The 63,809-nt window shown below is 38.3% G+C and overlaps 3 protein-coding genes across 5 annotated transcripts in view; 2 read left to right on the forward strand and 1 right to left on the reverse strand.

Moving 5' to 3' along the window:
- Positions 1 to 1,684, reverse strand: part of fam43a.L (family with sequence similarity 43 member A L homeolog) — a 4,027-nt gene extending 2,343 nt beyond the window's left edge. The window contains 1 exon segment of the mRNA NM_001096773.1: positions 1 to 1,684. This exon segment is cut by the window's left edge and continues 2,343 nt beyond it. Coding sequence (NP_001090242.1) covers positions 454 to 1,512 — 1,059 coding nt within the window. The 5' untranslated portion in view covers positions 1,513 to 1,684 and the 3' untranslated portion in view covers positions 1 to 453.
- A 13,174-nt stretch (positions 1,685 to 14,858) lies between these two features.
- Positions 14,859 to 30,167, forward strand: lsg1.L (large 60S subunit nuclear export GTPase 1 L homeolog; the record flags this gene model as incomplete). Its single annotated transcript, NM_001091147.1, is given in 14 exon segments — positions 14,859 to 15,084; positions 15,532 to 15,658; positions 17,233 to 17,354; positions 19,141 to 19,229; positions 19,936 to 20,022; positions 20,264 to 20,324; positions 21,379 to 21,555; positions 22,306 to 22,653; positions 23,613 to 23,714; positions 25,622 to 25,765; positions 27,181 to 27,304; positions 27,466 to 27,545; positions 28,552 to 28,722; positions 29,587 to 30,167. Coding segments are annotated over 3 exon segments (342 nt in total), but the record flags the coding sequence as incomplete, so codon positions are not given.
- Positions 30,168 to 37,018: 6,851 nt separating this feature from the next.
- On the forward strand, positions 37,019 to 60,679 carry tmem44.L (transmembrane protein 44 L homeolog). Of its 3 annotated transcripts, none has more exons than XM_018263639.2 (11): positions 37,019 to 37,679; positions 40,265 to 40,391; positions 43,881 to 43,974; positions 45,474 to 45,628; positions 50,207 to 50,293; positions 50,991 to 51,161; positions 53,227 to 53,391; positions 55,970 to 56,068; positions 57,590 to 57,760; positions 58,157 to 58,316; positions 60,154 to 60,679. In XM_018263639.2, the coding sequence occupies exons 1-11, from the start codon at positions 37,522 to 37,524 to the stop codon at positions 60,162 to 60,164; spliced, it is 1,398 nt and encodes a 465-aa protein (XP_018119128.1). In that variant the 5' UTR covers positions 37,019 to 37,521; the 3' UTR covers positions 60,165 to 60,679. The 3 variants fall into 3 exon arrangements, with proteins under 3 accessions (XP_018119128.1, XP_041419238.1, XP_018119130.1); XM_041563304.1 differs by having other exon boundaries at positions 37,019 to 37,570; XM_018263641.2 differs by lacking the exon at positions 58,157 to 58,316 and having other exon boundaries at positions 37,031 to 37,679.
- The last annotated feature ends 3,130 nt before the right edge of the window (positions 60,680 to 63,809 follow it).

Consider the following 63,809-nt stretch of genomic DNA (forward strand, 5'->3'; position numbering starts at 1 on the left):
CAATTTCCACTTTGTAGACAGGTGCAATGCATAATAGCTACTCAGTAATGTCTGTCCAGTGACCCTCCACCTGATCTATAGTATCATCCAGTACCCCCAACAGCTGAAGCCTGCTCATAAGGATTATACAAGCACAGGGCCGCCAGCTGGAGATCGCCAGTCTATACCAGCAACAGGGATCCTCACAATCAGGCAGGTTCCATAGCAAAAGATCTCCTGCAGGATAAAGGTGCCATCAGGGAATCAATATCTCAATAAAATATGGTACCAGTCACTTTACATTAAATTACTTGTTGAAAAACTGCGAGTTAATGGTCTGTTCTGAAGATGAAAAAGAAAGAACCAGGTGGGCACCCCTGATGAAAAACCCATTCCCCCCAGGGCCACTATTCTGGCTTTATATTGGTGACAGTGAGTGAGGATGAGGCAGTCGGTGGGCCCCTGTGGCCCTGCTCATACAGTCTCTGCTTCTCTGCACTCCTCAAAGCCGTTGGTGATGGGCCCGGTGTCCTGGTTACTCTCTATAGACGACTCGCTGCCCGTACTCTCCCCGGACAGGAGCCTGGTCACTCTCAGGTCCGCCTTCAGGGTCTGCAAGTCATTGCCCAGACTCATCTCCCCGAGATCACTGATAAGCTGAGACAGCTCCCGCTTCACCACCTCCTCCTCCTCCTCAGCCTCCCCTCCACCCCCGGTATCCAGCACATCCTCACACTCGAAGCTCATCGCCCTCTCCTCCTCCTCCTCCCCCTGCTGATCCTCCGTGATGGAGCCCAGCTTGGGAGCGCTCCGGCTCCGCTCCACGGGGGGTTTGTAGCAGCACTGTCCGTTGAGGAGCTTCCTCATGGGGACTAAGGGGATGCTGTGCTCGCCGATCAGCTGTTGCTGCTGGTGCCGGGAATCCTCTCTCCGTTTGAGCCTCTTGAACTCGGTCAGGGCGTTGGCGGAGGTCTGGTACAGGAGCAGGGCCATGGCTTTCGCCTTCTCGGGCTTGGACACCAGCACCGCGTGACAGCGCAGCATCACCGCCTTGTGCTTCATCTCGTGCCGGTAGATCCAGGCGAAAATCTTGGGCAGCCGGGGATCGGCCACGCAGTAGGTGACTCGGTGCAGCAGATACAGGTGGCCGGGTCGCTTGGCTTTGTCTTCCACGTGCACCATGCGGATCCCCTGCGAGCTGATAGTCAGCTTCATCTTGGTGCCGTGTTTGCCCATCTCGCTCTTGCTCCAGATCTTGCTCACCGCTAGGTCCGTGCAGCCCTCTCCCTTGGACTGAAGGGTCGTAGCGTTGCCCAAGTACAGCACCGTGTATGTCGGGTCTTCCCCCGTGATCTTGATCTTCTTCCTCTTGGACTTGAACATGCTGCCCACCCGAGTCAGGGCCCCCTCCGGGCAGGACTTGGCGAAGGAGGTGAGAGCGCTGTAGTTGAGGCTCACTGCATAGCCCTTCTGCTTCCCCTGCTTCGGATCCTCCTCGATCAGGTCGAATTTGCTTTTCTTCCAGGGCAGCATGTCGCTGTGCAAGTAGCAGCCGGGGAGAGCGAAGCGCTGGGCGCACTCACAGCGCGATTAATAACGCATTGCGTGCTGATATGGGAGCAGCGGGGATTTATCAGTGTACAGCGCCTGGTAGCGATCATTGCATGTACCATGCGCTCCTCCCTCCTTGTCTGCCGCTAGTTCCCTGCCTTCTCATTGTCAGACGGCTCTGTGCAGCTATAAATAAAGTCTGGAGTGAACCATTCGCCCTCCCAAAGCAGGGGAGGCGCAGCAATGAACGTGCCAGATCATTACACTCGCACCTGGCCATTCGTACAATTATGTTTTCCACTGCAGTTTATACTAGGGCTATTCAGTAAGTTACTAAAGCCAGGGTTGCCAGGTTGACAGTTTTCCAGCCAAATTGGGCTTCTCATTTAAAACCTAGACTGGTTTTGAAAGTACAAACTTGCCAAGCTACTGATTTTGGCTACTTTTTGGCAGACCTGGATTTGTGGAAACGCCACCAAGGCCTACGACAGCATGCTGCCCAACCATGCCCACATTGGTTCAGAAACACTGGGGATATGCAGGAGATACGATCGTTTTTTACATTTCCCATGCTCCAATCCCCATTGCTTGGGTCCTGATGATGAAAATCTGCATGAATAAACGGGATGGGGGTGACGAACGGCAGTGGGCCTAGGGGTGCCCGCTATGTAAATCCGGCCCTGCTTTTTGGGCTTTTGACTGGTTTGTACTTTGGAAACCAGCCATAGTTTTTCTGTATATATTTGTAAACAGAATTTTTTGGATGTGCTCTAATCCCTAGGCCAATCATTTTAATACAAAGAGGTAACATGCAAAAAATCCTTCTTATGATCGCTCACCCTATAACTGGGTGGGTCCATGTGCAAATGCCCCGGACCAGTCGCTTAAATTGTTACTCTTATAGGCATTCAAATCAGGTTACTCACCACTCCACGACTCTGGCTCGAGTGCAACGCCCCGAACCCGTAGCTTAGGGAGGCCTGGCCGACAATCACTTCAAAACTGTTGCGTGCACTTTCACAAACCAGAGACAAGCGGTGAATAAAAAAGCAACTTTATTTTCCCCAACATTTCTCCTCCTAACGCGTTTCGTGTGTTAACAAATGTAGTCATAGGCGAACTGCGTTAGGAGGAGAAATGTTGGGGAAATAAAGTTGCTTTTTAATTCACCGCTGGTCTCTGGTTTGTGAAAGTGCACGCAACAGTTTTGAAGAGTATATCTGTGCCTTAATGTGCCAAGCCTGCGTCTCCCAATGCATGTTGGGTAATGTAGTTTTTGTTTAACAATTTGCTGACTGCCAAGTTTAATGTAAGACTACAATACCCAGCATGCAATGGGACTGACTAGTGTAGAAGTCAGGAGTAACCAGATTTTGGGCTCTGTACCCCAGTCTCCTGTCACTCTTTAACATTCTCGCATTTTTCGGTGACTGTCCTCAATTTCAGACAATTTTGGGGCAAAAATCTACTGGCCACAAAAATGTCTAGAGGTTGACCTGTTTTACCAATATTTACTGAAATTGTATATTTATTAGGGCCTTATGGGACCCCTATACCTCCTGGGCCCCCCTCTGTCTCCCATTTCCCGTATTTTCATATATATTCTTTATTTTTTAGACTTTTTTTTTTTTACTGCACATATTCTGCTATTTTTGGGCTACTTTTCAAGTGCAACTTGGTTAGTTTTGGGATACTTTTCTAGACCTGGCAACCCTGCTAAAGACGTGGCTATGACTTTTGGTGCCATTGTCATGACAGCATTAGTGTTAGACATTATTCACATGTTTCAAGCACTAAGTAAAGACTAGGGTGGCCTTACTGTAGAGTCCTGCATAATTGTATGATTTGTGTCTGTCACTTTTCTGCATACATTTATTGTATCTTATTTGCAATGCCTAGGACTTGGAGGTTGGTTTCCTGATAAAGGGGCTTTCTACAATCTCAATCACCATTCATTAAAGCTACTAGAAACATAAATCAGTCAAAAATATTAATTTAGGTTATTTGTAGGTTCCATATATTAGATCTCATACATCTAGTGGGCCTAATAATTAGTAAATGTTATGCTGAATATTATATTCAAGTCTGAGATCCATATCAAAACTGAGGGCTACTTTCAGCTTCTAGGCCTCCAATGTGACTGCTATAATATACAGAATTCATACCTACGATACCTTGTGTCCAGTGCACTGGAATGCAGGATTTGACTGACCCCCATGCTTCCCATCAGTACAATTACCATAGAGAGGCAAGGAGTGAACTCCTGTGTTCATGTACAATGGAACACACACAAGAAGTAAGGTCCTGTGAACACAAGAGCTACCATTCTGCACAGTCAGTTTAAAGGGGTGGTTCACCTTATAGAATGGCTAATTCTAGGCAACTTTTCAATTGGTCGCCATTGTTTTTTTTTTTTTTATAGTTTTTGAATGATTTGCCTTTTTCTTCTGATTCTTTCCAGCGTTCAAATTGGGGACACTGACCCCATGTAAAAAAAACAAATACTCTGTAAGGCTACAAATGTATTGTTATTGCTACTTTTTATTACTCATCTTTCTTTTCAGGCCCTCACCTATTCACATTCCAGTCTCTTATTCAAATCAGTGCGTGGTTGCAGATTGCTGAAATAGAAAGTTGGAGAACTGTTGAACAAAAAGCTAAAAAAACTAAAAAAAAAAAATGCAAATAATAAAAAATGAAAACCAATTACAAATTGTCTCAGAATATCACTCTCTACATCATACTAAAAGTCAATTTAAAAATGAACTACTCCTTTAAGGGAAACTAAAAGAAAAAGCAGGAATATTTTACCTTTATCCCACTTGTTAAAAGGATTATCTAGAATGGATAGCAATGGCACCAATACCTTCCAACTTCTTCCCAGCATATTAACAAACAGTGTGACATTTTGATGCCCAGTTTAAATACTTCCCCATTTACAGGGCAAATAGACACAATGCAGATGTTAATATGACCAAGCAGGTGAGAGCAATGCTGCTCATGACAGGTGACTGAATTGTTGGCTAATAGCTAACATGACTTTGTGGAACGAGGGACGTACTGGAGATAAAGGCAACGATAAATCACTTATTCAATCAATATTAAGCACTTCACAGAATTGTCTGGCTCATTTTGGGACTTGATGCACAGGTTGATGGATCAGTTAACTTATCTTAGTTCACACGCAGAGATAAGATAACCAGCTCCACCCGACTCCCTTTAAACTGAGGCTCTGAAAGCAAGAAGCAGAGTTGCATTGAAATGAGTAACTACTTCAAATTGGGTAAGTATACTAACCCCCTGCTTAAATAGGGAAGTCATTAAAATCACCACTCCCTACCTTAAATGCCTGCTTCTCATTTAAGCAAGTGAAGTTGGCTGGCAAATGGTTAATGAGCTTGCCTGCTGCAGGCTAATTAAATAATTCATTGCACTTGTAGGCTGACATATCTACTGGGAGCAGCCTGAGCCAGATATAGCCTGACCTGGATTTTATGTAAACTAACCTTCTCCTTCTAAGATGCCACTTACCCTCTCCAGGTTTGTGCACAGAGTGCACTTTGTTCATTGAAATGAATGTGGACTTATCCAAGCAGTGTGGCTTACTTTCCAGTGCTGAAGTTGATACAGGACTAGATTGCTTTTATTATATACAAATCCTGGCTGGGTGGGAATGGCTGGCACCTTGTGGCTGACAATAAAGAACTTCTTCTGCCTAGCCATCATTTATCAAAAGAATGACATCACATCACTACACACTTCAGTAATGGGCAACATTATAAATATAGCTGCACTATATTAATCCATGTCTTTGGCAGCAGAAGGGCAAGTGTTAAGGTTTGTTTAAGGGTACAGAGAAACACCTTTAATCTGGCACACCAATGTGCATAGCAGATGCATCTATCCAGCCTTATACTTTTATATTAATAGTGGTTATTAACAACCTCACTCCTTATACCAAACAGTTATTAAGCCTGTATGTTGCAGGACTGAATACTTTCCCACCATATGGTGTTTAAATAAAATAGGGGTTATTATCCCTTTATACACACATCTTAGAATAGTATCAGAGTAGCTCATTTACCAACACTGGGTAATCACAGGGTAATTTTGGCACTCTGTAGTAACCAATAGTAACCATTCAGACATTAGATTTGTGTAATACAAGTGAAAAATAAAAGCAATTGATGATTGCTGTAATGGGGCAAATTTGCCCATGAGCCCCAGCCTGTACCTCTGAGTGGCAGTCCTGCTTGATAGGGTACTCACAACATAACATTTGAAGATATACATGTCTACATGTTGATGCTACGGTTTTCCTCATTTGGGGTAAAGCAATAAAAGCCACATAGCAACCAATCTGCAAGTAACATTTAGCGGGCATCTTTTTTTTTCTTCTTGAGTTACTAAACTTGCCAGTTTATATTGCATTACCTTATTGTTATTTATTGTTTTATTATAAACACACATGCTGGCTGGGTCAGATACCTTTACACTAGGCTATATGTAAAAATGGGGAAGAGTAGTGCCCATCACAACACTACATGTAACAGTGAATAAAGGGGTTGTTCACCTTTTAATTACATTTTGGGGGCACATTTACTAAGGGTCGAAGTGAATTCGAAGTGAATATTCGAATTTCGAAGTAATTTTTGGGTACTTCGACCATCAAATAGGCCAAATTCGACTTTGATTCCAAGTGAAAATGCTTCGACTAGTCGACCATTCAATAATTGACGTACTTTCTCTTTAAAAAATTTCGACTTTGACGCTTCGCCACCTTAAACCTGCCGAATTGCTTTGTTAGCCTATGGGGACCTCCTAGAACATATAGGCAACATTTGGCTAAGTTTTTAGAAGTCGAAGTGAAATCATACGATCGTACGATTAAATGGTTCGAATCGTTCAATTCGAAGTACGATCGTTGTACGATCGTACAATCTTAAAAATCCTACAAATTCGACTTTGAATGTCAAACTAGCCTATTCAATGGTCGAATTTCGAAGTTTTTTGCACTTCGAAATTCGACCCTTGATAAATCTGCCCCTAAGTGTGATGTAGAAAGTGATATTATTTGAGACAATTTGCAATTAGGTTTTTGAGTAATTTAGTTTTTTATTCAGCAGGGAAGAGTCAATTTCCTGAAAATGGGTCTCCATTGGAAATAACTGAATTTGCCGGCAGTAAAACCAACATATTGCAAAATTGCCCGAGGTTGCCTCTCAAAGAAACTTTGGGCGACTTTGCGATATTTTGCTTTTACCACCAGTGATTTCAGTTATTTCCAAGGAGACACATTTTCTGGAGATTTGTCGAAAGCAGTCGCACATAAATAATTGTAGGGCCGCGGGCAACAAATCTCCTCGTCAGCCACTGCCCTTATATATCTTGTTGCCACTAATCCAATTTGATGTTTACAAACACACATGGGCGAGGAAACATGAATTGCATTAGTGGTGAAAGACTGTTGTATGCTGCCATCTACTGCTATTTTCTGGGACTGCAATAAGCTGGCCACTGTGCAGTGTAATTCAGAGAGCTCAGGACAATTTTGATATATTCCTTCAGGATTGGAAAGCTCTTTTACAGAACTTCTTTCACACTAGCACATCCTCATAGATTTTTAGAATGCAATAATTATCTGAATGCACTATTTTTGTATTAAGAAATAGAGATGTCGCGAACTGTTCGCCGGCGAACTTGTTCGCGCGAACATCGGGTGTTCGCGCTCGCCGGAAGTTCGCGAACGTCGCGCGACGTTCGCCATTTTGGGTTCGCCATTGTTGGCGCTTTTTTTGCCCTCTCACCCCAGACCAGCAGGTACATGGCAGCCAATCAGGAAGCTCTCCCCTGGACCACTCCCCTTCCCTATAAAAACCGAAGCCCTGCAGCGTTTTTTCACTCTGCCTGTGTGTGCTGAAGAGATAGTGTAGGGAGAGAGCTGCTGCCTGTTAGTGATTTCAGGGACAGTTGAAAGTTTGCTGGCTAGTAATCGTTTTGATACTGCTCTGTTATTGGAGGGACAGAAGTCTGCAGGGGTTTGAGGGACATTTAAGCTTAGGTAGCTTTGCTGGCTAGTAATCTACCTTCTACTGCAGTGCTCTGTATGTAGCTGCAGTGGGCAGCTGTCCTGCTTCTGATCTCATCTGCTGACTGCTGCAATAACAGTAGTCCTTGTAAGGACTGCTTTTATTTATTTTTTTGTTGTTTTACTACTACTACTACTACTACTATAAGAGCCCAGTGCTATTAGTCTAGCAGTGTTGGGGAGTGGGACTGGTGTGCTAATCTGCTGCTCCTAGTAGTTCAGCAGCACCAACTTTAATTTTTTTTTTTTAATATTCATTTTTTTTTTATTTTACTTTTTTTTATTTTACTACCGCTGTAGTAGTGTATAAGTTGACCTTTTAGGCATTATTTGCCCTGTAGGCATTTTTTGCCCAGTGTGTTATTCAACCAACTGCCATCTAGCTGTGTGACCTTGTTCACATTCTGTCTAAATATCCATAATATTACCGTCTCCAGAAAAAACACCAAACAATGCCTACAAGGTCAACGTATGGCAGTTGTTTAAAGAGAACAGTAGATTACTAGCCAGCAAAGCTACCTAAGCTAAAATGTCCCTCAAATCCCTGCAGACTTCTGTCCCTCCAATACAGAGCAGTATCAAGCAGATTACTAGCCAGCAAACTTACTATCATCTGTCCCTGAAATCACTAACAGCTCTCCCCCTACACTATCTCTTCCAAGCACACACAGGCAGATTTTTCAGATACATTTTTGCCCTTGATCCCCCTCTGGCATGCCACTGTCCAGGTCGTTGCACCCTTTAAACAACTTTAAAATCATTTTTCTGGCCAGAAATGTCTTTTCTAGATGTTAAAGTTCGCCTTCCCATTGAAGTCTATGGGGTTCGCGAACCGTTCGCGAACCGCTCGCATTTTTGCGCAAGTTCGCGAATATGTTCGCGAACTTTTTTTCCGACGTTCGCTACATCCCTATTAAGAAAGTGAAACCCTGGCCCATCAGTACTCTGTGATCTTTACAGACATGACAGAGTTGATTTTCTAGTTCATCGGTGTGTTGTTGGTGTTTCAAAACTGCAATATCAAAATTGGCTACCATCAAATCAATAAATACTCTGTCCCCAGGTCGTAATTGACTAATTCATACACATAAGAAACAAATGAAACAGTGTTACCCTCAATTAATTAAAACACCCTTCAAAGAAAGAGTTCTGGCAATAGGAGAGGACCTGAATAGAAATAACAATAACTATAAAATTGTAGCCTGACAGAGCAATTTTTTGGCGTGCCAAGGTCAGTGACCCTCCCATTTGAAAACTGGAAAGTGAATAATTCTAAATCTATAAAAAATAAAGACCAACAGCAAAGTTGCTAGGAAATGTCCATTCTATGACATACTAAATGTTAACTTAAAGGTGATCCACCCCTTTAATAATAGCAAAATAAATAAAAACCCAAATTTATGCCTAATGTTTTTGTAGGAGGTGAGTGCTTCTAACTCCCTCCTAACCAGACTATTGAATATTCATCTAATTCTAAAACACTTAAAGACTTTCCCAATTCTAGCTACAGTAAAACAGTGTAAATTGTCACTGAAATATTCAGAAAAATGCCTTGCTACATTAGTATCACTCATTTACCCTTACATTATATGTAAGTTCTTTGATGTGTTCTTTTAGCATGGATCCGGTTTGACAAACTGTATTGTTTTCAACAATTTCCACACATGATTGTGTCAGACAAGTCTTATTGGTGACTAAAAAAGGTGAATGTATTTTTAGCAGTGACAAATAAGCATGTGATACAGCGGTTTGCTTTGTCTTTAAACATGCCAGCATGAGTCATGTTCAATGGGCTGATATTTGCACTCTACAGGCAAAAAAAATGCCTGTGAAATATTTTATTACCTGTAACTGTTTGTGAAATAGGCAAGTTCTTCATAATATGTATTATCTGCATAAATTTCAACTGTAAGTTAAATTTTACAGATGTATTATGTAGTTTTAGGGCACCAACATATTGCGCAGCGTTGTAAAATGAATGTGCTTATACAAAGAAATCACATGCATAGGATACATAAAACATACAGAGTTACATCAAGCAGGTGAGAGATGTAGCATTTGGTATTGCATTTGGCAGCTAAACAGAGTGAGGGTAAGCTTCTCTAAATAAGTATGTTTTCATAGATGTTTTGACAGCAGAAAGGTTGAGAGAAAGTCGGACAGACTGTGAGAGAGAATTCCAGAGGAGGGGTGCAGCCCTTGCAAAGTCTTGAATGCGAACATGTGAGGAGGTAATGAGAAAAAAGTTACAGAGAAGGTACGTGCCTTGCGCCCCCCCCAGCTTTGCACCCTAGGCACGTGCCTACTCTGCCTACCTCTAGTTCCGGCCTTGAAATCTAGGATAATGCCAAGGCACGGGGCTTGGGGAGATGGGGTGATAGTGGAATTGTTAACTATGATAGATACTTCTGGGATGTTACTGGTGTTATTTGGGGGAAAGAGAACCATTTTCATTTTGGAGAGGTTTCATTTAAGTAGCGTTGTGACATCCAAGTAGAGATAGCGGACAGTCAGAAGGAGACTGAGTTAAGATCTCAGAACTCAGATCAGGAGAGGAGAGATTGATTTGAGTATGCTCAGCATAGAGGTGGTATTGGAAACCAAAAAAGTTATTTTGTTTGCAGAGGGAGGAAGTATAGAAGAAAATAATAGGGGGCCCAGGATAGAGTCCTGAGGAACCCCAACAGAAAGAGGAGAGGATGATCCACAGTGTCAAATGCAGCAGAGAGATGAAGAAGCACTAGAAGTGAGAGTGGTTGTTGGCTTTTGCTGTTAAAAGGTCATTAGTTAGTCGGGTTAGGGCAGTCTCAGTGGAGTGTTGTTGCCTAAAACCAGATTGTAGGGGGTCCGGCAGGTTACTGTCCAAAGGGAATAGTGTTACTTGGTTGTAAACTAGACGCTCAAGTAATTTAGAGGTGAAAGGTAGCAGAGATTAAGGTGATGAAATGAGTTAAGGCTTTAATTAGACAGGAATTTGCAATGCGAAGGAGTGGGATCAAGTGGGTGGGTAGTAAGGTGAGAAGTAGCCAAAAGTTTTGAGGTTTCCTCATCAGTCACAGGGGAGAAGGAGCACAGAAAAGACTGGGGTCTCTGGAGGAAGGGTGGTGAATATCTAGTTGGGTTTAATAGTGCAATGTCACTTCTGATGGTGAAGATTTTGTTTTTGAAGTGCTCAGCAATATCTTGGGCAGAGACAGATATGCATGGAGGGGGTGGGGAAGGGGAAAGAAGAGTGTTAAAGGTATAGAAAAGTTGTGCAGGTTTTTTGTTAGAAAGGGAGTTAATGAGTGTAATAATTAGGCTCTGCAGAACAAGAAAAACATTGGAAATGTTCTTAGAACAATAATGGCTGGATTCACCATTTTGGAGTTGACATAAAAGAACCAAGTTAATGTTTCAACAGAAGTATTTAGAGTTTCCAATTTCAGCCCATACCCAACAAACCCATCTCTGACATCACAGGCTGGAACACATGTTTATAAAACAAAGTGGCATATATTTCAGACCTTTGCCAAGAGGTGAATCAATGACAGTTAGAGGAACACTGGAGGAGCACCGATAATTCAGAGACAGTGGGCTTGGGGAGAGACATACTGTATGCCTGTCTGCAACCCTGGACTAACAGTTTCTTATACTGAACCAACTGATCCGGCTTAGAGTCAGGCTGAGGTGTCCAGTCCCACCGTGGCTGTCACCTCAGAGGCTTCCACGCACCCTCAGGGGCCCCTGCCTCTGCAGTTATGTTTAGGCGGGAAGGAAGAAATGATATAGGACTGAATTGCCATCGGTGCTTGGAAAAAGTTTTCACAACTTCAGAAAGGCAATAACATTCAATATTATAATTTATTTTAGGTTGGTGTGGGGAATGTAACTATTACACATGTATTGTCAGCTATCTTTTGACGATCCACATTTACAAGTAATTATCACCAGAACACAGTTAACAAGTGTTTAATAAAAGCATGGCCGCAGCTTGCAGCAGCACTTAACTTCATTTTAAGTAGAGTTGATAAATGTGATATAGTGCAAAGCTGAAAGGAATATTGTGCTATTACACATTATACAGTATATGTAAAAGGTTTCATTATTTGTCACATGGAAGATTGTTTTTCTGTACCTACTGTAGGTCAGACTGGTGCAGTGTGTATGTTGCACTGTGCTCTTGGCTAAACAATAACACACCATATATACGTCCATATATAATTATATATAATGTGGAGGTTGGGAATCACTCACAATGGCAGCTTCCACATTCCGAGCTCCACATTATATTGAACTTACACAGGATGTCAGAGACGGAGAATCCAGGGAACACCACAAGAACTAAGATTCAAAACAAAGGCTAATTAGTGTAAACTCCCATATGGATATAATTATATATGTGTGTTTCTAACTAAAGCTATTCAGTCAAGTTTTATACACACTTTGACACGTATTGGTGGATATTAGGTACTACATTATTATGTCGGTTATAGATTTCATTAGCTAGAGCAGTGATCCCCAACCAGTAACTAGTGAGCAACATGTTGCTCTCCAACCCCTTGGATGTTGCTCCCAATGGCCTCAAAGCAGGTGCTTATTTTTAAATTCCAGGCACTGCCAAACAGAGCCTCAATGTAGGTTGACATAGAGGCTACTAAATGGCCAATAACAGCCCTTATTTGGCTTCCCAGGAACATTTTTCATGCTAGTGTTGCTCCAAAACTCCTTTTACTTCTGAATGTTGCTTGCAGGTTCTAAAGGTTGGGGATCCCTGAGCTAGAGAGTATGGATAATAACATAAAGAAAAGTGCAAATGTTTTCTTGACTTTATTTCCATGCATATTTTAAATACAAGATGATTTAACACACCCATAAAAAAGTGTACACAGTGTAAACAGTGCTTTAAACACATAGACACAAACAAGGTGCAGTTAATGGGAAATCACCACTCAACAACTGTACATAATGTACTAAATAAGTTTCCAATATTAATTATTTCAATCATTTTAATGGTTTTATTTATAATTGTATTTGTTTTTTTTTATACATATTTTTTTTATTTATTTTCAAACACAAGAAAAATGAAAACAGGTAACCGTATTTGAAAGAGAGTGCATCAGTTTAGCATTAGTAAATTAGCATGTTCATGTAATGATGTCATTGCAGAGGCGGGCCAAGCAGGCCGGCGCCCTAGGCAGCCCAGTCAGCCTGCTCGCCCCTTCCTTTCCCCTGTCACTTGCGCATGCGCAGTAAAGACGTTCCCTGCACGCATGCGCAGTAAAGACGTTCCCTGCACACATGTGCAGTAAAGACGTTCCCCGGCACGCATGCACAGTAAAGACGTTCCCGGCGCGCATGCGCAGTTACTCCAATCCTGTGAACCGAAACGCCACTCGAGCGCACGGCACATATTGCAAACAGATTTCCAGGTGGGTTCAGTCTAGGGGTAGGCAGAAGAGGTAGCTGCCCAGCGCCCCCCAATCATTGCGCCCTAGGCAGCTGCCTCTTCTGCCTACCCCTAGTTCCGGCCCTGTGTTATTGCACATCATGGAATATTGAGCATGAGATGGAAAACAAGGGGTGTAAGCATTGTGTATTTGCTTTTAACACCAGATATGTCTGTCTGTTTATGTTTGCCAGAAACAATGTAGCACAAGCCAGCTGATAAACAGACCACGTAGCCGGTATTTTACCGGCCTGGTTGGTAAAAATGATGGTTGATCCCAATGTTATAAATAGGGCCAATGATAAATACATATGAAGGCCGGTTTTTTGGGGTTTTTTTTCGAAAAGATGGCAACCCTAATGGGGGCCCCATGATTTCTGATGGCAGCCCTGTGTCCAGGCCCAGACTGGCCATTTGCTGGTTCGGGCAATTGCCTGACGGGCCGTTTACTTTAAAATGTAAATGGGCCGATTGACGAAAAATTTACGAAAAATGCTAATTAGGCCCGCCTTTAATATGTAAATAAGTTGTGCCCACAACAGAGTTAACACCTTCAGCAATCAACAAACTGAATAATAGAACAAACAGCCTGCTTTGAACAGGGTGGCAGAGGTGGAGAGACGGGAGAAATGCTAATCACTGTTCTGACAGAAAATGCCTCGCCATCTAGTGGAACTGTAGGGGAAGTGCATATATGGGTATGTAAGTTCACAGAAGAAGGCGCGTAAGCTTTTCCAGTTGTGTTAACATAGAGCCGAACAAATGTTTGTGTGCACCCAAAGATAGGCATTAACATAAGATCTGCCCAACTTCTCAGGTAATTGCAGGCAGTTGGGCTCCAGCCAGGCACGCAGTATGGCAGTATTTACTGTGGGAAGTGTGTAGGGGTTCTGTGAGGACATTTATGTTTATTGGTTACTATTCCTGGGGGAAACCTTAGTACTTTTTTATTACTTATGGGCGAATGGGAGTAGCCACAGGAACAGTCTCAGAGGCAATTAGATGATAATATATAAACCATATAACATTTTGCTATGACACACATGATGATTCAGCTCTCTTATCCTCTAAAGTGTATGGTTTAACTGGGGGCACACAAAGGAAAATTTCGAATATACTGTTAGTATAGGCCACTAATCCAATCCACAGAATAGATGTGATAGAAACTGGGGTGAGATATTTGTTGCAAGCACTTAGGGTGTAAAATAATGCTGGTGATTATATGATAATGGACCCTGCTTGGTACAAGAAATAGAGCTCTTAAATATTTATTAATAAACACTAGTTCTAGTTCACCACTAGTCATTGTGGTTGAAAAAATATATCATGCTTTGCATTGGCAAGAATACATGGGCTGCTTTTATACTTTTGCCAGGGCTGCTTTTTCCTCCCAGTCCGGCCCTGCCTGTGTCTGTCCTCTAGTCTCTGTTCTGGTTGCTCAGACTGTAGATATGATGTAATACAAGCCAGCTTGTCTTTGCTTTTGCTAAGGAACTGACTTTTGCAACATTGTTTAAAAAGTATCAACTAGGCAAATGTTGCTTTCAATAACAATTGTTTTTACAAATAACTGTACCTAGAGGGGCAAAAAAAGGTGAATCCGGCCCTGGCAGTTTTTTTGGGGGCATTTAAAGGTGGCAGCCTTACGCTGAAAATAATTAAATTTGTTTAGTTTTCCCCCAGTAGATTCAAGCACACCATACGTCCCCGACTCTCCGTGCTTAGTTATGCCACACGTTCTACACTTGGAATTAAAATACTGAAAGCGCTTATAAACACCGTTCCGATACGGAACCATTCCTCAACAGTTAACAGTTCTACCCGAGTGATAAAGCGAATGCGCACAAACTCACGTGCGCATTTACCTACCATGTATAGCTGACAGCTTCCGGCGCATCAAACCTCTTGGCCCCTGCCATTTCACTTCCGCTCTCTAAAGCGTGTTATGGGGAAGAAAAAAGCAACTTGTGGACTTGGTAGAGCCCTAATCAAAGATAGAGCCCAGAGCCAACGCGGACTGCGGACGAAGGATTCATGGGTAATAAGGAATGCAATTCACATGAAAAGTCGTGATAGAATGTTATTAGCTCAATGCACCTTTTTATTAGCAATTGAAAATAAAATAGCCGGCTACCAATACAAAGTATTATTCTGTTCTTCCTTAGTTTATTTCTTACTGGTCAGATTACGTTTGAGAAAAACTCTGCAACAATTGATTATAATACAGAAGAGTGCTGAGTTATCTGTGAAATAATTAAAATGCACATAATCTGTACCAAGTGATGTGCCTGGCCAGTGCCTAACCATAAAGCCTCGTGGCTTCATATGGACATGGAACTGCTCAAATATTCTTATATTTTACACTAGGGCTACATTATTCTCTGTATTGAATGAAACGTATTAGTAGTAAATCATGTTGGTTTGTATTCTTTATACCAGCTAGTTATATTTTATTTGTTTGTTTGTTTTTTTTTTTTTGGTCCAGCTCCACACCAGTGAATTAAATGATGGCTATGACTGGGGTCGGCTAAATCTGCAGTCTGTGACTGAGCAAAGCACCATTGATGACTTTCTTGCAACAGCAGAGCTTGCAGGGACAGAGTTTGTTGCAGGTAAGAGATTTATTTATTTGGCTGTAGGAAAACTGTACACTGAACGGTGAAGTAAAAAAAAACTTTAAAATATTGTGTAAAATGCAATATAATGATTGCATTCAATCATAAATATGATGATAATCACATATTTGTGTGGTAGAACCCCCATGTATTGGTGTTACAAGGCCCTGAAGCAAAAATATTTTAAGGTTCTTCAGACTTCGAAGTTTAGGCTGTAACTTCTAAAAAAAAAAACAAATGCTCTGTAAGGCTACAAATGTATTGTTATAGTTACTTTTTATTATTGATCCTTCTATTCAGACCCTCTCCTATTCATATTCCAGTCTCTTATTCAAATCAATGCATGGTTGCTGGGGTAATTTGGACCCTAGTTACCAGATTGGTTAAAGCGACACTGACACGTTCCTATAAAAATCATAGGATTGTGTCAGTATAAAGTAAATGCTGCACCCGTAATCGTTCCCCTCAAAGCCCCCCGCAAAGCCGCCTCGCAAACCTGCATTCGCCGACCCTCAGACACTGCTAAAAGACCTTCTGAGCTGTTTCAGTGATGCTGGGCTGGGGGCGGCATGATCCCTCCATAGGCTGATTAAGAATGAAAGCAGGAATTCGGGCTATGCAAGGATCGCTCCACCCCCAGCCCAGAAGCAACCCGGAAGATCTGTTAGTAGTGTTATCGGGTCGGCAGCACACAGGTTCGCGAGGCTGGGGGCGGCTTTGCAGGGGCAGCTTTTCAGGGAACGATTACGGGTGCAGCATTTACTTTATACTGTCATGTTCCTATGATTTTTATAGGAACGTGTCAGTGTCGCTTTAAGATGCAAATTGAAGAGCTGCTGAATAAAAAGCTAAATAATTCAAAAATCTTCAATAATAAAAAATGAGACCTCTTTTGTAATATATTTGTCTGTTAACTAATCACTTACCGATTCCTATAGGAAGTACTCTCAAACACTACATTTATGCAAAATAGGCTCCTTGTTTGGCAAGGAAGAAGCAGGACATTGCTGGTGTCAGGTGCCAGCGAGGAAAGCCTGTCTCTTCCTTCTTAATTTGTACACTACTAATCATATTTGTGCCCAATATGATTAATGCTGTGCAAATGAGTGAGAAAGATCATGCTTGAGTCTACTGTGATCATGCAGCAGGACAAAAATGAGCCAGAGGACCAGCTAAACACTAAATAGATCAATATATATAGAGGAGTGAAATATGGGAAGCAGTACACTAAAGATGGCCATCTCCTTTAAAGTCATTTCCGAACTGATGGATATATTACACTAAAGTATGCATTTTCACACAGAAATCTGTTCAATGTGTGCCGATGGACTGATCCAGCACACACACTTGTAGCAGGAGGTAGCAAATTAGCTGTGAACCAACCTGTGTGCCATTAGTCTTACTGTTTGTAGGGAGAAGATTGAGAACCTGTGTACTGAATCCCCAAGGCTCTACTTACTAGGGCTTTTTATAGCCTTGCAACAGGCAAATTCATTAATGGTGGCTTGCTACATGAATGGGTTTTTACACACACTAAAAAAACTTAAACAAGTTTTTCTTTGTTTATTTAGAGAAACTTAATATCAAGTTTGTTTCTGCTGAGGCAAGAACAGAACTACTTACAAATGAGGAGACCAAGAGGATTCATAAACTCCAAGAGGAGAACAAGCAGTTTTTGTGTATTCCAAGAAGGTATGGCCATAAACCAATGTTTGGCATGTTTTTGCCTTTATATTCTAAAAAAAAAAAAACATGATATTTCTATTCACAGGACAACTAATTATAAATCATGTGTATAATATAGATATGACAGTACTTCTTTGTAACAATGAAATATAGGAAGAAAAGAGGAAGCTTAAATGATAAATGGGTGTGTGATATTAGACACAAGTGTAAGAATAATAATTTTAGCTAATTGGAATGATGAAAGTGGTGGCCCACAATTGCCAGTATTTGAACTTGATCCTGTGCTTGTCCTACAAAGTAAAAATTGTATTCCTTTAATACAGTGCATAGACAGTTAGGATCACTGACACTCTTGGCCTTCAAAAAGTCAAGCCTGCTATTGGCTAAAAATGCTGATATCTCAGAAACTAGTTTTCATGTTTCTTAATTTTTTCTTTTGTATAGTTTTTTAATTATTTGTCTTCTTCTGACTTAAAAGCAATGCTTTGTAAGGTTACAAATGTATTGTTATTTCTACTTTTATTACTCCTCCTTCTATTAAAGCCTCTCCTATTCATATTCCAATCTCTTATTCAAATCAATTCATGGTTGTTAGGGTCATTTGGATTGCTGAAATTCCAGACTGATGGGCTGCTAAATAAAAAGCTTAACTCAAAAGCTGCAAATTATGAAAAAATAAAAACCAACTGCAAATTGACTCAAAATATCATGCTCTACATCATACTAAATTAATTTAAAGGCCAACAAACCCTTTAAAGGTTTAGTAAAGTAAAATGTTTAAGTGGACTGCGGAAAGGAAAGATGTAGGGCTTAGGAAGCTGACAAGGTTGCACTAATCTTAGCTAAAGAGGTTGATGAAAATGTTAATGGTTGCTTAAGAGAAGAAGGAAGCATAGTCCCCTAGGGGTCTCCTTTTTGTTTTTTGACCATCTTTCTCTTTTGTTTAGGGTTCACTTTAAATTAAATTTTAGTTTGCAATAGATAGACCTGATCTAAGCAGCTTTTCCATTAATCTTCATTTTACTTCAAAATACTTCTCATGAGGATATACAGCATTGTTTATTTGGACTTTAGTGTCCTTTTAATCTACTTGAGATTCAGATATATGTTTAGAAAGTACATTTTAAGTGGGATTACTAGAAGAGAAAAAAAGATCTTACCCCTAAAACGTCAGTATTTCTCAGGTTCTGAGATCAGGCCCAGTCATGAGACTTTCTTGCAAATATGGTGTGGCTTTTTATGTAGACATCTTGCTCTTCATGCAAGGCAGAACCGACCTGATGATCCTTCTTTAAATTAGGCAGACTAGATATGCTTCGTGGTTCAATTCATTGTGACCCTTGGCAAATTATCATCTCCTGGATGTTTAGTGTTATGGCTTGATTGCTGTAAAGCACTTTGAGTACCCTGAGAGAAAATCACTATATAAATAATGTCCCCTTCTTTTCAGTCTGTAATGAGTGCATTAAAGTGGAAGCAGAGTATCACTGGTTATAAAAGTGTTGGCAAATTAATAATAAGGCTTCATCTTGTTGCATGAATGTCAGATGTTTACTAACAGAGAATTGTTATTAAGTGACAGGTTGTCACTACCTTGTCTGTGAAGACAAGTGAAATTATCTATAACAACACTTTTACAGATACCTGTTGACCTATTTGAAATTTGGAGCAGTCTTTCAAATGACCAGGCAATGGTACACCCTTGTAGTTATATTATTTTTTTTCTGCTTATTTAAGATTCTTCCATTTGTTTAATTAAGTTTAGATTTTATTTTTAAATTGTATGTTTTTATAGGCCTCACTGGGATGCAAGCACCAGTGCAGAAGTTCTGAGGGAGACTGAGAGAGACACCTTCTTACAGTGGAGACGCCAACTTGCCCAGTATGTATACAGGATTTATGTAATAGCATAAGGCAGGGACTTCTTTGCATATGCAGAAAAATTAATGGACACGTTCAGTTGTCCTGATCCTTAATTAATTTAAAGGAACTGTTCAAAATTAACCTGGGCGGTGCAAAATAAATGTTTCCAATATAGTTAGCCAAAAATATAATGTATAAAGGCTGGAGTGAAGGGATGTCATAACATAACCCAACTTCCTGCTTTGCAGCTTTCTAATCTGTTACTAGTCCGTAACTAATCATTGACGTGAAGGGGGGCCATATGGGACATAACTGTTCTGTTGGATCCTTTTGAATCTGACCTGCATGCTAATGATCAAAAGCAAACTAACTGAACCGTTGTGTCCCATGTGACCCTTCCCCTTAGGTTAGAGAGCTGCAAAGCAGGAAGTTGTGTTCTGGCTATTGCGTTAAACATCCATTCACTCCAGGCTTCATCGATTACATTTTTGTCTAATTATATTGAAAAAAAAATTTTATATTGTACAGCCTATCTTATTTACCCAGTTTTATTTTTACACAAACTGATCCTTTTAGGCTATTGAATGGATTAATTTGAACACTTAGGAATTAACCAAACTCTGCAAAGTGCCTGGTTTTAGCCAAATCCTACATTCATGCATCCCTTGTGTAAGGCACAACCTTTGCACAACTGATTTAAACTTCTATCATTTAATGACTGACAGGTTGGAGGAGGAAAAAAAGCTGATTCTGACACCATTTGAACGGAATTTGGATTTTTGGCGCCAGCTATGGAGAGTAATTGAGAGAAGGTAACACAATTATTTTTGCAATTTAATATACTACATAGGGTAACATAAAGCATAATACATTGGATAATAGTTGTATACTGCTTAATAGATTGTTTTATTGTCATGTTCTTTGTTCCCAAAATTAAAAGCCTAGTACATTTCAGTTTATTTTCAGATCACTATTTAGGGACAGAATTGAGAAACACTACTATATATAGAATCTTTGTATGGTATGCTAATGGTGGGAAACTTTACTTTACAGTGACGTAGTCGTACAAATTGTTGATGCTAGGAACCCTCTTCTGTTCAGGTGCCAAGATTTGGTAAGATATGGCGTCCAATATTTTGCAGTCTTTCAAAAGTCATATTAAAGAGTGCTGTTTATTCCAGTTTTAGAAAGTCAAATTACCTTAGTAAGACTCTGTAGTTGAGAATAAATAAGGATAACTCTATCGGCACACAGTTTGTTGTCAGCCTGAGTATTTTTGCAGGCTGAGAGAAGCTGATCTGCACAGTGCCCCTGCTCCATTGATTTGAATTCTGTCAGCCTGTGTGCGGTAACACACTGACCTTAGCTTCAGCTCCGCTGTCACTGAGATGGTCACTGAGCAGATCTGCTTCTCTCAGCCTGCAAAAATATACAGGCTGACAACAGCCTGTGTGCCTATAGCCTAAATGGATATATGACCAATTGTGGATATAAAAGAGAGAAGTTATTTTTCACTAAATGATTGAATTGTGTAAAAATGATCCCAGTAACATGTTTTGAATCTGTTTTCTGTGACACTTATGTTCTGATTGCCTGCATTTACATGACTGTACAATTTCTCATAATTTTCTGAAACAAATACTTCAGCATTTTTACCATTAAATACTTTATAGCATTTAGCTTTTCAGGCTTCCACTAGAGGTAATTTTTCTCCACCTCTGTATTCATTTTTCTGTATAAGGCAGCACCTCTTATTTACACAGTTATGGCAACCACTTTGACATAAATAGCGGTGAAAGTTACCTGTAGGGGTTATTAGTGTTTTTAAGCATCTTGCGTTCTGCTCTTTGCTGAATTTGCTGGGATGGCCTGGGCAAGTTGGCAGATAAACTTTGTAGATAAACTTCTGGACTCTAGAATGATTAAAAAATGTTCAGATTTTTTTGGCAATACTTTTAAATCCCTTCCCAGATTCATAGACATCTATAACTCTTTCCAAAGGCCTCAGAGACCTCTTTCAATCTAGGCATGATGATGCCACGCACTCAACAAACTAAAGAGCAGTTCCACCCAGGTTCTCTAACTGTGTTTAAATCATTTGCAGCTGATCTGATGCTCCTGATTTTGTATATCCTAAAACATCATTAATTTTTTCTCTCTCCTGCCAGGAGTGTTATGTAAAAGAAATAGACAAGGAAAAAGAGAATATTATCCTCCTAAACAAGGCTGACCTGTTAACAGCACAGCAACGTCAGTCATGGGCAGAGTTCTTTGAGAAGGAGGGTGTGAAGGTTGTATTCTGGTCTGCATTGGCAGAAGGACTGAGGCTTGATGCGGAAGAGAAGGTATGGCACTCCATATCTTTATTAAGGAATACATATATGGATATAAACATACATACATACACATTATGTATGTATGTATGTTTATTAGTTTAGATACACCTATTTTGAATGTCAAAAATCATCCTTTCTTTCTGCTCCCTGGCAGAAAGCATTGTATCTTCTTTATCGGTAAACAATATGAATTTGAATTATAGATCTGTTTTTCATGCATTAAAGACTGGAATAGTTAAAAGTGACAGCAGCTGCATAAGATGAATAGTTTTCTGTATAGTTTTGTTCTGTCCTACCCTGAACAAAAAGTGATAGAACATTTATGTTATAGCAGATTTTAAAAGAAATGGTTTATTAAATGGCAGTTTACCAATATCCTATCTGCCTGAAGCATTTCATGTTGTCTTGCTGAAAGTTCATCCTATGGGATGAAATCGGGAATATCCATGATTCTTAGATATGTACTGACACATGCTGAGTAACAGGAACTGATAATGCAGTGTAAAAACAGCCTGCTTTTAGCATTTTTCTCTCCATACAAACAAGAATATCGTTTGTATAATCACATATAATATGTATGTATAATCACATATAATATGTATGTATAATATATAATAACTGCTGCTTTTAGTTCACTTAAATGTAAAAATACTTTGCATTAATTGCATGTTATATAATGTCAAGGTTTTTCCTTGTCATAGTATTTTATATGTGATATTTTTTACCTGCATATGAAAAGTGGATGTTACTTGATAACAGGGTGAGCATCTAAAGGAAATAAAAGAGAATGAAGGAGACTTTACAGATGAGGAAGAAAGTGAGAGTGAAGAGACACCGGCTGGAAACCTTCATACTAGTGGGGATTCAGGGCAAGATAATGACACAAGTGAAGAGTATGAAGACTGCGAGGAAGATGAAGGTTGGCAAACTTGCTCAGAGGATGCAGGTGATGAAATCATTTCTGCAGATCAAGACCTCACAAGGACCGCAGGGGAAAAATCCATTTCTAACCAAAGTCACTTAGTGGAACGAGATGAGTTACTGGAGATCTTTAAGTCCATACATACAGGGCAGAGGATCAAGGAAGGGCAGATCACAGTGGGGCTGGTAAGCACATGTTTGTCTGTCCACTAAAAAAAACTGTAGCATAATGAAAGAAAATCTAATTCTAAGCAACTTTTTAATAAACATTGATTATAAAAAAAAAAAGTTACTGTTATTTGTAAATGTAATTGCAATTGAAATGCAACATTGTTTCAGCAGTCAAAACAAATAGTGCTGAGAATGTAGACTGGACATAATTATAGTAACAGTTACACTTGCTGAGAAAGTTAAAACTATTGAAATGGTATGTTTGTAGATGAAAGGGCATGTATGTTAATAGACCCAGAAATATATATTGTATTTAATTGTCTCATTCCTTGTAAGGAGACTAATATATGGCAAGGCCTGTAAGTCAAAAGGTAAAATCATATAGTATTGTCAGGGAGCTTGATTAGAATACATGCGTTGGTATCTGTATACTTTTTACTTCTTTAAAAAAATAAAATAAAAGTAGAGAAGCATGCTTCAGTGTGGTGGCTCCTTGCAGGAGTGAAGAAACAAGGACAGAAGTATTTTAAAATCTTTGCACAACATATACGTTCTTAAGACTTTGACTAAACATACAAATCTATCATTGCAAAAGTTTCCACTATGTTCTTCCTTGTTTTTCCACCTTTTCTTTTAGGATTACTGTACCCATTCCCTAGAAATAGTTGTGTGGGTATTTTCTTAGGGTTTCTTCAAGGCAGGGGCATAACAACCGAGGAAGCAGACCCTGCAGCAGGGGGGGCAGGAGGTATAGGGGCCCTGTGAGGTCCTTAATCATATACAATTTTAATAAAGGTAAAACAGGTCAATCTCTAGACATTTTAAGGGCCTGAAAAAAAAATAACTGGTTATGCCACTGCTTCAAGTGTTTGGTTTTTTTGTTTTTTTTTTTAGTATTACTATTCTAAAATTAGGCTGCTGTAACCATTGTGGTGCTGCTGTAAACCTGTGTCCTACCCCTTCCCTTTCTCCAGGTGGGTTACCCTAATGTAGGTAAGAGTTCAACAATAAACACTATACTGGGGAACAAGAAGGTTTCTGTTTCCGCAACACCAGGTCACACAAAGCACTTCCAGGTACGTGAGTTTGTTTGGTTGTTAAAAATCTTCATTTCATACTTGCTCCTTATGTTTAATACTATATAAATAATAGTATATAAATTAAGTCTAAGCCACTATAAAGATCTATATGTCAAACACAGCTTTACTATTTACTTCTGGGGATAAGGTTTAATGGGACCTATGCGAAGCTTTGAGAAAAGTTATTTTTTTAGGTCAATATGTGGAGGTGAAAATGGCAAAATTAAAAGGAAAATAATGGGGATGTGAATATTGTATTGTTTGAAACGGGGAGCAATAATAGTTTAGGAATAGTTTGTATGAAGAACTGGAGTATTTTGAATTTCGATCCTATATGATAGGATTTAATAATGCCACAGTGGTAAGTAGGATGGCTAAATGGTAAATAAGAATAATGATTGGAGGGCATTTGTTTTCTCATCTAAACATTGGCTGCATGTAAATATAGTTGAAATGTCAAAACATTATTGGATAGGAGGAAGGAAAAAGAATTTAAATTTTTAAAATTTATGTATTTGAAGCGTCATAATCCAGAGAGCCCCGAATTACAGGAAGGCCATCTCCCGTAGAGCTCTTTTTAAGATAATAATTCTAATTTTAAGAAATGATTTCCCCTTTCTCTGTAATAATAAAACAGCACCTTGTTATTTCTGCTAACTAAGCTGCATGAATCCACATTGGTGGTAAAACAATCCCTTTGGGTTTCTTTAATGTTTAGAGGACCTAATCCTGAAAATTGAATATAAGCTTCATCATACTGAAATAAGAACCTTTCTTAATATAATCCATTAAAATCTCTTTTCATGCAGGAGTCTGGGGGGGGCTACCTTTCCTAGCAGATGTAAATGTACGAGAACTCAATCAATTCCAGCACAAACAAAATCTAACAAAATAACTGACTTGTCATGACAAACCCTGAATGTATACATTTTTTTAGCTCAAATACATCTTCAAGGCAAAAGAAGCCCCATCAAACAAAATCTGTCTCCCAACTCCTGCATGAAGAGAGACAGATGCTGAAAGGGGGATAGTAAAGAGTAATTTGATTATTTCAGAATCTGGTCAGAATTTTTAATTGAATTTAGAAAGTTTCTTATTTCAGTGAGATTAAGCTTAAATCAAATTTTTATTTTCGTGATGGTTCCCCTTTAAATGTTTTTAGCAGACTTAAGGTATGGTATTCCAAATAATAGATTTTATACTGTATCAGAGGGGAAGTATAAATAATATTGTAATTAGGTAATATTTTAAATCATCTTGGAGGTAAAATATATGATTTAAATTGTGTAGCAGTGTATATAATGCCTTTTCCTTGGTAAAATGTTGTTAGGTATCCTAACATCTGTAAAGCTTTGGGCATTTGGTGGCTGCAAAGATTGATATTTGCTAATGGAAAAGTATTAAGGTAAATGATTTTTCGGGGTCACCTCCTCTATTGACCCAATTAATTGTAACTTATATCATCTCCTGCTTGATATGAGGTGTTTGCAGTACATTTTCTGTGAAACCTTTGATAGCAAAATTGTCCTCTTCAGGAGTATAAAATTATTTTCCTGAATTGAGTTTGCATCTTGTACACTCAGTACGTATTAAGAGCTATGAGCATGGGCATTCTCCATGCAACTGCACACCTGTCAGACATCAATACGTGTGTTTGTCTTTAGCTGTCTCTGCTAAGGCAAGCTGTGTGGCAGCTGCCTACTTCTATGTAATTTTGCAGAGAGAGAATATTCTGTATGCGCAATTAGGTATATACTTATACCCTTAGGATAATATTTTGCATATTCATTATGCCTATTTAAGGGTAAAAAGGATGGAACATAATCGATATGGTTAAACTAGATATGAATTCCCTTTAGGTTTCTTTAGCTACCCATAAAAAATAAAAATTATTTTTGTTGCAGACTCTCTATGTGGAACCCGAACTCTGTCTTTGTGATTGTCCTGGACTAGTGATGCCATCTTTTGTGTCCACTAAAGCAGAGATGATTTGCAGTGGCATTCTACCTATAGATCAGATGCGAGACCATGTCCCACCCATCTCTCTCATATCCTTCAAATATTGTTTATGAAATTGAACAGTACTTCTGTTTATGAAAAATATGTGTGTGTATATTCTGAAATATATACATATGTCCTGCTGATCTCTCCTGTTTTAAAATATAGTACTCCGTACATTGAGGTCAATGCCAGACCCACAGTGATTTGTCCCCTTTTCCTGGAGACTGGTTTCCCTTCAGCATTTTTTCACACTGGGAATTGGTAATAGGTACTTTACTGTGTTGTGTATCATCGCAGTTGGTGGCCTAGGGCTGTGGTTACTCCAGTCAGTTTAGACTCTAGCTTTGACCATGTAGCCTATCAATAAAGGTGAACTATCATTACTTCACAAACATGTAATGGATATTTTAACACTGTTTATTAAAATATCTCGGGTAAAAAATGTTCTCACCCAAAATCTGACTAATTGACCCTTGAGCTGGGTTTTCAAATGTTAGCAGAACAGTAAAAAGATATTCTCCCCAAATCTGAACCTAACTGGCATTAAGTAAATACCAAAAAGTAAGTCTGTAAAGTAATCATGCATCAGTTGCTTAATATATACCCTGCCGCTGCTCCAAGAGTCAAATAATAGGAGTGCATCAAATCTGAAGTGTTCATTGGAACAGAAATTGAACCATGTAACCTTTCAATCATTTAAATATGCAGATTAGGGTTTGGATTCCATTTGGGATTTGGCCTCATTTGTGAAGGATTAAGCATTTCCCAAAATTATGGATTCAGTGCATCCCCTGGAGAAAAATTGCCATGGTACAAGCTTACTCTACAAACTTGTTCTGCAAAAAAAACCAAAAAAACTTTTTCTCTTTTTTTGTATAGAGAACTTTCTAAAGGGTCTTGTCCCCAAAATGTTTTCTGTGATCTTAGTAAATAAGCCGCCCAAGGGCCAACCCCACAGTTTAGAAACACTGCCCTTGACTATCTAGCTGACTCCAGGATGAGTCAGCCATTTGGAATGCCAAAGAGGATCATCAGTAACATAACTACTGCGGGTGCCTTGGGTGTGTGATTGCAGGTAGTTTCAGGATGGGTTTGGACCAAGGTTTGCACAGTGGAAAATGTTGTCCACAGGCCGTCTGTTTCCAGTTCCACTACTGAGGATCATTTAATTCTTTGCTGCAAGTAAAAAATTAGATTAAAGAACACTAATAAAATGTTTTTATATCTCCAAACCTATTAGAAAATGTGTACAATAAATATCTGTGAAAATTACAGTATTAACCTTCAGGTGTATTTTATTAATTATAATAGTTCCCCTTTAAAACAAACAGAAAAACTGTACATTAACAAGAAGAAGCTTTTTGTTAGGCCACTATACTGCATTATTTACCCATACAGAATGCAAAGCTAGTCATTAAATAAAACACTAGTTTGTTCTGTGCCTTTTCTTTAACTGACTTACATTGCTCAGCGTATCCCACGTCATGCTCTAGAAACCATATATGGAATCAATATAATCCGACCAAGAGAAGATGAGGATCAAGACCGTTCTCCAACATCTGAAGAACTATTATATGCCTATGGATGTAAGTCATGTCCTCCTTCCCATGCTCATAGAGCATTGCTTATTGAGTATTTGTATCTGACATGCAGTCACTTTTGTATCAGGTGTCAAGTAAATTATGTTTTGTTTAGTACAGTGAGGAACGTTGTTTGTTTCATGTAATTTTATTGTTATTGTTCTTAGATATGAGAGGATTCATGACTGCTCATGGTCAACCAGATCAGCCAAGATCAGCTCGTTATATACTGAAGGATTATGTCTGTGTAAGTTATCTCAAGTTAGCAGAGAACTTGTTTCTTTGCAAAGTGTGCTTATGTAGTGAATCATTAATGGTATTAAGTATCATTCATGTTGAGCCCACCAGCTACTGCTTTAACTCCCCCCAAAGTTTGGGAAGACTGCTCTGGGCTGACAAGATGGCTTCAGGATGTGAGCTACTCGGAAAACATTTGTTGCATATGTGCAATTTTGGCTGATTCCAACATGACTGGCTATGTATGGTCTTCTGGAGACAGTTTCAACATACCATTCTATGATTATATTTGATTGCATTTCATGTGACTTCGCTAAAATTGTCCCATCTTTGTAGGCGGATGAGGTATAAGCAGGTGATTACACAAATGCTATGTAAGATCCCTGTGGGTGACCAAATTAAGCAATGTCTTAGGGTAAGGTCACACTGGGCGATTTGGGGAGATTTAGTCGCCTGGTGACTAATCGCCTCGTCTTTGCAGTGACCAATTTCCCCGAATGCCTTACCTCTGTCTTGCGCAGGCTAAAATGAAAAGTCACCTGTGGCATGGCACACACGTCGCTTGGTATTTCCGAAGTTTCCTCGCGAGGCAACTTCAGAATATGAAGCGACGTGTGTGCCATGCCACAGTTCAGTCATAATCACTTCTCAAGATACATTAAAAATAAAGTTTACATGCTTTTAAATAGGTACATTAATAGGCAGCTTACATTCTCACACAAACTATTATTGAACACTGTTATCTGTATATGATGCTCGTAATATGTTACAGTAGCATGGTCAGGTTAAAAAAAAGTCCTTCCTCCATGTGGTTCAAACTTTCTACTAGACTTTGTACAAGTTCACCCAGTATTGTACACAATATTCCAATATTTCTGTGTTGGTATGCTAATCCTCCAATAACACTTCAGTAGATCGTTGAATAAAGGCAATTTATTTTTATTTATTATTCAATATAAATATTTTCTAAGTTACCGCACAATGCATTAAGTAATGTGGTTATATTGTAATTATAGGGGAAGCTGTTGTATTGTCATCCTCCCCCTGCAATTGATCCTGCAAACTTTCAGCCACAGTTTGCTAAATATGAAGAAAAAGACTCCCAGACAAGTGGCGAATCACAAGGTCGCAAGGGCAAGAAAGCAAGACAGATAGAAAATGTTGTAGACACCAACTTTTTTCATCAGGTAATTTATCTGAAATACCAATGTCAAACCTACTTTGATGTAAAAGTCTAACTTTTTTTTTTTTATTGACCAAGAACAAATTCAGACACAGTGGTTCATATGAAAACAGCAAGCACCAGCATGAATTTGAATGTAAATTGTGAAATCGAAGTCAATAAAGAGCCCTCAGTATTGTTTAGGGAAATGAGAAGCCATGAGGGAAAGTGTGATGATGATGATGATGATGATGGAAAGATGCTAGCTTAAAGGGGTGGCTCACGTTTAAGTAAACTTTTAGTATGTTATAGAATGGCTAATTGTAGCCAGCAACTTTTTAACCGACCATTTTTTTTTTTATAGTTATTTGCCTTCAACTTTTTCCAGCTTTTAAATGCTCTTTAAGGCTACAAATTCATGGTTATTGCTACTCTTTATTATCCATCTGTCTTTTTAGGCCCTCTCCTATTCATATTCCATTCTCCTATTCAAATCACTGCATGGTTGCTAGGGTAATTTAAACCCTAGCAACCAGGTTGTTGAATTTGCCAATGAGAGCTGCTGAATAAAAGCTAAATAACTCAAAAACCACAAATAGTAATACATGAAAACCAACTGCAAATGTTCTCATTTAAAGGTTCTCATTCCGTTTAAATTGAGGGTTCATCTACCAATGAGCTTGAACATAATTTTAATTTGTTGTGGGTTTTAATGACTGGCATATCTGTCACTATGGTCACTGAATAATGGAAGCATGACAGATTAATTGGCAAATAAAAAACTGCAGAACATATTACCTAAAAAAAAAAAAAAAAAAAAACCCTGCAGAACAGAATTGCTAAATGGCTACTCTGCCCTTTAAATGTTACATTATTTTTCACTTTTCAGGAGAATGTTCGTGCTTTGACCAAAGGCGTGCAATCTGTAATGGGATACAAGCCAGGCAGTGGCCCAGTACCCTTACATGCCACCAGCTCAGACCCAGTAGCAGGAAAACCCTGGAAAAAGCATGGAAACAAAAACAAGAAAGAGAAAATCCGGCGACTCAACAAGCACTTAGATGCATGAAAAATGGATACACAAGGAACCAAAAACATTTTTAACAGTGTATTTTATTCTGCATTTAGCTGTGATTTCTTTTTAATCATTTCACTTTACATTACCTTGGCATATACAATTCAGGTGCAATATGTGTTGGACTAGGAAATAAACCTGCTACTAAATATTTCAATACAGCTGTTCAAAGGCTTAAAACAGATCTCACTGAACTAGCAGGATGGGGACCCTAAACAAGTGTAAACAAGTCTGAATTCTTGTTGCATTCTCCTTAAATTTTGAATTCTCAAATTTAAAGGTAAAGTATTTGAATACCCTTTTGCCAAACTCTTGTTGACCCTCCTTAGGCATGTTTCCAGATCATGGTAAAATCATAAAAGTTGTGTGTGTGTGTGTATATATATATATATATATAAAATTGCTTTATTTGCTTCTTTTTGTAGATACAGTGCTTCAAGAACTAATATGTTTCATGCCTGGACTCAAATGATACATCCAAACAAATTTCCTATACTAAAATACACTGTTTGTTTTATGCTCTGAACTCAAAATATTTTGAGCGTGTGCACAGCTTAGAGAAAGCATTGGTTCCAGCAATTGCTCCACCACTGTCATGCTGAGGATGTGACTAGTTCTGATAACTATAACTGAAATAAGTACCAAATTCATCCTGTTTTTGAGTTATATTTGCCTCACTTTAACAGTTGAAATTACAACATAATACAGTGGTTCCCAAACTGTGGGGCTGCATAAAAAAAAATTGTGTTCAGCCTCCCCCAGTAAGTAAAAAAACAAAAACATCATTGGTGGCCAGGGTGTCCCCTAAAAGTTAAAAGAAAAGGTATTGGTGGTCAGGGTCGCAAACAACTCAACTTTACCTCTCCAAGCTCACAGTCCCATAAGGCTGCTCCTAAACTTCCTCCCGGGTGCTCTGTCCACAGCGTCCCCACTGCATATCACACTCAAGACCAAGGAAAAAGGATGGCAGGTTTATTGCAGTAACCTGCGTTTCGGGAATCAATCCCTTAATCATAAGCTAATCATTGCTTATTGCAGGTTTTAATTGCGTTTCATATGGTGGGAACCTTTGACTGTTACAGTGTGTGTGGGGGGGGGGGTGCGCGCAAATATATGGGTCAACGTTTTTCTGCGCCCCTAATGGCAGCCCTGGATGGCCCGTTTGGGTAATATTTGGGGAGAATGCTAGATACTCCTGAAAGCCTAATTAGAGGGGCAAGTAGGGTGAAAACTTGGGTGAACACATTTTCTGCCCTAGATATTCTTAAAACTATGATGAATGCCAGGTATACCAATACTTTCCTATATTTGTTACCTTGTTACGAGCTAAGGGGTGCCTGAACAAATGCTGGTCCCATAAGGATGGTTTGAACCAAAATAGTCCAGCACCTACTGGTTTAAAATAGATATATACATACGGTCTTATCTTTGTGTGCCCCATATCTGGTACAAACGTTTGCTGTGGGCTAAATTAAACTGTACATTTCTCATATGTATTATGTTATTTTTAAAGGGGTGGTTCACCTTTAAGTTAACTTTTAATATGCTACAGAATGACTTATTCTAAGCAACTTTTCAATTGGCCTTCATTTTTTTTATAGTTTTTGAATGATTTGCCTTCTGACTCTTTCCAGCTTTCCAATAGGGGTCACTGACCCCATCTAAAAAACAAATGCTCTGTGAGATAACACATTTATTGTTATTGCTACTTTTTATTACTCTTTCTATTCAGTTCAACTCCTATTTTTATTCAAATCAATGCAGGGTTACTAGGGTAATTTGGACCCTAACAAACTGGGGAGCTGCTAAAAAGTGGGGGGGTCCCAATTTTTTATTGTACTACCATTTGTCTGCATGCTTTACCATTCACAGGGAGTATGTGCTTTAAAACAATGGCTCGGTGTTGTGGTGATGTTTTGTAGTGACTACAGTTTTTGCAGCTGAGGGAAAATCCTCACAAAATGCTTGAAACTGCTGGCAGCCATCTTCTACTATACTCAGTTGAAATTGTATCTATATCACTGAGGAGAAAGAATGAATTGCAAGAGTCCAGGATTAAATATGCTGTAGCACTCAAAACATGTTGGGTTAGGTGATTCTGCCAAATAAACAGCTTTTCTATCTTCATTTGGATTGCTGGTTTCTCTATACAGTGGTATCTGCTGAACAAAGAGAGCCACCAATGCCCACACTTCCATATGAAACATATATTACCAGATGTCGCTTTGAAACATGGCTTCTGCATCGCCTAGAAACTGCTGTGCAGAAAATTAATCTGCATAAGGACACAAAAAATGGGTTAAAGGAGAAGGAAAGGTTAAAACTAAGTAAGCCTTATCAGAAAGGTCCATCTAAAAAAACCAGTAAACCCCCAAAGTAGTGCTGCTCTGAGTCCCCTGTCAAATGAAACACTGCATTTCTTTCCTTCTATTGTGTACACGTGGGCTTCTGTATCAGACTTCCTGCCTTCAGCTTAAACCTCATTGCCCTGGGCAAGAGCATGCTCAGTTTGCTCCTCCCTTCTCTACAGTAATCTGAGCCCAGAGCAGGGAGAGACTCAGGCAGGAAGTGACCATGTCACACCATGTTAATACTGCAGCTTCTATCCTATAGCATTCTAGCTTGCACTATTGCAGCTAATCTATTGGCAATAAAATGCCTCCATAGCTTTCCTTCTCCTTTAAAGGGATATATACAGTTAGGCCCTTAAATCTTTGGACAGAGACCACTTTTTTTCTAATTTTGGTTCTGTACATTACCACAATGAATTTTAAATGAAACAACTTAGATGCAGTTGAACTGCAGACTTTCATCTTTAATTCAGTGGGTTACACAAAAAGATTGCCTAAAAATGTGATCTTTTTGTTCAACCCACTGAATTAAAGCTGAAAGTCTGCATTTCAACTGCATCTGAGTCGTTTCATTTAAAATTCATTGTGATAATGTACAGAACCAAAATTAGAAAAAAGTTTTTTCTGTCCAAAGATTTATGGGCCTAACTGTAGGTAGTCACACATTACCTCTTTTTTTAAAACTGCTTCCAAACTGTTGTTGGCTAGGTCACTATGCATAAACCCAGGTATTGCTATTTTCAAGGCAATCAGACCTGCAAATAGTTATCTCTGCCAATGTTACTGCTGCTATACCAAACGTACTGTTTATCTTGACAAGTGTTCTCTTTGGGTGTGTCTCATTGTTGAAGTGCTAAACTATGCTGCTCTTCGTCATAATAATTATAAAATGCTTTAAAGGTAAGGCTAGGTTCACACAGGCATTATTATGTACTTTACCGATGTGCTAATTTGTAAACCATGGTAGGTAGCTTTAATTCCTCCAATGTTAGCAGTTTAGACTGGGCCTTTACACCATCCAGACCTGGGTTATTATTCGTATACACTACCCAGTTTATTATTGGTTATTTCCAGTATAGGCCACAATCACATGAAGAGTAAACACCTTTTCACAAGTTTGTTTTTGTTTTGTGCCTAATAAGTTCCTTGAGCATCTCCGGTAATTGACTGTAATAAGCAAAAAGGCTTATCCTAATTCATGCACAGATTTGGTGGGGCATGTGCAATCCTATAATGTTGGAGTAGGTCTGTCGAATTTAAAATCTGCATTACTGGTGCTTCTTCTTTGTGCATGCATAAATGCTGGCTACCGGCATACCTTACTTACAGTTCTGTAGAAAGAAGGCATGTTTCTATCATACAGAAACTAGTACTTTATATAAAGATGTAGGAGTAATGATTGCTACTAAGCCAGGCATGAAAAACTAAATTTAATAGATCTTTTCTTGCAGCCAGAGGACTGTCCATCTAGCTATGGCCCTATAGGGCAAACAGCAGAAAGTACATTAGCGTTGGTGTCAGTATAAATCACCAGGTGTAAAATATTTAAATCGGGAAAGTGGCAGAAATTCACTGCTGCATTTTCCAGCGCTTATGTAATTTAAATGTTTTACCACCGCAGATTCACACCGACACCAATGCAAAGGTATTCTGCCATTTTATCATCCACATTGGAGGAGATTTAGCACAGGTAACACAACATACTACATGCAATCATCCGCAGGACCGTAGCTGGAGTACATCTTCCAGCACTTCACTACAACCCTTGGCTTTAAGGACTCTTACTGACAAACAGTTGAAGCTGCGCTCCCCTGCGTTCCATTTTTCTGCGTTTAGCCGCAGGGGAGCGCAGGAATAGACGCATTAAGTTCTTTTCAATGGGGCTGTACTCACATAGGCGCGTGCATTTTTCCTGCGTTCGGGCGCCTACACGCGCCTGTGTGAGTACAGCCCCATTGAAAATAACTTAATGCGTCTATTCCTGCGCTCCCCTGAGGCTGAATGCAGAAAAACGGAACGCAGAGGAGTGCAGCTTCAACCACTCGTCAGTAAGAGCCCTTAGAGGGAACTAGGGCACATTAGTTTAAAGGAAAACTATACCCCAAACAATGTAGGTCTCTAAAAATATATTGCATAAAAAAGCCTGCTTCATGTAAATAAACAATTTTCATAATAATATACTTTTTAGTAGTATGTGTCATTGAGTAATCATAAATAGAAAATTGCCATTAAAAAAAACATACATGTTAGGTCACATGAGCCAATAAAGAGACAGACCTGTGTCTTTTGCTCCCACACTTCTTCCTGTTACAGTTAGAGTTGCAGTATTTCTGGTCAGGTGATCTCTGAGGCAGCACACAGACCTGCACGAAATGGCGGTTCAAGGCAAGAGATGTAAAAAGGCAATATTTACTTAAATAAATATTCCAGTTTGGTTAGATTCTTTATTATGCCTCTTCATTTGATATACACTATCTGTTGCTCAAGTATTCATTTTGGGGGTAAAGTTTTCCTTTAAGTGAATAGTCTGAGCCTGCCCCCCCTTATTATGCCAAAGCTTCCACTCCCCCAATCAGTTATGCACTTGCCTAGCTTTACAACCCTTAACCCAAAAACTAAAGCTCTGCTTAAATTTTCTAACCGTGAAAACCTGTATAAATGCTGGTTATAAATAGCATAAAAATATGACATACAAGCCTTCAGTTTATAATGTTTATAGAATGGAGATCTTATTTCAATTAAGGTAACGCCACATGGGGGGCAGACACTAGGGTTGCCACCTTTGCTGATGGCTAAACCCGAACACAGGGGGGGGAGATAGCATTGGGGGTGGGGCAGTGATGTAGGAACAGGCATGATGACATCAGAGGTGGGCACAATGATGTTGGTGGAGTTATGATACCAGGGTGAGTGTATTGCATCACTTTGATGCAACTGGTTTGATTTCTATCCAGTTAGCGAAAGGTTTTAAAGTGTTGATGCCCAGTTCAAAACCACACAGGTGGCAACCCTATCTCTAGCTATATTTTACTTGATGAGTAAGCCCAAAACTTTAAATTACAGGTATGAGTTCTATTATACAGAAATCAGTTATGCAGACATCTTTGAAATACAGAAATGATAATTTATAAAAAAGAAATCAATCTTATTTTTGATTGATTTGCTTTTTTTTTTGTATCTGTAATAAGAAATTAACTGCACTTGATAGTAACTAAGCCATGTTGAGGTGAGTATCTTAGTATTTAAATGTTTTTCATTTACTGGCCAGATGATTGTTCGAGTTTCATAAGGCTGAAAACGGAACAGAAAGTTGAGCCCCGAACAGGCCTTACAAAAACCTAACTGTTCGGGTCAAAAAGGAACAGGTGGCAACCCTAGCAGACACACAATGGATTTTGGTGCAAAAATACATACTTGTGTTTCCATGCTGAAATCCGTTCCAACTCTCTGTGGATGCAGACTCACCATCTCGCAGAAGCTTGTTGAGCAGGTGATTATGCAGGCTGAGAATCAGTTGCATGTGACACTACTCTTGAAGCTAAAATGATTACTAGGGACATTTGCCAGAGGGCTAGCGTGATACAAGAGAACTATAGTAAAACGGATTGTAATGTGACACACCTAAATAACAAACATGATTTACAGTCATGGTTATAAAAATACAACTGAACTTCACATACCCCTTTTTTTCTAAAGGTTCTGTACAGATGGTTTAACATGCACTTGCTAAGGACATATTTTTAACACATGCACTGCTGCTCAGTGGAATAAACTAAAACAAAGTGCATGTCTAAAGACCAGTTAAAAGAGAACCTACCCCTTGGAATGGTATACTTTTAAAGAGCTGTAATGATTGCTGCCCCTCAGTAAAAATAAATTATACCTGTTAATTTACAAGAACCCTTTGCTGTGCTGTAATAATTATTTTAAGGGTGGAAAAGGGCTATTTCAGACAGTCAAGCCTCTGCATCATTTGCACTGTTTTCATTTAAACCCAATGCTCCCCCCCCCATTTACAGGGTTGCCAGGTTGACGGTTTTCCAGCCAAATTGGGCTACTAATTTAAAGCCCAGGCGGGTTTTGAATGTACAAACTAGCCAAGGTATGGATTTGGGCTACTTTTTGGGCCTTTGATTGGTTTGTACTTTGGAAACCAGCCAAAGTTTTCTGTTGTCCTAATGTGCCAAGCCTGTGTCTCCCAATGCATGTTGGGTAATATAGTTTTAACAATTTGCAGCCTGCCAAGTTTAATGTAAGTTGAATGTAAGACTACCAGGGCCGGATTTACATAGCGGGCGCCCCTAGGCCCCCCCCCTTTATTCATGCAAATTTTCATAATATGGGCCAGAGCAATGTGGATTGGGCACAGGAAATTTACTAATTCATTGTATTTCCAGCGCATCCCCAGTGTTTTTGAACCAATGTGGGTGTGGTTGGGCAGCATGCCGCCCCCTAAAATCCTGCCGCCCTAGGCCCAGGCCTAGGTGGCCTTTCCACAAATCTGGGCCTGTAGACTACAATACCCAACATGCAATGGGTCTGACTAGTGTAGAAGTCAGGAGTTACCAGATTTTGGGCTCTGTACCCCAGTTTCCCTTCACTCTTAAGCATTCTAGTGTTCTCAATTTCAAACAATTTTGGGGCAAAAATGTACTGGCCACCAAAATGTCTATAGGACGAACAGTTTTACCAATATTTATTGAAATTGTATATGTATTAGGGTCATATGGGGCCCCTATACCTCCTGGGCCCCCCTCTGTATTTACGGGATGTGACGGGGTAATCTGTCCCATTTTACTTCATGGAAAAATTTGCAAATCAGAGAAAATTGAAAAAGGCTTATTTTTAACATATTTATTTTTTTTGTACATTTATTTTCACAGGACATGTTGTGCTAGTTTTGGAGTACTTTTGAAGTGACTCTTGGCTGGTTTTGTAGCTGATTTTGAAAATTAGACCTGACAACCTTGCTGCAACACCACACAACTGTTGTTAAACTACAACAAAACTCCTTTTGTACACAGGACGCTCTATGGCCAAGGCAATAATGTTAGATACAGTTCCCACATTTCTCTAATGCACCTCAACAACATGTTGGCAGCACCCGCATGTGAGTGAAAGTAGTAGGGCGGCCTGATGTAAGGAGCGCTTGGATTGTGAGGAGTGAGACGTAGTGCAGCAGCTGAGGGCAGACTTCCTGCTTGTCAGGGTAGGGCTGTGAGACAAGCCGCAATTACAGCTGACACAGATCTGCTCTCAGCGAGACCACGCGGGACGGGGGGAGACTGATTTAGTGAAGTAAAACTGTTAAACTACAGTCTACAGCGGCTCTGTATGTCTATCCGCGCGCCATGTGATTGTAGAATGGGCTGCAGACGTGTGTGTCAGTAGAAAGAAGATGATTGGGAGAAGGAATGGAACCGGTGACAGCGCCGTGGGCAGAGCCGGTGTGTGGAGCTGGGACTATTTGATCACCTGCTTCGCACAGGAAAAAGTTTGTGTGTCGTTCGTGCTGTGGCTCCTGTCGTGCCTCTTCTGGCTCACCTCCTGCTCCATGTAACGCAGCTTCGCTTTCCTGCTTTTACTTTATGGTTTTGAGACAGTTCTGTCTAGTAGTGAGTGTACTTGTCTTTGTGCCACAATGGCCCCCACAGCCTTCAGCTGCAAAATACACTGGGGCTCATTTATCAACACTGGCCAAATTTGCCCACCCCATAGCAACCAATCCGTGTTTAGCATTTTAAAGCCAGCTGCAAGTAGAACAATGAATGCAACAATCTAATTGGTTGCCATGGGTTATTGCCCAGTGTTGATAAATGACCCCCACTCTCTCCCTCTCTTGCTTTCAGAGAATTACTGCTACACTGATAGAATTTAAAGTGTAATATAGACCATACAAGTATTGAAGCCATTGGCAAGTGCCCTGCCCATTTTAACTAACTGAGCACAGATTAGGACTAATGACACCCATAAACACTGTTTTTTAAGGAGATACAGTGAAACATATATATCCTGATTTTCCTCAATTTACAGTTTTTTGTGTTCCTACCAATATATAGTGCAATTTCCTGATTTTAAGTTTTCCTGGATTTTATTGTTTTCCTTGTCTCCTGAAAAATGTACAATGGGGATTCTTATTCTACTGTATATGGGGTTATTCGTGGCTTGTGTATTACATTTAAATAAAGAAAAGCAAGGTGCCAAACGTAATATGGATGGCTTAGCGGTTATCAATTCTGCCTTGCCTCACTGTGGCCCTCTGAGTTTCATATTACCGACCCTGTGACATCAAGCTCAGAAGGCCTACAGAGGAGGATGGCCAGCACCTGCATAAAATGGTCATGGACCTCCTCACTGCAAACTAATATCCTTATTTTGTACAATAGGGGGAGTAAGTTATTCCTATTATAAATTCCACAAGAACCATAAATAATCTGTTAAACATAAACTTCAGTGTTTAAATAATAATATAGGGGTGTTGTGGTTTAGTGAAAGTTGTACATTATAAAAAAACGTGGTCTAGATATATAGATATATACATACACATTTATAAAAATAACTTAAGGAATCTTGACAATAATTAGGACTTGGAGAGGCAGTATATATCCCTGTTTAAGTATATATGAGCTCAGTTATTTGGACATGTGCTGAACATACTTTGTACTTATTGTTTTAATTAAGCAATATCTATGTTTTTTGTTATTTGTGGCACTGAACAAGGATGTGAAGCCAGTTTTAATTTAGCACCTCCTGGTCCCGCAGATCACAGTAAGGGCAAATAAAACAAATTACTAGTCCACTGAGAAGCCCTCTGATAATGAGTCACTCAAAGGCTGTTGCTTAGAGAAGGAAGAGGTAGATAAGGAACTCAATTTGATAAGGGACTCAAATTGCCCATGTTTATAACATGAAGGAGGAACGATGTTCTGTGAAAAAAACAAACTTAAATTAGTGCTTTAGAATGGCTAAACGTTAGGGAAACATATGGATTTTTCAAGATAATTTCTATTTATTGTGCTAATTTTTATCATTTATGTGAATGTTATTGTTATGGTTTGACCATACCCTTGGAATGTATTGCTACAATAGCAAATATAAATGTGCCATCCAAGTTTATAAATATTTAATAAACAACAAGCTAAAAAGTATTCATTCGGGGAAGTACTTTTTAGCTTGTGGTTCATAAATAAATATAATTGTTTTAATATTTAAATACGGTGTGTTGATAGTACAGGTATGGGATCTGTTACCCAGGATGCTCAGGACCTGGGGGTTTTTTTTGGATAATGGATTTTTCTGTAATTTGGATCTTCATACTTTTAGTCTTCTACATTAAAGGAGGCATATTATGTAAAAAAACAAGAATGTGCCAGTGCTATAAATTATTTATTATTTTAGGCTGTGCAGGGAAGACACGGCACTTAAAACATTGCACTGTAGGATAGGAACCAATCAGCAGTTAAACTGACCTAATAGGGAACTGAAACCTGTCTTTGCTTGTGTGACTGTAGGGCTGTGATTGGCTGTTCCTTTCCTACTGTGCTTCTGGCAGGGACCATAAGGACACGCCCACCCATCATTTGAAACAGACAAGGACCAGTGAACATCTATAGGGAGCTCCAGTAAAGGGTCCATTTTTAAAGACAGTATTAATTTACACCTAAAATTAAAACAGTACCATATAGTATACATCATTGCCAACAAAATTCACATTTATTTATCCTATACGTCTCCTTTAACGAAACCCAATAAGCTGGTTTTGCTTCAAATAAGGATTAATTATATCTTAGTTTGAATTAAATACAAGGTGTACCGTGTTATTAATACAGAGAAAAATAATATTGGATTGTTTGGATAAAATGGTGTCTATGGGAGATGGCCTTTGCATAATTTTGCACTTTCTGGATAACAGACCCCATAGCTATATGTATATAGTGTTGAGACATAAAGTCAGACTATTTTTGATATAGGTTTAAAGGTTATAGCATTTGGTCTGCTGACAGTTTCAATTTCATTTACTAACTATAAAAAATGTCACAGTAGTTTTATATCTGGAAAACTATATGAAATAAGAAACCTTATTATTTGCATAAGGCTTGTCTATTGTAAAATGAAAGGCTGCCTTTTTATTTCTCCTTCAGACAATTTAACTTACGATGTACAAGGAAATCCAGTCATGAGGCAACTGTTTTTTGGAATATATATAGATTTTTTGGCTCTATGTGTAACACCATCGGAGCACTGCTGTCCCAGCAACTCGCTATCCAGGTACGTTATGGGAAAACTAGGGGGGTTGTGGATGCACACCTGAGGCCAATTTCAAAAAGTTTAAAGCCCTGTCTAAATGATTCAAGTAAATATGCAAGTGCATGTAATTTTGAAACAGGGTTTTTTTGTTACAAAGTTCTGATCATAATATTGATAAGCCACCATACCACGTCAAGGTAAAACCCCACATGGTGGTCCCAGCAACTCGCTATCCAGGTACGTTATGGGAAACACACTCTCTCTACAGAAGGGTTATTCATCACACATCTTGTTTAAAGAAAAAATATTTTTAAAACATTTGTGTGAAGGGAGAAAGCAAGAAAGCTAGACTTTATGTGAAGCATTAAAGAAGAACTAAACCCTAAAAATTAATATAGCTAAAAATGCCCTATTTTATATACTCAATGTATTGCACCAATATAAAATTTCATCTTCTCAATAGCAGCAATGATTCAGGACTTCAAACTTGTCACAGGGGGTCACTATCTTGGAAAGTGTCTGACACTCACATGCTCAGTGTTCTCTGAGCAGCTGTTGAGAAGCTAAGCTTAGGGGTCAGCACAAATTGTCAAGCAGGAAATTAGCTTTTTTTCTGTAATATAAGCTGATGCTATAGGGCTGATTATTAAATTCTGATGTTAGGTTCTGGACACGTCCGGATCTTCGCTGTGGGTTACGCCACAGCTTTTTTTTAAACCGCCACGCGTACCGCGCCAAAAACGCACCGAAGATCCACACCTGTCTATAGCTTTAGTTGCATTGGTTTCTGTGCTGCCATGTAGTAATTATCTCTATTAATTACTAACCAGCCTTATATTGTGACATTTATATTCTATGTGTACTATATATTATAAGTCAGTCTCTAAGCTCAGTAAGTGAGAGCAGCACAGAACATGTGCAGTGAATCAGCAGAAAAGAAGATGGGGAGCTACTGGGGCATCTTTGGGAGACACAGATCTTCCCTCTTAAAGGGCTGTGGTCGTCTTGGGCTGATACAGAAGCCCAAAACCTAATGTACAACATTTCTATCCTACGTCTTTAGTTAACCTTTAGTTCTCCTTTAAAGGAACAGTAACATCAAAATATGAACAGAATGAAAATATAATGTACTGTTGCCCTGCACTTGTAAAGCAGAAACTGTACTGTGGTTTATATAAACAAGCTGCTATGTAGCCATTGAAGCATAGGATACACAGACAATAAAAGATATGTTCAGAAGAATTCCATTGTATACTACAGAGTGTATCTGTTATCTGCTGTGTATCCTGTGCCTTTTTTCCTTTTTTAGTTTTGAATGGCTGCCACCATGGCTACACAGCAGCTTGTTTAAATAAACTATAGAAGAGCTTCTGAAGCAAACAGGCCAGTTACATGCAATCAGTACTTTATATTTGCATTGCTTTAATGCACTTTCATTGGTGTTACTGTTCCTTTAATGTAATTGGGCTTCTGTAGGAGCTAGAAACATAGATCTAGGACAGTAAATATTTTACCATGGGGTTTTTCCTTGGAATGCCTCTCTGCATGCTTTGAGTGAGTGCTTTGTTCAGCACCTGAGCATGCAGATTTGTATCCTGGAAGCGTGCCAAACAGTAACGCTCAGGAGCAGGGCTTCCAGATTTGGCTGAAAGGAATAGGGTAAGAATGTTCAGTGGTTTCAGAGTTACCTGTCATATCTATGTTCTTTGCCACAGATTGTATATTCTGTTTACTTTGTTTACTAACGATGCTTCTCTTTTCTCGAGTTTATAATTAGTACTAATTGAGTTTCTGGCAGCCACAACATAACTTACAAGACACAAAAAATGTCATTGAAAGGCGGATAAAAGACACATTCAACTTAGTAGGAACATATTGTATGTTGTAGATCAATGTTTTAAAGGTTTTTTTCGGCTTTGTAAGGGGACATGAGGCAACGACACACAAGTTCACCTTTAAGTTAACTTTAAGTATGTCATAGACTGGCAAATTATAAGCAACTATTTAATTGGTTTTCATTTTTTCTTTTTCATAATTTTTGAATTATTTGCCTTCTTCTTCTGACCCTTTCCAGCTTTCCAATGGGGGGTCACCCAATTTTCTGAAATGTATTGTTATTGCCACTTTTTATAACTCATCTTTCTATTCAGGCCCTCTCGTATTCATATTCCAGTCTTTTATTCAAATCAGTTCATGGTTGCTATGGAAATGTGGCCCCTAGCAACCCGATTGTTGAAATTGCAGACTGAGTCTCTTAATTAAAAGCTAAATAACTCAAAAACCAATTGCAAATTGTCTCACAATATCACTCTCTACATTATACTAAAAGTTATCTCAAAGGTAAACAATCCCTTTAATTACCTGTTTCTATAGTAGGAGGACGGTGCACATTCAAAAAGGATCTTGGGCACCCACTCTGAACAGCATGGGGACCTATTTCTGGTCCTGAGTCATAGGTTATGAAACCCTGTTGTAATTTGTTATAATATAAGTACCTTTTATAGGTCCCATTTTCTGGGTCCTTTGTTGCAGCCGTGCCACATGATCACTTTAGCAGCGGGTTATTGGTCTTGTCAATTCATCAAGCGAATGACTCCCACTCTGCTAGGTTCCATGTCAGACATCTCCAAGCTTTTAAAGTACTGCAGGTTTCAGTGATAAATGAGCCTGATAACAGACTTTTTTTTTGTCACTTTCTATTTGTGACCGTTTTTTTTTAATACAATACAGAATTTTAAAGTTTAATTCTTTTTCACTCTTGTGTACCATTTCTGAAATAATTATATTTTCCTTCACTGTCCCCTCTCAGCATCTGTTCTGTCCTCTTTATGCAGGAGCTCGGTGTCGGATTTTGATTGACAAGTTTAACATATCTTGGGGTGGGGTTCCCTAGCAGATATATTAAAGCATTAACTGATTCCAGCACAAACAAAATAACTGACTTAAGCATAAATCCTGCATGTAGAGAGACAAGATTTCTGGTGATATATTTACAATGTTTCTTATTTCAGCGTGCTGAAATTTACATTATGGGTCCCTCTTACTAGCTAGTATATCTACAACGCTATTGTTCAGGAGCAATGGAAGATTCCTGACACAAATTTGAAATATGTTTTTATCCCTTGTGTAAAGAGGCCTTTACATAGGTTAAAATAAGTTGTATGATTACAATGCTTTTTTGGAGGTTCAAAATAATAGACAGGATAATATATATGACTGGATAATATATTAGGAAAACATTTCATCTGTGTGGAAAGAACATGTTTTTTACTAAGGTTATTTTACTGAACATTTTTAAAATTATTATTTTAAATGAATGTTTTAAATGATTGCCTTAGTGTAATCTTTTTTTGGAAGTTCAATCTTTGCACGTGTCCTGATTTTATTCATTGTTCTCTCTTCAGGTGTCAGAAAAAAATTAGGATCAATTCTTTGCCAGAAGTTACACATGTATAGAAGTTGTTAAAACATATAATAAAATATAGTATTTTTCTATTTCTTTTCTTTCAGGTCATTACTGGATTCTATATGGCCATAGCAGATGTTGTACACTTTTTATTAACCCTCTACCCTGCTTGTACCTACAAAGATAGACCGCGATCTAGTAAGTAAATGCTGGTAAATAGATGTTCCTTGTATCATTGGCAACTCATTAATAAGGAATATATAGATTATGTTATTAAAGGAAAAACCAAGTTCCCAAAGGGGAGTTTTACCAGACAATCTTGTTATGAGGCTGATTTGTGGCTTCTCAGATGTAGCAATTCCCTTTATGTAGAATATGCAGGTAGCTTGCCAGGAGCTATAAGGATTTCATAACATCCCCCACAGGGTGAGCTGGAGGGGCATAATGGTATCTTCTAGGTTTTATTTCTGCTATACCTGGAATGTGACTGATTTGCCTTATGCCCTGTAATTATTATGGACACCCCTTTCTGTAGGTCTTACCCTAAACATGGTGTGTTTCTTTTGATGTGCCATAAGTAAAAGGGATAATGTGAAAAAATTGGTTTTTTTTCAAAACGCATCTGTTAATATTGCTGCTCCAGTAGAATTCTACACTGAAATCCATTTCTTAAAAGAGCAAACACATTTTTTTATATTTCATGTTGAAATTTGACATGGGACTAGACATATTGTCAGTATCCCAGCTGCCCCCTGTCATGTGACTTGTGCTCTGATAAACTTCGGTCACTCTTTACTGCTGTACTGCAAGTTGAAGTGATATCACCCCATCCCTTTCCCTCCTAGCAGCCTAACAACTGAACAATGGGAAGGTAACAAGATAGCAACTCCCTAACACAAGACAGCTGCCGAGTAGATCTAAGAACGGCACTTAAAGTATAAGTAAACCTTTAAAATAAGTGAATGTAAAATTAATGAGGGGGCTATTCTAAGCACCTTTGTAATTTACATTCATTATTTATTTATTTATTTTCCAAGATATTAAGGGATACATGTACTAATATGAATGAATTTTGTTACAACAGCACCACCTTCTGGTCAGTTTCCTACCAGTCTGACCACCAAGTAGTCAAGGAAGTTGTCAGGAAAAAGAAAGAGGCTGCTCTGATGTTCTTCTGCTTAGGAATAAAATTAGAAACATTTCTCAAATCTTTCCTAAGCAGAAGAATATAAGAGCAGCCTCTTTTTTTCTCCTGAAAACTTTCTTCACCTGAAATAGCTGCCTACACTCCAATATTACAACTAAAAAAATATATATTTGCTGGTTCAGGAATTAAATTTTATATTGCAGAGTGTAAACAGTGCAATTTAGAAATAAAAACTACATCATAAAAATAATGCCAGATGTCTTTAAAGGGTTTTTACAAATGTAATGGTATCAAAACAAGTATCTTATGATACATACTGTGATTGCACAAATAGTAATAGTAAAATCTGTAGATAAGCATTTCAGAATGCCAAACTCGCAGCCTGTTGTGAACTATAGCTTCCAACATGACATAGTAACATATTTATATATGGACCGTCCAGTCCATCAAGTTCAACCCCTCCAAATGATCACCAATGTGCATATATATCTATAGAGGCAATTTAAATAGAACCTATTTTAAGCACATTTATTTTTGTGACAACATTTAGGCTGTCGTTCTCGGACAAGGAAAAAGTCGATTCTGTCTGCTCTCTCAGTCACTTTATTTGCAGTTGTTGGGTGTAACTTACTGAATGCCCATAATTACGTATCCTATGATGTGTCTTATGTGCCACAGAGAAGGCTGCTTGAGTCTGCACTACAAGTAAGTAAATTGGCCTTTGGACTTATCAGTTAGCACAACACAAAAATTATTCACATTTACAGATAAACATTTAGGGGGTTATTTACTAAAATCTGAATTTATCTCATTATTTTAATAAAAAAACCATACCTGAATGACCTTATTTATTTAAAAAGCTCTAATTAATTGGTTCTGGGAAAAAACTGTACGAAAAACCGTATCGTATGATTTTTTTCAGGCTTGTTCCCTGAATTGTTTGGTTTTTTTCAAGTTTTTGCCCGAAAGGCCCGAAATTATTGGATTTTCGGGCACAGACCACGATAACTTCCAATTAGTATAGGGACCTCTGCCATTGACTTATACACAGCCTCCGCAGGTCTGAGATGACGGATTTTTAGATTTGGGCTTTTTGCTGCATTGGGCTTTAATAAATCTTGAAATTTTATATATTTTTTTACTGTTATCATGTTTTATAATTTTTCTATAACTGATGCAGAATTTCTGAGAGGCCAAGTAAATATTATGTATTTATGCATTTAGGGCATTTCATCTCCCGATTTTACTAGTTCTTTAATGGGTCTATATATTTGTTTTCTGTTGCATGTTTTAACAATATATGGCCTCACACCACAATAAGACTGCCCTCTACACACCTCCAGTAAGCAGAACCCAAACCATGTTAGTAATTAGTGTCAGCTCCTGTGAAAATAATATACATATTTCATTTGATAGTGTTTATACACCTTTTCTACATAAGCCCTCTTCATGTCAAAAAGAGGAGTATACTTTCCCTTTAAACACATCATCTGCTATTTAGGTAACCTTGGTCTTCAATCTGCAGGTGGGAAGTAGATAGGGCTCATGTGAAAAGGTGGACAACACAATCAATATAATGCCATTCATGGCTCAGTTTGAAATATAATATTGGATGTTTTATGGTAAATACAAAAAATATTGAATTTTTTTGTACATGCCTAGTGTCCCTGTATGTTTACCACTCTTGTTTGCCCTTCAGACCTTCGTGGGATTTTTTTTATGTGACAAAATGGCAGCTAAGTATATTGTATATTTTCCGAAAGGAAACACTGTAGGCAACGGTTCAAGTGAAAGCCTTCCCCTTTTATGGATTGTGGCATATGATCTTTTATTTATGTGTTTTTACTGCTCAGACAGTGATTGCTAAAGGTCACAAGTCAGTGGTTGCCAAAGGTTGCAAGATAGATCCAAATCCTATTTGTTTGACAAATAAATATGAGCCAAGGTATAGAAAGGAGTATGAACGCTGTCTGGTAGTAGAAACCATTTATGGAATACACAATAACATGTCTGTCTTCGGAGAATGTTAAAGTTCCACAAGGAAAGCTTTCATTATACAGTAGGAATCCAGGTGCTCTTATTGTTCATTCAGAAGCAACTTCTCAGTTACTGGATATGTCAGTCTGGTTTAATTAACTGCTTGTAATGAATAAGCCTTCAGAAGCTTGCTAAGAATGAGCCTTCAGATATTATGATCTATTCCAAGTGTTGCTTTAATAGATGACCTTTAAACTTTCTTTATTAAGCAATTAATACTTTGGGATCGCCTTCACCCGTTATAGTCCTTCTTGTTAATGTATGCCAGATTAAATACAATATAGGAGGTAACATACTCTCATTTGAAAATATAAGGATATTAGAAGTCATTGAAAAGTTCCATGCCCATGAAAGCCACAAGCTGAGTTTTATGATTATATATAAATATAAACGTGAGCATTTCGATGGCCAAAATATGTATGATTATTAAGATGTTTGATTCCATTAGCTCTTGAGGATATAATGGGTATAAAATGATAAAAGCATGTATCATTTACTAGTCAGTTACTTCATATGAGGCACCTTTTATTATATATGGGGGTTATATGTTTATGGACATTTTACATGGTTCTGTTTCAAGGTGTATAAGTAATAAATTATTCCAAAAGGCAAGACAGTATCATGTACCAAACTAAAATCTCACTAAAACAGAGAGCTGGTCCAGGTGCACCAAGACCTTGAGCCAGAGTAGTATAAATACATAGAGACACAAATAACACATCCATTTATTTTTTGTGAAAGACCAGATAAGCAGCCTTTTGTGCCTGGGGGTTGTTTTTGATTTTTGCTTTATCCAGCTTAATTCCAGATGTCAGATATTTGCATGATCCTCTACAGGCTGCTTTATATTTTGCTAAATCATTAAAACAAAGGATTTTACTTGGTATTTAAAAAACAGACATGCCCATCCAAATCAAGGCCAACGATCAAGTATGTCTGTGAAATAGCTTGGGGTTGTTGTGTGTTGACAAGGATTGGGGTTGACAAGTATTTCACTTCTGATTGTATGTGTGACTGTGTGAATACACAAACCCATTTATTTGAAATTCTGTGGCTGTGTTTAGCCCATTATGGGATTTGTTTAACGTAACTGAAAAGAGATTGATTTGACCTTTTAGATGGTATATTACTCTAAACATGCCCACGGTGCATTGCTCAGAACCTCCATGCCAGGTTATTTTCTTTTGCCTTAAAATACTTTTGTTGAGATGTGTACAACTTTTCTTTGAACATGTGACTTTAGTAAATTTAACCAACATTTAAAGATGCAGTAACACCAAAAAATAAATGTGTTTTAAAGGAATTACAATATAATGCATTGTGGTCCTGAGTATTGTTTAAAGAAACAAGCTGCTGTGTAGCCATGGGGGCATCCATTCAAGCATAGGACACAGCATACAGTCATATGAAACATTTTGGGAACCCCTCTTAATTCTTTGGAGTTTTGTTTATCATTGGTTTCTTTTAATATATAACATGCCTTATGGAAACAGTAGTATTTCAGCAGTTACATGAAGTTTATTGGATTAATAGAAAATATGCAATATGCATCATTGCAAAATTAGACAGGTGCATAAATGTGGGCACCCCAACAGAGATATTACATCAATACTTAGTTGAGCCTCCTTTTGCAAATGTAACCGTCTCTAATGACAAAACTCAAAATAGGTTGGACTGGATACTGGATGGCGGTATTTTTGACCATTCGTCCAAACAAAATCTCTCCAGTTCAGTTACTGTAAATTTGATGGCTGCTGAGCATGGACAGCCTGCTTCAAATCACCCCAAAGATTTTCCATGATATTCAAGTCGGGGGACTGTGGCGGCCATTCCAGAATATTATACTTCTTCCTCTGCATAAATGCCTTTGTAGATTTCGAAGTGTGTTTAGGGTCATTGTCTTGTTGGAATAGCCAACCCCTGCGTAACTTCAACTTTGTGAATGATTCTTGAACATTATCCTGAAGAATTTGTTGATACTGGGTTGAATTCATCGACACTCGACTTTAACAAGGGCCCCAGTCCCTGAACTAGCCACACAGCCCCACAGCATGATGGATCCTCCACCAAATTTGACAGTAGGTAGCAGGTGTTTTTCTTAGAATGCGGTGTTATTCTTCCGCAATGCAAAGCTGTTTTTGTTATGACCAAATAAATCAATTTTTGTCTCATCAATCCAAAGCACTTTGTTCCAAAATGACTGTGGCTTGTCTAAATGAGCTTTTGCATACAACAAGTGACTCTGTTTGTGGCGTGAGTGCAGAAAGGGCTTCTTTCTCATCACCCTGCCATACAGATGTTCTTTGTGCAAATTGCGCTGAAATGTAGAACGATGTACAGATACACCATCTGCAGCAAGATGTTCTTGCAGGTCTATGGAGGTGATCTTTGGGCTGTCTGTAACCATTCTCACATATGACGCTCCTGTATTTTTCTTGGCCTCCCACACCTGGGTTTTACAGAAACTGACAGTTTAAATCTCTGAGATATCTTTTTGTAGCCTTCCCCTAGACCTTGATACAGAACAGTCTTTGTTTTCAGATATTTTTGCAATTGGCCATCTTAAATACCTTTTCTCACGATTGGACACACCTGTCTATGAAGTTCAAGGCTTAATGAGCTAATCCAACCAATTTGGATTTGCTCATTGGCAGTAGCTGTTGCCAGTAATCAGTATTGAGCAGTTACATGCATTCAAATTAGCAAAATTACAAGGGTACCCACATTTTTGCACAGCCAGTTTTTCACATTTGATTTAATTCCATACAACTGAATACTGCTTCACTAAAAATCTTTGTTCAGAAAACACACCAGTACTCAGATGTTCCTGTGAAATTAAACACATACCACTGTCATCTTTCTTGTTGAAAGTGGAGTAAATTTTTATGAAGACTGAGAGGGGTTCCCAAACTTTTTCATATGACTGTAGATAACAGATAAGTTCTAAAGAATCCCACTATAAACCTTATCTGTTATTTGCTGCATACCCTGTTCCTTTTGTCCTTTTTCAGTTTGGAATGGCTGCCCCCATGGCTACAAAGCAGCTTGTTTATATAAATTATAGTTTTGTTTCTGAAGCAAATACAACAGTTTTACCAGTATGGTTCATTATATTGTCATTCCTTTAAAACTCTTGCATTTGTGAATTCTTGCATTTTGTTCCTTTAAGCTATTGTGTAATCCATGTTATTAGATGTTACTCTTATTTGTAATCAGCTTGCCGAGACATACTGTTTGCTTTTCCAGGAACGCACTGACATTGTGGGCTTCACACTGGGAATTATTGCTGTTATTGTAACTTGGACAGCCAGGGTACCCCTCATAACAAAAGTAGTAAGTACAAAGAATGATCTGTATTTTGAGAGTGACAATTATATAAAATGTAAAAAGACTATTGGAAATGTTACATTTTATATAACAATTCATTGTTACTTAACTGTGTAACTGGCAGATTCTCATTTGATGTCAATATTTGCTCAGCCATTCCATAAAAAAACTGCAGAAATTATTTTGATGTACTTTGTAGTTTGATGGACTCTGTGGTCTCAACTTTTCAGAATTGGACTGCCCTGTACACCCTGGTTTTCGGAAGTAGAAGCCTGGTGCACAGTGTTGGAGGGGTCGGCACCCTCCCAAGAAGTCAATTACACAAATACACTGGCACTCACAGCAAGTTCAAGCAGGGAGGTCCCCTTGCATGTTTATTTGCAGAAATGCAACGTTTTGGGGCTGTACCCCATTGTACAGGGGTAAACGTTGCATTTCTGCAAATAAACATGCAAGGGGATCTCCCTGCTTGAACTTGCCGTGAGTGCCAGTGTATTTGTGTAATGTTTTCAACTTTTCCGACCCATTACAAATTTGCAATCCTCGGCATGGATTGGGATTTAGTATCCTGAAAGTTTGCATCAGTTTTCTGTCCAGTTAGTCATTGAAGATATTGGCTGAATTAGAGCTAGAGCTTGTCTTTAGGTTAAGTAATTACTTGCTTGTTTAAATGCTAACTAACCATGGCAATGTTGTTTTGCAGTGCAAGGGGAAGGTGTTCCCAGTTCTGCATATCTGGGCTATTTTGTTTTCTTCTCTCGCCAGTGTGATGTATGCAGTTTCTGTCATGTCTCATGACCGCCGTCCTGAATACTTTATAAGGGCCATTCCTTGGTTTCTTATCTCTTTGGGAGCTGCTGCTCTGGATGTTGCTGTATCCTTATCTAAATGTGCAGGTTGTGGAACACTATTTCAAATCATCTTGTGACAATACACAAACACACACACACACACACACACACACACTCTCTCTCTCTCTCTCTCTCTCTCTCTCTCTCTCTCTCTCTCTCTCTCTCTCTGGCCCAATAATCTTTGGACAGAGACAACTTTTTTCTTATTTTGGTTCTGTACATTACCACAATGAATTTTAAATGAGACAATTCATCAGCTTTAATTCAGTTGAACAAAAAGATTGCATAAAAATGTGAGGACCTAAAGCCTTTTTTAACACAATCACTTAATTTCAGGGTCTCAAAAGCAATTGGACAAATTAAAAAACTGAAAATAAAATGTTCATTTCTAATACTTGGTTGAAAACCCTTTTGCTGGAAATGACAGCCTGAAGTTTTGAACTCATGGACATCACCAGATTCTGGGGTTCCTCCTTTTTAATGCTCTGCCAGGCCTTTACTGCAGCGGCTTTTAGTTGCTGTTTGTTTGTGGGCCTTTCTGTCCGAAGTTTAGTCTTCAACAAGTGAAATGCATGCTCAATTGGGTTCAGATCAGGTGTCTGACTTGGAAAAAAGTTGTCTCTGTCCCAAGATTTATATATATAATTTTTTTCCTCCCAAATAAAAGCAAAAATGTTAAGTAAAGAAACTCTAACTTTGTGTCTGTGGTTATGTATAATTGTGTGTATATGTGTGTTTATGTCAGTGTGTATAGTTAGCATACCTCCCAACTGTCCTGTTTTTAGAGGGACAGTCCCCCTTTTGACAGCTCAACCAGCAGTCCCTCATGTGTACTCAAAAGTCCAGTTTTTCTCTGCATTGAACAGCTAGAAAAAGAAACAAAGTTTCTAACTTAATTGGCTTTTGGCAGAAAGCCCACAACAGCCAGAGCAGAAGATAAGAAACTTTTGTAACAATTTCTAGATAAGCAAATAAGTAATTGTAACAATAAAAGATAACAGGTCCCTTAGGAAATGTTAGACTCACAGCTTAAAGGGCAATTCATCTTCATTAAAAATACCTGTAATTACTGAAAAAAACCCACAGAAATATGTTCAAACTTCCATAACCGGGGAAATTTTGTAAAATGAACATGGTAATTAGGTACCACAAAAATGGGCAAGGTCAAAAAATTGGCGCACTACGTGCTACAACTTTTTTTGTCCCTCTTTTTATTTCCAAAATGTTGGGGGGAATGTAGTTAGCTATATATATATCTATATTCAGCACTGATCAAAGAGCCAGGTTATAGAGGGAGCATACAATATGCTTTGTAGATGAAGTGACTATGACGTATGTCACAAATTAGTGCTGTTGAGCTTCAAAATATAAAAAATACATTAAAAGTAAGAATGTAAGTGTGCAAAGTGGAACAGCCATTTTGCAAAAAGTGCCTCTCGCTGTGGCCCATGCTTGTTGTTGAATCTACCCCATTCAAACTTCTTACAATCACATTCACATTGTTGGTTATTTTGGCACTTTCTCTAAGCTGTGCGCTCCTTCTGTAAATAGTATTTTTGTGTGACCAGCTTTGAATTGAAATAGGCAAGAGCGAGCCTGTAGCCATTCAGCACATTGACTTACACAGGATGAGAACATCCTGTTGTGAGATATTACCAGTTCAAATGTTTGTAAAGAGCTAACGGACAATTCCACAGTTCCCTTTTCAGGTTTTAGAGCTGCACTGGAGATTGCACCTGTTTTAGTTTTTTTTTTAAATGCCGCTTTATTTTTTTTTGTAATGAAAACAGTTCTGTAAAATCCAATAATGTATCCTTTTAAATGTTATGACATAATAAGGCCCAGAGGGTGGTTGAAAAGCAAGAGTAAAAATGTCTATGTAGATGTATGCACTTTTTTTCTGTCATTTTTTAAAATTATTTTTTTTTCTACATTGGTTTGGTGACTATAACACACAGTTTAAATGTAGCAATTTCTATACAGGCACCACACTTATATATTCCAATTAAATTATTTGGAGAAAACGTATGCTATTCACTGTGATCTATAATTTGTTGTTGTTCAGTACTTAACCTACTCATTCTCCAGCTTATGTTTCTGTATTGCCTAATGAAAAATACGTTCATACCTCCAATGACACTGGTTTCTATGCCAGTGGATGGTTCAGACAAAGTTGAGTTGCTTGCACAGGATGATGATGAAGATGAGGAAGAAACAGATGGAAACCACAATCCTGCAGAAAAGAGAAGAAGGGTAGGCTTGTTCTGGGCTCATGTCCGTTACCTGAGCTTAGAGGTGGTTCACCTTTGTTATCTTTTAGTATGTTATAGTATGGCTAATACTAAGCAACGTTTTAATTGGCCTTCATTATTTTTTTTTTTTATATAGTTTTCCAATTATTTGCCTTCTTCTTCTTTTTCCAGCTTCCAGATTGGGGTCACTGACCCGATCTAAAAACAAATGCTCTGTAAGGCTACAAATGTATTGTTATTGCCATTTTTAGTACTCCTATTTCTATCCAGGCCCTATCCTATTCATATTTCAGTCTCTTATTCAAATCAGTGCATGGTTGCTAGGGTAATTTGAACACTAGCAACCACACTGCTGAAATTGCAAAATGGAGAGCTGCTGAATAAAAAGCTAAATAACTCAAAAATCACAATTCCTAAATAATGAAAACCAATTACAAATTGTGCCAGAATATCACTCTCTACATCATTCTAAAAGTTAATTTAAAAGTGAACAACCCCTTTAAAGGGGAACTCCAGCTTACAAACCACAATTTGATAAAGAGGCCTACAAAACACAGATACCCTTTATATATCCATCAGAGCTACCTGTTTCTTCAAAAAGTATGATTAAATGCCATTTTCTATGTTGAAATCCAGCTGTTTAACAGTTCTTCTCTTTCTGCATCATTTGAAATCCTGTCAGGGAAGGAGGGACTAAACAAATTGTACAAATTGTAACAACTTCTCCACAGCTTACAGACAGCATGCAGGAACTATATAACCCACAATGCATTGCACTATGATGTTCTGTTCCTTATTGAAATAATGTGTGCAGGGAATTGTGGGGTTTGGATGCTGATACAAAGTACCGTATATACTCGAGCATAAGCCGAGTTTTTCAGCATCCAAAATGTGCTGAAAAAGTCTACCTCGCCTTATACTCGGGTCAGCGGGCAGTAGCTGAGATTGCAGTCACTTTTAATCATTCCTATACCAACAGTTCACTTGGGTAGAGACTGCAATATCCCACAATGCCCTCTGTTGGTTATATGAAAGAATAACAGTGCGCCCTCTGTTGGTTATATGAAAGAATAACAGTGACTGCAATATCACACAGCACCCTCTGTTGGTTATATGAAAGAATAACAGTGCGCCCTCTGTTGGTTATATGAAAGAATAACAGTGACTGCAATATCACACAGCGCCCTCTGTTGGTTATATGAAAGAATAACAGTGACTGCAATATCACACAGCGCCCTCTGTTGGTTATACGAAAGATTAACAGTGATGGCAATATCACACAGCGCCCTCTGTTGGTTATATGAAAGATTAACAGTGATGGCAATATCACACAGCACCCTCTGCACATGGTAGTGGCACAGTGGGACAATGCACACAGTAATCCGTTTGGCAATTCTCTGTCACCATCAACTTTGCAAAGAAGCCCGGTTGATCGCTGGGGGGGGTCGCTTTGGCAGAATGTGCGCTGCTGGGAGACAGGGCTGTAGTTGTGTCTAGGCTTATACTAGAGTCAATACTTTTTCCCAGTTTTCGTAGGTAAAATTAGGTACCTCGGCTTATACTCGGGTCGGCTTATACTCGAGTATATACGGTAACAATAGTCAGCCAGCTCAGTAAAGTAAAGATCAGCAGGAGAGCAGGGAACTGTCAGAAACCATTCAAAAACATGAAAAGTCTGTATATTGTTTTACTGATGTATATTGCAAAGTTGCTTGAAATTATGTTTAGTTTTCAAAAAGCTTAAATTATGTTTTTGTGGAGTTCCCCTTTAAGCTTACGATTGCAATATATAGTATAGTACAATGTAAAAATTAATATATGAAAGTTTTTCTTTTAAGTTTTCAGCAGTCTTTGCCAAATTTTGGCTTATATTTTCCTTTTTCAGCAATTCCATCCTCTGTACACACTTTTTCCAATTTTCACTCTGCCCCAGCGGCAAAGATTCCTGCAATTTCTTCAAGCAGGTGTATTTTTCCAGTGATTTCACAAACCTGCTCTCCTAGGTCCTAATTTCTACCCTTCATTTTATTAGCCAACCATTTCAGGTCTCCTCCTATCTGCATCTCATTAGTTCTTCCAGACCATCTTTCTCAGACCCATGTTTACTCGCTGACTGCTTAAGTTATTGCCAAACACACACACACACACACACACACACAATATATACGTCGGGCATTGATACTATGCAACAATAAACAATTGAGTTTTTATAACAGGGAGTGCTGGTCTGAAGATAATTCGTGTATACAAAATTACCGTGCACCCCTCCCTTTGCTGAAGCTTAGCCTTGGAGTGCGGATACTCATTTGGAAGTGTGTGTGTGTATGTATGTATATATATATGTATATATGTATGTATATATATGTATATATATATATATATATATATATATAATTAATTTAGTAATACATTTAGTGATATGTAGGCATCATACATAGGCCTGGGTGCTGTCCAGAATATGATACATATGCAGAGATGAGAAGGCTTATGAAGTGATGAAGATTTTTATTGTTGGCTTCTTTCATGGACACCTTATAAATATATCCAGAACAATATTTAATCTCATGATTTGTTTGTAGAAAAGTTGGACTCCGTTAAATATGATTCCTGACAAAGGGCAGAACATCAAGAAAGCACTTGGACGATACGTGAGACTGAGCGTTGAACAGGTGCAAGAGGTAAGACTGAGCAGTCTTAGGAAATTTTATCCACACAGCTACTTGTATTAATAATGAAACGGACTACATTTAATGCTATTGCAACTTGATTTATAATATGAAGATGCAATAGTAGTATAGCCAGGGGCGTAACTACAGAGGAATCAGACCCTGCGGCTGCAGTGGGGCCCAGGAGTTATAGGGGGCCCCATGAGGTCCTAATTAATGAGCAATTTCAACATAAATTGATAAAAAATTACAACCTCTGGATATGTTGGGGGCCCTAAAATTAATTTGCTGTGAGGCCAGTAACGTCTAGTTACGCCATTGAGTACAGCCAGTTTTATTGTCATCTCCTTATAGCTGTACTAAACAGAATGTGAAGTGAAGAGGGTTCAGTCCAGTACTGTCCTAAACATATGAACTATTGAAAAAAGCATAATGCAACAAAACATATATATTAAAGAGGAAAGGAACTATTGCAAAAATTAAAATGTAATATAAGCTTCATCATACTGAAATAAGAAACTGTCTAAATTAAAAATTCTGCATGGTTTCTGAAATAATCAAGTCTTTCTTCACTATCCCTCTCTCAGCATCTGTTTCTCTTCATTCTCTCGTCTTGCAGCAGTTGGGTGTCACATATTCATTGACAGTTAGATCCAATATATCTCATAGGGGGGCTCCTTTTACCTAGAAGATGTAATAGAGCTCACTCTATTAAAATCACCAGACATCATGTCTCTCTACATGTAGAATTTGTGCAAAAGTCAGTTATTTTTGTTAGATTTTGTTTTTATTGGAATCAGTTATTTTAGTCATAGTCACGCCTCTGACACCATAAGCCCCCCCCAATACGGCCCACTCCCCTGCCCCGAGTTAGAGGGGCCAAAAGGTGGCAACCCTAGTTTATATAGGGTTCTATGTGTAATGGCATTACCATATTTTAAACCTTTCTGGATAATGGAGCATAAGAAAAATGGAACACCAAAGGAGCCAATTAATCATCCGTTAAAAATGGTGAAGGCATGCCCAGAATTAAGCGGGCAGCCTACAATATGTTCTAGGCATGCCTTCACCATTTTTAATGATTCTTCAATAAATTTCTATTTTTTAACAGACGAATAATCGGCTCCTTTGGTGCTCCATTTTTTCTTGTGCTCTATATGGAGCTTGGCTGTGTGGGATTGCAGTGTTTGTGCAGCACACTTGAGCTGAACTCTGATCGGTAAGTGCTCCTGTGTTAATAAATTGGTTTCTGGATAATGGGTCCCATGCCTGTACTATAATACTTGCCATTGCCACACATCAGACTTAATGCAACATGTACCATTATGTTACTGTCATTGCAGAGCAAATCAGCTGAATGCTTTACCTCTTCATTAGTTACACTTGTACACTCTTCAAATGCTTGAGCAACACAAAAATGTATGAACTAAGTGATAACACAGGTGCTTCACCTCATTTGTCTTATGTTATTTCACAAATTGTATTTATTATCCTTTTGCCCTAGCCGTTAATATTCTTAGCTTCAATATTTAGGTAGGGACTGAAGAAGTGAGGTTACCTGGTGATGGAGAGACTAACGCTGGGACCAACAATGAGCCTATTTGTTACCTAGACCTACCTGTATATCCACCGGATCATGTGACCGTAGCTCAGCTGTGCTCTGCCAGTTCTTCTGAGATTTCTTCTTCTAACAATGAACTGGAGGTATGTGGTGTTTCCTTCTCCAGTTCTTTCTGCTTTCTTTATATTTTAAGAGAACATGAATGGATTGGTCTAGATGAAAGGTTGCTTGAAAAATGTATTAAAAGTTACATACAACACACTTTAGTGGGGAAAAAGTACTGGTAAAAAATATTTACAATATATCAATAAGATTTCCTTCTGCTTGAAGTCACATTTTTGAGAGTGAATGAAATATCATGTGACTTAAGCCTTTGCTTTAATATTTGACTTGGTGTTTTGTCTGTTCTTTTCCTACCTTTGGTTCTTTATGGAACATTTCCATACAGATTAGTAACGGTAGATTTAGTCACAGAATCAGGCTAATGCCACACTTGAGTGCAAGATATATATTTCTTTAATCTTGTCATAACTTTTTAGGAGCTCAGAGACCGTAAAATCCATTTAAACCAACCGGTATATCGGAATACAAATGAACTGAAATGTTTCTTTCACTCATACGAGAATTCTCAAGATTATAGAGCATGTAATTCAGCAGATGCCTGTGGGACTTTAGGCATTTCCCTTTGGGCACACCCAGGTATGTCTGTATTAGTGGCAAAGGCCAGGGCAAAATAGATATTGTGGAGTCCCAGCACTGAAGGTTGCTGATTTGCATTCTACAGAGCTGTCAAGCTAGAGACAAAAATCTTTCCCTGATCATTATTGTTGGTAACTAAAAGGGGTGGTTCACCTATTAGTATGTTATACAGTGAACAATTCTATGCAACTTTTCAATTGGTCTTCCAGTTTGCTTCCAGTTAGTTCTGTATTTTTTTTATATGATCTCATATCCTTAAGATGTATCATAATCATCTGGAGAGGAAGACATAATGAAACAAGATGGAGTGAATTACAAATAACACAAACCAGGCTGAGTAAAGAAAAGGTGTAAAGTGGTGGGGCGGTGGGCCGGATGTGGGCTCTCAGTTGGACAGCACAGCCCTATGGTGTTCACTTACAGTATATATATATATATATATATATATATATATATATATATATATATATATATATATATATATATATATATATATATATATATATATATATATATATATACTTAACCTCAGGGCAATTGAATATGACTTTATCCCATGTATGTCAGTCTGTTGTCCTCAAGTAACAGGTCAAAAGGCAGTATAATTTATGGATAATATTATATATGCCTCAATGCTTAGGGATTTTTTTTCTGCCACTGGAAAAGCATTGTGTGTCTGACATCAGTTACTGAATGCTCCAGGAAGACCACAAATTTCCCATTGCATCTAATATTAGAAATTATCCTTTGTTATTTTTATTGTTCAGATGTTGATTAAAATTATTCAAAATCCTATTTTATCACATTAGTCAAGCAAAATGAACTTTAATTACACTATATAAATTATTTGAATCTTGTTTCCTTCAGTCTGGGAATTCATAATTATAGCAAGCAGACAGCAGCCATTTTGTGGATACTGTTATTAAGACAAGCCATGTATCAGCTCAAAATCTTGTTTGTGCACCAGAATGGGGGACCTGAATTCCATCCCCATGCCCTGGTTACACTATTAAACGGTGAAGAGATGGGGAGAATGTGGGGAGAGCAGCGACATCTAGTAAGTGCTGAATGGAAAGTGAAAGCAATTGTCTGCCCCGCCTCTATGCCCAGGGCATAGAGGCGGGGCAGACAATATTTTATTGACAGCGGAGATTTTTAAATGAGTTTACAACAGCTATGAATGCTTTAATAAAAAATAGAAATTGGATTTCATGTTTAATTTGAAAAGGACTTTTATTATACAGATTTTTGTGTCTGGGTGACGGGTCCACTTTAAGCATATTGGGATATTGGATATCTGAAAAGCATTACTGATCAACCATCATGGCAAATGCTTGATAAACATCTGAACCATGCTACTTGCACTGCTGGCTGTTCAGAATACTCGCTAGGGTTCCTATATCCATGCATTCCTTACCTAATGATATTGCTGCTACTATAGGTATGGGACCTGTAATACAGAATGCTCGGGACCTTGGGCTTTCTGGACAACGGATCTTTCAGTAATTTGGATCTTCATACCTCTGCTAGAAAATCATGTAAACATTAAATAAACCCAATAGGCTGGTTCTGCTTCCAATAAGGATTAATTATATCTTAGTTGGTATCAAGTACAAGGTACTGTTTTATTTTTACAGAGAAAATGAAATCATTTTTTTAAAATTTGTGTTATTTGGATAAAATGGAGTCTATGGATACTGACTTTCCGTAATTCGGAACTTTCAATATAACGGGTTTTCTGATAACAGATCCTATACCTGTACTACTTTTTAGGAAGTGTAATGTGTTATGTGCAATAAGAGATCATTGTAGTTTATTATTTTATGAATTTTTGCAGTGGGACTTTGACGATTTGGATCCACAGTGGAGTAACAATTCTTATATATCAAATATTCATCCCAAGGACAGCTCTGTATTGAGCACTGCTACTGAATAGCAACTCTGCCAAATTGTTGTGATCAGTCACCAAGGATTATACAGCCAATAAAAGCAGCAAATTGCAAGACTTTCACCACAGATGGGGCATCAAGAGAGAAGACTTCTGATAAACTATGCACCTCACCAACTATAGGAGTATTTCTTATTAGAAAGCTTCATTTGTCTGAAGACTAATATGACCATGTTTCTTGGCAACAGTGAATGCACAACAACAGCAGCAGCAGGATATTCTATACAGGTCATTAGAGAAAGTGTTTGATGTTGACCTGTTAATTGTATTGAGTTGTGAAACACAATATCTGGAAACTGTATGATGAAAGAACATCTTTTGGAAAGTTTCGGAATAAACTTAGACAAACATGAACACATTGTTTAAGGTGCTTGAGCTAATATCTTTGCTTTATTACAGATTTGGATTCATATTATTTATGTGTGTGTGCATATATATTCAGGGCCGGATTTACGTAGTGGGCGCCCCTAGGCCACTGCCATTCGTCGCCCCTGTCCCCTCCCCTTTATTCATGGAAATGTTCATCATCTGGACTGGAGCAAAGGGGATTGGCGCATGGGAATTTAAAAAACGATTGTATCTCCAGCGCATCCCTGGTGTTTTTGAACCAAAGTGAGTGTGGTTGGGAAGCATGCTGCCCCACTAAAATCCTGCCGCCCTAGGCCCGGGCCTAGGTGGCCTTTCCACAAATCCAGGCCTGTATATATTTATATATATATATATATATATATATATATATATATATACTGTATATGTATCTATATATATATATATTTATATATATATATACTGTATATATACTGTAGTTACATTTTAGTGTAACAGAGGACTACACTAGAAAATGGAAGATATTACACATAATAAGGATGGCTGGAGATTGGGTTTACTGGAGTGAAACCACCTTTCATTTTCCTCTAAAAAAAAAAAAAAAACCCAGCAAATGTTCTATTTTTTTCTACCATAAATGAGTCTTCTGAATGCTGACAAACTTTACCCTATATATATACTGCCATCCTTAATATGTGCATGCGCCGCAGAGTAAAATCTTACGTTTTTTTTTAATGTCAGCACAAGGGATGCCTTGAATGAATACATAGATAAATAAATCAATTGGTATATCTAGGGATGCCTAACACATTGGCACTAAAAGTCACATTTATAGCTATATGTGGCACATGCCCTTGGGAACAGTGACCATATATAGAGAAAATTCTATAGAAGCTGTGGAACTATTGAGTAAATTGAAAGCAAATCTCTCAAAATGTAAATCCTGATAAAATAATAATCTTGATGGGGCATGAAAAATATTTGGCATCTAGAGTTCTAAAAACATACAAAAAATGCATTCTAATTTCTGTAGCAAAAAGACAAACTAAAGTAACTCTTTTTGTTGCAAATGGCCCTAATAGTGAGGTTGCCACACAGAACTAAATTTTCAGACAGTTTGTGCCAAGATGGTTAAATGCCTTTATGCTCCAAACTACCGAACTGCGAATGGTTTGATAAATTCAGATGCTCTCATTTCCAGAAATTGTATAAAAACTTGAGCTTGTTGTAGAAATACAAACCATCATAAATGTTATTGTTGCACTTCTGAATAGTTACCCCCTAGACACTTAGGGGCACATTTACTATTGGTCGAATATCGAGGGTTAATTAACCCGCGATATTCGACCCTCGAAGTAAAATCCTTCGACTTCGAATATTTTTTTAAAGAGATAGTACTTCGACTATCGAATGGTCGAATAGTCGAACGATTTTTAGTTTGAATCGTTCGATTCTAAGTCATAGTCGAAGAAGCCAAAAAAAAAACTTTGAAATTCAAAGTATTTTTCATTCTAATCCTTCACTCGAGCTAAGTAAATGTGCCCCTTAGGGTTATTTATTAAAATTCGAATTAATCTACTAATTAAAATAAAAAAGCTTGATCAAACTTCCTTTGCCGATTTTGCCTTACTTAAAATATAACTGTAATAAATCAAATCAGGAAAAAAACGCTATAAAATCGAGCAAAAACCCAAATCATACTATTTTTCAGACTTTTCCCCCCGAATCGCTCCATTTTTTTTCGTGTTTTTGCCCAAATTTATCAAATTATTGGGCTAAACCCACTGAAGACCACACTATCTGCAAATTGGGAAAGGAACATCACCCATTGACTTGGACAAGACCTCGACACAGCTAAGATCTGAGGGTTTTCAGATATTGCTTTTTGCAGCATCGGGGTATAATGAATCTCGAAAAAAATCTATTTTTTTTTTCCATGCAAAATTAAAATTTTTGCCCCAAAAAGCCTGACCAGATAAATTTGAGTTTAGTAAATAACCCCTAACAGTATATATAGGATTATCCAACTATGTTGCAAATTGTGTTTGAATTTTCTTGGCTTCTGCAAACTATTAGGATTGGTTTTAATTTTTTATTATTTGTGGTTTTTGATTTATTTAGCTTTGTACTCGGCAGCTCTCCAGTTTGCAATTTCAGCAATCTGGTTACTAGGGTTCAAATAACCCTAGCAAACATAAATTGAATTGCATAAGATACCAGAATAAGAATAGGAGAGGGCCTAAACAGAAAGATGAGTAATAAAAGTAGCAATAACAATAGATTTTTAGCTTTAAATAGCATTTGTTTTTAGATGGGGTCAGTGACCCCCATTTGAAAGCTGGAAAGAGTCAGAAAAAAATGGCAAATAATTCAAAAACTATAAAAATTAAGGCCAATTAAAAATTAACTTAGAATTAGGCTTTCTATACCATATTAAGGGGCAGATGTATCAAGGGTCGAATATCGAGGGTTAATTAACCCTCGATATTCGACTGCCGAATTAAAATCCTTCGTCTTCGAATATCGAACGATTCGAAGGATTTTAATCCATCGATCGAAGGATTATTAGCCTTCCCCATAGGCTAACATTGGCCTCGGTAGGTTTTAGGTGGCGAACTAGGGGGTCGAATTAAATTTTTAAAGAGACAGTACTTAGATTATCGAATAGTCGAGCGATTTTTAGTTCGAATTGAAGGTCATAGTCGAAGGTCGAAGTAGCCAAAAAAAACATTCCAAATTCGAGCTATTTTTCCTCTATGCCTTCATTCGAACTTAGTGAATGGGACCCTAAAAGTTAACTTAAAGGTGAACCACCCCTCTAAGGGTTCAGTTCAGCCAGGCAGTAGAACTGTTGTCTCATTATTAGGATTTGTTATATCCATACTGTAAATGCAACAGGAGTACACATTCTGAAAATATCAGTATGTATCAATATGGATAAATACTTCTTTGTACTCCAAACTACCTGCAGGGCTGCTTTCTTACATCATTTCCAAAATTGGACTTAAAAAAAATGAAGTGGAAACTCCAGAAAAGACAAGAGAAAAAAGAATGATGTAGCTCTGCTTTGAAAAGACCAGAGATTGATCTGGTCTTTTCTAAGCAGAGCAACATCATAAGAATGTCCTCTTTTTTTCTAAAATTGTCTCCTGTTAGTCTGGTTGGCAGAACTGAGCAGCAGGTGGCACTGTTGTCTCAGTTTAATCATATTAGTGTAA

This window comes from Xenopus laevis, chromosome 5L (assembly GCF_017654675.1).
Source record: "Xenopus laevis strain J_2021 chromosome 5L, Xenopus_laevis_v10.1, whole genome shotgun sequence".
Taxonomy (NCBI): Eukaryota; Metazoa; Chordata; class Amphibia; order Anura; family Pipidae; genus Xenopus; species Xenopus laevis.

What these genes read in the sequence shown, in the direction of transcription:
- tmem44.L (XM_018263639.2), top strand. Translation starts at nt 37,522, where the DNA reads ATGATTGGGAGAAGGAATGGAACCGGTGACAGCGCCGTGGGCAGAGCC. An exon ending in TACCCCTCATAACAAAAGTA is followed by an intron (nt 50,294 to 50,990) that starts GTAAGTACAAAG and finishes GTTGTTTTGCAG; the next exon opens with TGCAAGGGGAAGGTGTTCCC. An exon ending in CTGCAGAAAAGAGAAGAAGG is followed by an intron (nt 53,392 to 55,969) that starts GTAGGCTTGTTC and finishes ATTTGTTTGTAG; the next exon opens with AAAAGTTGGACTCCGTTAAA.